Source organism: Glandiceps talaboti, chromosome 16, assembly GCF_964340395.1.
Source record: "Glandiceps talaboti chromosome 16, keGlaTala1.1, whole genome shotgun sequence".
Lineage (NCBI taxonomy): Eukaryota > Metazoa > Hemichordata > Enteropneusta > Spengelidae > Glandiceps > Glandiceps talaboti.
The window spans coordinates 68,778-140,866 of NC_135564.1; the positions used below are offsets into that span (position 1 = coordinate 68,778).

At 36.1% G+C, this 72,089-nt stretch overlaps 1 protein-coding gene across 1 annotated transcript; it reads right to left on the reverse strand.

Annotated features, from left to right (window-relative positions):
* Positions 1-11,159: 11,159 nt before the first annotated feature.
* Positions 11,160-54,347, reverse strand: LOC144447650 (uncharacterized). The gene is made up of 56 exons (XM_078137727.1): positions 54,341-54,347; positions 53,332-53,541; positions 52,659-52,808; positions 52,091-52,213; positions 51,653-51,763; positions 49,966-50,076; positions 49,191-49,301; positions 48,584-48,724; positions 47,981-48,094; positions 47,242-47,361; positions 46,860-47,014; positions 45,803-45,970; positions 44,836-45,009; positions 43,174-43,684; positions 42,116-42,298; positions 41,602-41,721; positions 41,159-41,364; positions 40,042-40,126; positions 39,506-39,811; positions 38,747-39,004; positions 37,395-37,547; positions 36,765-36,946; positions 35,959-36,139; positions 35,359-35,496; positions 34,720-34,851; positions 34,280-34,396; positions 33,680-33,928; positions 33,269-33,394; positions 31,927-32,049; positions 31,290-31,418; positions 30,844-30,969; positions 30,434-30,556; positions 29,947-30,066; positions 29,166-29,294; positions 28,344-28,466; positions 27,921-28,040; positions 27,249-27,368; positions 25,470-25,592; positions 25,100-25,237; positions 24,423-24,674; positions 23,788-23,925; positions 23,292-23,417; positions 22,854-22,976; positions 21,438-21,565; positions 19,012-19,252; positions 18,470-18,595; positions 17,775-17,909; positions 16,960-17,087; positions 16,521-16,734; positions 15,869-16,018; positions 15,413-15,488; positions 14,130-14,308; positions 13,425-13,750; positions 12,916-13,083; positions 11,932-12,111; positions 11,160-11,210 (listed from the first exon to the last, which is right to left on the reverse strand). The coding sequence occupies exons 1-56, from the start codon at positions 54,345-54,347 to the stop codon at positions 11,160-11,162; spliced, it is 8,757 nt and encodes a 2,918-aa protein (XP_077993853.1).
* Between the last annotated feature and the right edge of the window lie 17,742 nt (positions 54,348-72,089).

Below are 72,089 nucleotides of genomic sequence, written 5' to 3' on the forward strand. Positions count from 1 at the left end.
CTTATTTATAATGTACATTGATATAAGATTTTAAAGTTGCACAAGCTGAGTTTGTAAACGTTTTACTCAGACATGTCGATGCATGTCTTCTATGACATTATAATTGTCTTCTCGCATTGTTAGAACATTTTGACCGCAAAGTAGGGATTTCCATGACATATTTACACATATGAAAAATTACGACATCAGATCGATTTTAAGTTATATCTTAGTATCAGGTTTGTGTTCAGTGAATTACTAATGGTGTTTACATATGATTCAGTAAGTAGAATATAGTGAGTACCCTTTTATATGCAGCATAATTGCTTGTGTTCCTTTAAAATCATAGGTGTTCGAGGATATGTATCATCATTTTGTTGTTGGTGCCGTTGTTGTTGTTGTTGTTGTTGTTGTTGTCGTTGTTGTTGTTGTTGTTGTTGTTGTTGTTGTTGTCGTCGTCGTCGTTGTTGTTGTTGTTGTTGTTGTTATTATTATTATTATTATTATTACTATTATTATTTATTATTATTGTCGTCATCTGTTGGCCTAGTTGTGTCGAAAATTACCTCTACAATAGTTAGTACCATCTTCCAGTTGATAACCATCATTACATTGACACATGACCCCTTGTCCTGGAACACATTCACCATTTGAACAGTGCAGTGTACAATTCGACATTCGACCAATCTGAATTGTTTCCGTTGTCATGTCTTTCGTTGCTTTATTAAGAAGGGTCCTTTCCATAGAAATTGTCTCTCCTGTTGAGAACACTTCTTCAGTAGAGAAAGTTTCATCTGTTGAGAGCGTCTCTTCCGTGGAGACAATTTCTTCTGTTGAGAGCGGCTCTTCCGTGGAGACAATTTCTTCTGTTGAGAGCGGCTCTTCCGTGGAGTCAATTTCTTCTGTTGAGAGCGGCTCTTCCGTGGAGACAATTTCTTCTGTTGAGAGCGGCTCTTCCGTGGAGACAATTTCTTCTGTTGAGAGCGGCTCTTCCGTGGAGTCAGTTTCTTCTGTTGAGAGCGTCTCTTCCGTGGAGTCAATTTCTTCTGTTGAGAGCGTCTCTTCCGTGGAAAAGGGTCCATCTGTTGAAAACATCTCATCAGTAAACACAGTTTCTTGAGAGGATAAAGTTTCTTCAGTTGATAACGTTTCTTCAGTAGTTGCTAAAGTCTCTTCTGTACTTCGTAATGTTTCGTCTGTAGATGACAATGTTTCTTCTGTAGTTGGTAACGTTTCTTCTGTAGTAGCTAACGTTTCTTCTGTAGTTGATGTGTCAGACGTTATTTGTGGTTCGGTTGTTGCGTCGAGGGTTGTTATTTCGAATTCTGTAGAGAATTCCACAGTTCCAGTTCCATATTCTTCACTTTCTAGTGTCTCCTCTGTTGTCATCTCGCTTGTAGGGTCCATGATTTGTGTCGCCTGATTCGCGTTCATTCCTGTAGAGAATATCCTTGGATTAAACAATTCTAACGCATTGCACGCCATCAACCCAAATACGCGGGGGGGGGGGGGGGGGGTTACTTGCTGTAGCCATAACATGCATTAGATCCACTGTCCGCGAGTGACACAAATCTGAGTTTATAAGCTTTTTCAATCCAGTGAAAATGCTTTCATAAAACCTTTCAAAATATTCTAGAATTATGTTAATGGCGATTCTTACTTTCTAATTCTATGACCATATTATTGTCTTTGGAAGACATTCAATTTGTTAAAACAGTTGATTACATACTAGTAGTAGTGATTCCCTCAAAAATTGTGTATGCATGGATCTTTTATAAGTTATATCTTAATACTAGGTTTGAGTTCAATTGCAAGTGATGGTTAAGTATATACAACAGTAAGTAGACACTAGAGGGCGGTTTACTAATTATATAAATTACATCATTGGATCATTTATAAGTTATATCGTAATACCAGGTTTGAGTTCAATTGTGCAGGTGATGGTTAGGTATTTTAATAAGTGAATACTGCGAGTACCTTTTAAACATACATTATGTCAAAAACGTACACATTCAGATTGTGTCCCTTTAAAGCACATTTTTGATGTATCAATAATAATAAAAATAATAATGTTGGTTTTTGTATAGCGCTTTCCCACTTTGTGCTCAACGCGCTTTATAATTATTACCCCTAGCACGGCTCTATAGCGGCACAACGGCCCCTTTATACTTCATCAACTCCCTGGGGAGTATACAAGATTGCTATTAAATAAATTGGGACAAGATAATCTTGCTGATCCATCTTCCTGGGAAAAAATCTCGAATACTTGAACTTTCAAAAAAATTTAAAACATTTTATTCAAGTGGACAGGGTGGATGATTAACTTTCAGCACTTCAGCGTTCTTATGTTAGAAATTACGCAAAAACGATGTGAAAAGGCTTTAACAGAAGTTGATATGGGACTTTGGGAAAATTATGATGATTGCTTTCTGTGATCGTGTCGCTTCAATGGCCCAGATTAGGATTAAAATATTAGGTCTCAAAATATTATCTGGCAGAGCTATAGCAAAAAGGTTGACCGAGAACAAGAGAATGGCGTAATACCTATGGATCCACTGATAAGATAACATCAATGCGAGAACCTAGGATTGAACCACAGGCCTTTAAATTCAAACTACTGAACACTAGGATGTATTAACTTGTGTTGCTGACAATGTGATAGTGATCAACAGATAAATCAATTTTAAACATTTCAGCGGGTGTGAATATTCAAATTGAATTATGTATGATTACAACTACATTACAGTGCTATCCTTTTCAATATTAACTATGACGATAAATAATAACATGGACAACAATAACTTGGTAATCGATGGGTAATATGATGAATCGGACATAGTTCAGTCATGTCTGAGATGGGCTCAAGCACAACTTCAAGGTGTTAGAATCGATATGTTGTGTTTCACATAACTGCAATGCCAACGTGACGATGCCGACGTAAATATATGTTGCCAACCTAGCTACATTGGCGGTGCTTACAATTTCGAGGATCTACAAGAGATAAAACATAGTCCATGAGGTGTTGAAACTTACCTTTCCAGATTGCCCCGATAAAGAATAAAAACAGCATTTGTCGTATCGCTCCCAAAGATGGCATCCTGTTTTAGCTGGCCTTGACCCCATATATAGGTTAGAGGACGGACACGCCTCTACGTCCATGCCATTGGATCGACCACCAAGCGTCCTATTTCATGGGAATACAAACATAACGATACCTTTGCAGTGAAAATAAGTAGGCCTCAATAACCTCAAATTGACACCGGAATCTCAACGAGGTTAGGCGTGCGTTAAAATCAATTTACTGAAAAATATCACTCACCTTTTCACGACGGGCCCACGTGATAATCCACGTTATAGATGGTGTTCGCATTCCAAGCTGCTCTTTCCTCAGTCCTTGATTCAACATATGTAGGGCGATAGCGCACACATAACGGTTTACATTTCCACAGTCAAATAAGCAAAGTTGTGGTTAGCCCTTTGTCATTCTAATCAAGAAATTATTCTAAAACACCTGTTGAATGCGTCATCAAGAATAGTCGACCAAATCCTCTTTTGCCATTAATGGCATATAATTAATGTTTTCTGCCACTAAAACATTATATTTCTTAGACAGTCATCATCACTGAAAGATTTATCATGTCCTAATATAGTGTACCTGCATCATTTTGTCCTAAATATAGATTTAGTTCAAAACCTATCTTCGCTGTCAAAGATCAACTCAGATATCACGTCATGGTGGTGGTAATAGTGGGTTTTCACCTAAGCACTTATACCGACGGTCAACTCCGCCGCCCCCCCCCCCCCGTTAATGAGATATTCATATGCGAATAAGGACGCTAACCTGAATGAACACGACCTAAACAACAATGCAGACTCATTAGTCTTTTGACAATATTTAACGTCATTGTAATTCTATATGCAAATCTTTAGATTCCACCAATCAAAAATTGTGGTATTGCTCAGACACTGCAGCAGTAGCCGGCGGTTTTAGAAACAGGTGTTCTCTCAACTTGAGAACATTGCATTGTAGCGTCATTGGCTAACGTTGTAAGACGCTGATATGCAAATTATAATGCAAATTTCAATGAAATATTGAAGTATCAGGTTAAATCATCCTTAACGGGTGACTTTGCACTGTATCTAGACAAAGAGTAGAAATGTGTTGATTGGGAAGGGCGTTTAGAGACTTCTCTCTAAGATATAGTGGTTTACTGACCTAATAATTAGAAAGTACGAACCATGAAAAATAAAGGTCGAAATATTCACGGAAATAAACCGTTAATCCCCATTCGACATACGTTCGTAGGTTGTCTAGTCTGATTGCTTTCAAAGTGAAAGTGAAGAACGGTAATGGTGCTACTTATGTTCTGTTTTAACTCCATGGATTTGACAAGACATTTTTGTGGCAATCTTTATTTCTCAGAGGTGAAACTCGAGAGTAAAAGTAGTAAAACATAGTTATACATGTACTTGGAATTCAACAAGCTCTGGTGATTCTCCCCAGAACGTAGTCGAGCAGCACAGTTAGTTTAGTTTAGTTTAGTTTAGTTCAGTTAGGGATTAAATATCCAGAGATAATGTCACCCCATCAGAATCTGGTGCAAAAGTGTTGATCAATGTTGTTCTTGAATTCGTTGACGTTTTTGGAAAGTACAACATAGTCCGGTAATGAGTTCCACTCAGTAACAATACGAACAGGAAAACAATTCTTTGGCGGATCCAATCGTGCATGTTGTTTCCGGAGTTTTGCAGCATGTCCCCTCGTAGAAGTGTATGTAGATTTCTCTAGTGGAACCGAACATTTGTCAATGTTGTTGATTATTTTAAATACTTGCAGCATGTCCCCTCGTATACGACGTGTTTTGAGTGTAGTTAACTGTAATGTTGCTAGTCTGTCCTTGTATGGTTTGTCTTGACATTCAGTGATGACCTTGGTGACTCGCCTTTGTACTTTCTCAAGTGTTGCAATGTCTTTATGTAGCCATGGTGACCATGCTTGTGAGGCATATTCTAGATGTGGTCGAATGAATTGTTTGTATAGTTTGAGTATTATGTCCTTTGATCGTAATTTAAAAGTTCTTTTAATCATTCCAAATACGTTGTTTGCTTTTCTGACTGCTTCCGAACATTGTCTATTAGGTTTTAAGCTACTGTGCACAATTACTCCTACATCCTTTTCTTCCTCTACTTCCTTCAGGGTGAAGTCCATCATAGAGTATTTCAGTTTCGGGTTATTTGATCCCATGTGTATAACTTTGCATTTATCAATGTTAAATTTCATCTGCCATTTATCTGACCAGTCTACAAGATGATTTAAGTCTCTTTGCAATGAAGAATGGCCACTGGGATCCTGGATTTTCCTATATATTTTTGCATCGTCAGCAAATTTCTTTATCTGTGCCTGGACACCCACATCAATGTCATTGATGAAAATTAAAAATAATACTGGGCCTAACACTGACCCCTGTGGTACTCCACTTGTGACATGTTTCCATGATGAATTACATCCCTGAACAACTACTCGCTGTTGTCTGTTGGACAGCCATTCTTCAACCCAATTAGCAATATCTCCAATTATACCATGGGCCCGCAGCTTGAGTAACAATCTATTCGACGATCGGGTTGTTGTGTTATTGTCGACCAGCACCATTACGAACCCCACTATATATCCTTTATAACTGGCTTCCAAGGTATCAATAATCATAAAGTGTTCATGATCACATTATTCCGAGCCCACCCCTGTCATAAATTCTGGTCGTTTCCTATTTGTGCAAACAATTACCTGTTCTGATGACGTTGGACGACATTCCTTATTCTACGTTTTACTACAGTAGCAGGACGAATAATGTATATGTCTTGCACATCTCGAGAAAGAATGCGTAAACTTGCACATACATGATCTGCTATCAGTTGATGATTGTTAGCATACTGACCCATAGCTTCCAAAATCAATTGACTTTCGGTAGGTGCCACAGGAACCCGGATCACACATCCGCGCCCGGGAATTTTTTCACGACAATTCCCTGGAGCACGTGTTCGAATTACTTTGAAAACTAATTCTAACATATGTTTACGTGAATTCTATATTTAAAAAGAATTAGAAGGAAAGTGAACAGATGGTTCAAATCATGAAAAATCAATGCGTTCTCGTCTCAATCTTGCAAGCCTATCAACCAATCGCCATGTTCTTTTCATTCATTAACATCTGCATACAGGTGTACAAGAAATGTATTGACAAATCTGTAAGCTTGTGATAATGAAATGCAACTTACTTGACAAAGGGAACATTCTCTTTCGCCCACTCGGGCTGAAGACGTGAAATATTGTCAATAGATTAATGAGGTTTCAGTTGATTTATACGTGGCAGATATTTATTTATTTGCATATCAATAGTTTTTCGTCTGCATCGTCTATATCGTACGCTTTGGTGAAAACCCACTAATGTAATGTAAACCATGATGGTCACATAAGTTCTGCAGACTCAAAATATGATGTCATAATGAGTGTAAATCATACGACGAAATCACAATTGCATAAGATCAGTATAGTACAGTATAGTATAGTACAGTATAGAATTGTACAGCATAGTGTGGTGTGGTGTGGTGTAGTGTAGTGTAGTGTAGTGTAGTGTAGTGTAGTGTAGTGACATTTCATACAGAATTTAGAGATTTGGACCATAAAAAGCTAGGAATATTAGGAAACTATTCGTAAGTAGTCGATGGTATTTGACACATATTCCTACTGATATGTGTATCTCTGTAGCAGACATCATCCTGATTGGTCAATACTTCTGTGACATACACATGTGACATATCCTGATTGGTCAGTACATCTGTGGCATCTTGATTAGTCAGTACAGGTGATATCATCCTGATTGGAAAGTTCATATGCGACCTCATCCTGGCTGGTCAGTACATCTGCCATATCACCCTCATTGATGAGTACAACTTGAAACATGTTACGTTTTATTGTAGAAAAAATAGAACCCGTGTGCGTTCTGAGTTTGAACTATTCCAACACTGAGTAATAACTTGTAATTAGCTCCTAGAATGAAGAACGTTGAATAGTGGAGGGGCGGGAATCAAGTTTGTTAATACTACCAGAAGCAATAAAACCATAGATGCGCCACTATAAACGGTTGAACTTGTAATTGTAGTTATTTGCACCTATACGGCAAAATGTTACCAAAGTTCTCCAAACATCCATTTTTTAGTTGCACCCGCAATTATCATTAAAGCACAATAAGGAAGGTGCATTTCAGCATCATAATACTAATACACATTATTTTTGTCTTATCTTTCACACCCTAGTATATACGAGCAGCAGATATATGCATAAAAATCATTTTAACATGTGTTAAAGGGACACAATTTTTCACGATACGGTCTTTTGTGGTTAGTTTTATTTCATCAAAATATCTTTATGTCATTTCAGCTACTAGTATAATACGGCCTAGCAACAGATACAATCCTCACCAGGAACCTGTATCTTATATAAAAATGAAATGAGATTATTCTTATATTCAATCTTATATTCAACGTTAGATTAGAAGAATGATAACTCTGCGAAATCATGAAACAAGAAATGATACATTGCGACTGCAGGAATGGTCCCACTTCACATCCACTTGCCAGGAGTGGCATTCCAGGGATATTGTATCTGTATTTGGTTTGAAAGTCGTATTTTCGATTAGAAAACACTCGTAAACGGCACGTTGCTTATAATGAAGAATATTTTATTTCTCTTAAAAAAGAAAACAAGGAGTTATCTTTGGAAAATCCATCTTGAATATAAATGCAAAGGAATGGCTCCGACACTGAATAAAATAAAATTGTGGCACTAAAAACATTGATGAGTAAAACGAAAACAAAATGTAAACACATAAAAGTAATATCGAACCACCCCCTCTAAATTTCATAAGATGGTACTCCAACAACATAAAATAAAACGTATGTACATATTGAGGTGCCCATTAGCGTTTGACAACGCACAATAACCTCCTGGGTCAAAAACTTTCTCTGATTACTCGACTGGGAACTAGTGACTGTGACGATGTACACCTATGAGAATGACCTTTCATCTTTAGAGGTTCCATAATTAACCTGGATGTAGACGGCTGTGTTTTTTACTATTACCAAAGCATTACAGTTTTTTCAAATGGCAAGCATCAGCTTTTGCAAAAATCACTGTCCGTTTCTTTTTCGGAGGTTTTCTTAAGGCAACAAAAGTTGTGGTACTGGTATGTTATTTCTCTCTTTTGTTGGACATTTTCGAGAGTACCATCAATTTTGTGCAATCAGAAATAAAACATGATTAGATTTGTTAAACTAAGTGTCATCTATCGAGATACCGATATCACAATTGCTGATTGGGAGTAGAAAGATAACGTTACGGTAGTTTAATCATTCTTTACAATACCGTAACGTTGAAAACAGTGATTTGAAACTGAATGTAAATTACTTGAAGGTATAACTATTCGTTAAATTCTTACGATTAACATCCACTTTAACTCTTCTCGTGTACAACTCACTGCTATGTTAATTTTAATTCAAAAAGTGTTATTGTTTTTGACTTCGTAACAAACAAAAAACATGCCTTAGCACTTTTCTGGTGACCTGCGAAGTCAGTACTATTCTCTACAATGAAATCTGTAATAAGTCCAGGTATCGAGAAGAATTGGCAACTTTCTTTCCCGTGGCCAGCGTTTTGAGTAAAAACGACATTGCATTCTGATTTGTAATAGCCCCTCACTGAATTGATGGAACGCTGAATCTATACAGTCTAAAGTGTAAAGACAAAATACAAGTTAAAAAGTTGAAAGATATTCCACCTTATGAATCGGTAAATGATTGTTACCAGACTAAGTATATGTATACTTATTAACCTAACCACCACGACTATTCTCTATGTGTACATCAAATTATTCCCTTCCCTTTATAAAAATTCATTGTCGTTTCCTAAATACATTATTGATTTTAATAATTTACAATAAATACAAATGTTCATAATTGTTAAGGAAAGCATAAAAAGAATTGTTTTTTCCCAATTCAACGCATTAAAATTATCCCCATATAAGTGTGCTGCTCAGCAGTTATAGAAAAACAATTTAGTTCGTATAAGGTAGATATTTCAGAATTTCGAAGTGCACCCATAGATATGTCTCTTTCAATTTGATTCGAAGGTCTTACTGACAAATCACAAGTTACAAGATCTTCTTTATTACATTGTTGACGTGCTCTAAGAATGAACATTCACCAAATCAGCTGATGAGTCATCAAGTTCAAACAAAACGAGGCTTTCGACGGCAATGCTCATTTAAATCATGAAACCTTATTTTCGTTCTAAGTTTGCATTGTTTTAAAGTATTAATGTCTGATTTGGGAAATGAATTATATTCAATTTGTTTTCTGGAAAGGTTACTTTGCAATATTTGTCAAAGAAGGCACATACAATGTTTTATATTTGAACTGTTGGATTTCTTATTGATATTGAAAGTACTGTATTACTGGCGACAAATTAGACCCGAGACATATCTATGGATGGGAAAATCTAAACCTATTGATGTCTCTGAGGGACTGGACAATCGGTGGGGAAAATATTAATTATCATAAATGTATGTAAAATCGCACAGCTGGTGTAATTTCAGAGCAGAAAAAACATTTGTTTTAGAATTTCCTAAAGTTTCAAATTTTAGAACTTACAATGCAAATAATTCAAAGCTTTCCTTGTTTAATACAACATAATGAAGTTTATGAAGAAAAATCTAGTTTGGTACTAAGCACCGAAATTACACCTGTAAATAGTTTCTTTGAATATTAGTTATTGTCTAAACAAAGAGAAGCTTATCACCCGACGACCCAAAAAACACGTAGCCTGGAACGGCAGCATATCGTATAACATACTTTAAATAATATCCAGGGTTAGAGTTAAATATGTGATATTTGTTAATCGAATGTGTTTTTCAGTATTTCATAAAAATAATATAAATTTTAAGATATAAACAATTTTAAAGGCAATATTCATAAGGTTGCCTAAAAATGTTTAGATATCTATGTAAGATTCTTGAACAGCCTTTCATGTAAGCATTAACATGGCAACACACTATGGTAAATGATGTCTGCCAGAGTTGTTAACATTGATCATATTTCAAAAATATACTCAAGGAGATAACATTATGCAAAGACGTACGAAACTGGTACAGTAATCCCTTGTATGACTTGCAGACATCTATTCAAACACGCATAAAATTTTCTTCTTTTTTTTAACATGTTAGGATAAACATATCCCAATATTAAAGCATATAGGAAGGGTTATCTATAAAGTTAAGTTACTTGATCATCACTGTTTAACATATATATTATGTATATATATATATATATATATATATATATATATATATATATATATATATATATATATATATATATATATATATATATATATGTATGTATAGTAAATAGTATCAAACTCGTAGAAGAGAGTGCTCGATGCTTGTGTTGACTGATGATCGCATTGAGCGTGAAGCTCGGAGTAACAACTAAGCACCTCAAGTTCCAACCTACTTACTTTGATTATATATATATATATATATATATATATATATATATATATATATATATATATATATATATATATATATATATATATATATATATATATATATATATATATATATATATATATATATATATATATATATATATATATATGTATGTATGTATGTATACATGTGTATATATATATATATACATATATATATGCTAGTTTATACCAATTGTATCATGTGACCATTTGATAAATAACGATCAAGTGGGGCTGATTGGCACTGTCCACCTGTGATGTCCCACTGACATGGTAATTATTCCATCCCATGGACTAATTTTGATATTGATATTTACATATTATATTTCGATATTAACATCCATTTCATACTTTGACCTAATAGCCAATCATAGCTAGTAACTAACACATAATGTTAATAAATGGCAATTACATGACATGACACTGTTCGCACGGTTAAGTCTGAAGAAACTGAACATCTGTTGCAGGGATAACAGTTTGAATTTGTCTTACTGCAGCATTTCACGCGTTAACAGAATCAATGTGAATCATTTCCTCTGGCAGGATTGGTGCAAAGTATCTTATAAATGTTAGACATCAACTCTCACACTACATGGTAATCAGTACAAGCTGTAATCACTTAGTGTTTGGCTATCACTTCCAGAATCACGCTGCAAAAGAAAAATATATAACTTATTCAGTGCTGTTGTTTGGGAGTTAAGATTACTGTGTTGACAGCATTGTTGTACATCAACGATGTATCATTGTTACTAAAACTAGAAAAATACTACGAACTGACTCCTATCGCCACTGACTTGTGCCATCAAACCGAACTGACTGAAACTGTTACTGACTTGTGCATCAAACCCGAAATAATGTTTCTGGGCTACTTAGAGGCAAGTTGATATATCTCTTTCTATGGTGTTGATGGTTAAATATACCTTTGTGAGAAAATTACAGTAACTACAGAACAGCATGTTGGAGAGTTTGTGTTGCATATACACGTATCATACTCATGACATAAACACAACATACTATACGAGAATAAAAACTGTCTATGAAATCATGTGCAATATACTTAGTCCAGTAGTTCGTGAGTTTAGAAGTCCATCTGCCCTGTCCACAACCTTTATAGAAATCATTGTGTATTCTTCTCTGTGCTTTAGCCAAAATAATCTGCCTATTCTTAACATTCAAACTACAACTTATACTGAATAACAATTCTACCACACTATTGTCATACAAGCTTCGCATGTTGTTATTTTCTTTTCTCTTTTCCCTAGGAATGTCAATATACCCATGGACATCATACGATTGACTGAAGATGGGTCTATGAACGAAGCACTGAAAAATGTGGCACAAGGATACAAAGAAGAAATTAAACAAACTTACGAGTTCACTGAATGGTACATGAGTTGGATTAGATGCAAGTCGAGCTCGAGGTATCAGTCCACCTTCGTCGCGCTCACTTTCACGTAGTCTTCTAGCTCGCCGTAATGCCTTTTGAGTTCTTATGAATTCTTTTCTCCTCTGTTGTTGTTCTTGGAGCCTTCGCCTCTGGTCTGCTGATTCCTGCAAGTGATGAAAATGGTGATTTATAAGTCTACAAAATCGTTAAAAGAATTCGAAGACATAAAAGGACAAGTCAGCATAGATTACACAGAGATACGATGGGTGTATTCATCGTGTTATTTTCTTATATAAGATCTCATTATGCTCGAGGTAAACCCTTAGTGTAACGATTTTGATATGCAAGTATTCACTTGACAAAATCTATGTCTATAGTATATTTCTATGCCAATGCTTAGGTGTTAACGTTATCTCGCGAACTGAGGAAAGGGTTTAATCCAACCCAATCCGATTTTATCACATGTGTAGTTGTAAAACCATGGAATGAATGCAGTAGCTGAACACATGCCCGTTGAGGAACACACCAAACTGAGTTCCATTGATTCAATCCTAAGCTGAATCTTTATCTTCCTATTGTTATATATATATACTGCTTCATCTCTTTATGTAAAAAATCCCAAATCGAGTGATGGCCTGATTACATGTTTGCCTTTAAATTGTAAATTTGCGGGATAACGATAAGGATTGCTCAATGGACAATCACATATGCACTTCAACAAATATAACAACATAATATAAGGATTGATCAATGGACAATCACATATGCACTTCAACAAATATAACAACATAATATAAGGATTGATCAATGGACAATCGCATATGCACTTCAACAAATATAACAACATAATAAAAGAAGTCGACAATAAGTGCAATTATGAAAATATTGTTTCTGTTACATGTAGCGAGTGGAACATGTATAAAATAATCCGAATATGTCTCTATTTTTCATAATCATATGTTCCTTACCTCAAGACCTGTGGCAACGTATGGTCTGACAAATTCTGATTGGACACGCCGTTGTGGTCGAACTTGTCGGTTATCCGCAGCATAAGGTCGGATCAATTCTGACTGGGGTAGACCACGCATTGGAGGTCTTACTTCTCGGACCTCGCGAAGCTGTGATCGCATTCTCTCCTTTAGAAAAATAGAAATATGATTTTGAAAGATAGACATTCATAGGGAAATTATACAGAAGTACGAGTACATACCTCTAAACAAAGCAATTTCATCAGTGTGAAGAGCATTTTCACGATCACGTGAAATTTAGAATATGTACTTTGACCTTGCCTATTACCATATCATTGACTGCGTTCATCCAATTACAGAATGTGAATTTTTTCATTGCCTATGCCACTTGACTGACTAATCTTGAGAAAAGAGCCATTAAATGCACCACGTCACTAAAAGAGAATTGAGCATAGTAAATAAAGCTGAACTGTGACTGTCTCGGTCCATTGACAACTTGAAAGACTTACGTTGATCATTGGTGCATGTCCCATAACTGCAACGAGAGTACGCATTCTTTCTTCTTCATCTATATCATCATTTGGATTACCCATGCTAGACTGTGCTGATATCGTTTCCCAAGCGATCTCATCAGAGCCCCAGCTGTCTCTTCTGAAACCCTCGGGATATTTCCCGACGTAAGCGTTCCGGACAACCAGTCCATCTTCACTTCCTCCACGTTTGTCACTAGGCCGTCGTAATGCACATGCGTACAGTGTACATATGATGCACGCTACAAGGATGATGCCTGCTGCGATACCTGCACTGATGGCAATTACTTCTGTTAAGTTGGTGTCTGTGTAGGGAAAATACAAATCGATTAACGTCGTGAAAGAAATTCGAATAAAGTAATTAAAGTTGCTAGGTCGTTCCTTGCGCTACATTATCAATGCACAATGTAATATACTCGCAAAGGGTCAGTCATCGCCTTATCATTCGTACCATTTGATCACATACCCCACGTACAGGCATAAGACACCGTATTTTTATACCGTTGGTTTGGTTTTTACTTGATAATAACACTGCATAAAATATTAGCTTATCAGCCAGTTATATCATTTCCAAGTTTTAATGCACATTTTCCAAGATGCTGTTTCTTCATATTTCTCCATGATGAGGTTTGGCTACATATTCAATGTTAATCCCCTATCAATATATACTTTAATGTTCCTTACCACTGGTACCTCTGTCACCTCTCTCAGTTGTACCACTCGCTGTTGTAATGCTTCCCGTTGTTACCTCACCAACTGTAATGTTTTCCGTAACACTCGGAGTTGAAGGAACAGGTGGGGTGGTAGGAGGCAGCACAGTGGAAAGAGTTTCATTACATCTATCACCAGAAAAACCCGAGCACCTGTAATTACAGTAAAACGATTACTAATTTGTAAACGAGTTCACTGAATGGTACATGAGTTGGATTAGATGCATTGGTCATTGCAGTAAACCGCTGTTCTCTCTACGGCAATGTACACTCCCCCAAGAATACAAAGAAATTATTTTTTGTTGCGTAGACGGAAAAATACACTGGCTTACAAGCATGTTTTTATTTGTTCTTCAGTCAGCATAAAAAAACATGCTTTGGTTGATGTAACCCATTTGCCACACAAAGATCTGACACTTGTCTACAACTTAATAAAGATAGCAATTTGTATTAAATTAAACTTCTATTTGAAAATTATTACCTGGAATTTTCAACTGCATTCTACAGTCTTTGCCTTTATAGGGCCAGGTGTGCGCAATGTCACGTGTTCTGAATAAAGTGCCAATCCGTTAGCAAAGACTGGATGACGTATGGAGTCGAAAATTTCACGTGATAATTTTCAAGTTTGTCTTTAACGTTGGGACGAATGCTTAATTTAGTACACTGATTTACCAATATATTATCTGTGTTTCATGAATACCCTTCCCAAATTGGTAATAAGTGTGAATGTGACCACAATTGCATTGTACGGAATGTTTAGTCTTAATATTAGGCGTCATCAATTAAATTCTTTGTTTGCCATCCGCGTACGGGTAAGGTTTATCCATAGACCCTACACCAACTGGTTGTGTAGGGTCTATGGTTTATCGGTAGATTTAGAAAAAGGAAAAAATTTCCGCACAGGGTTGTATTTCATACTATTTTAAATGGAAAGACCGTTCAAATATCTTCAGAATAACTGCACGTATATTTAAATAGTTCCTTAAGACAATCATATTTTGAACGTTGACACTTTCATTTCACCATGGATTTATTATTGAGATAATAGATCCATGCCGATACGGATTATCTTTAAGGTGAGCCATATTGGCTAGCAATAATATTAGTATATGTTGTCAAGTATAGCTATTGTGTGTATACGGGCTTCACATGGTGACGGGAATCAATTCTTCGGTTAAGACAGGCAAGGTTGACTTTTAGTGTCATAACACATGCAAGGCAGTTATGGACGAGTTAAACATTCGTTGAAATACTTACTGGCATTGCAGTTCTCCAGGACTGACTTTGGTACAAATGCCTCCATTCAAACAATAATCCGGGGTGCAGTTTATCTCTATAATAGGACAGAGTGAATCGTTTGTTTCAAATGCCAAAAAATACAATGTATCTTTAAAGATTTATTTACTCGTGAAGATAAATTCATTGTTCACATACCTTTTAGATACTATACATAAAATAAAAAAAAAACATTTCGTTATTAATCATTACACAATCTGTAAGGTATTTAGTATAAAGACCTTCCATATGCGAACAATGAAAGAATAGATAAGTCGATGCATTACCCTATAATAGTAAATATGATTGCATCATACAATTAGCGACAGAGCTGTTCTTTGTTGTTTTTTTAACATTAAAGTCTGATTTGTTGATGTATTGAGTCTCAAAGTTAAATGTTGTTCGTCAGGTAGATGGTGTCTTTCGTTGTGCACTTACCATTACAACGTCTTCCTGGGTAGTTCACGGTGTCATCTGACACATCTTCAAAACCAACGTTGCACTGACACGTATAACTACCATCATTATTTATACAGACAGCATTGACTGAACATTCATTGTTGTCTGATGAGGCACACTCGTTGAAGTCTAGGATACAGGAAAGAAAAACATGGGACATTACAAAGTTATGTCTAATACGTATCTACCATAGAACATCTTATTTATGTGGCATGAGGATTAATAACTTCCCGACCGTGGCTGATATAAAATGACCTTTCTCATTGGTTGGTAAGTTAAAATAGAAGGTTGAGCTCATTTGACGATTCGAGGCTTTCCACTTATACCTCCAGTATCTATTTACAAGGTTAGAAATGGACTTGAAAGGAGATTAATTGCGATACGAGGTGACAGACAGACAGACAGACAGACAGACAGACAGACAGACAGACAGACAGACAGACAGACAGACAGACAGACACATGCGACGCGTATCGACAAACATGATCTCCGTTCATACGAGATAAAATTGATTTCTTGTTCAATAAGAATAATCTGAGTTTTGTGGTCAATTAAAAAGAACCAATGGTACAATCTGACTGCTGAGTTAGCTGTAGATTGCTCAAATGTCATCAACGATGTGAAAAATTACCTGTGATGTTAAGTACTCCATTCACACGGACAACTCCCGTCTCGACTTCAAAATACTCCCCTATAGCATCAGAGACTTGGTTAGCGTCATATGTTGAATCGGTGGAGTGGTGAGTTAAATAATCGGCTATGACTGATCCTTGCGAGAACTTTATGATTGTGGTACCAAGAAAGAAATCCTTGGTGAACGAAGTTCTCGACATAATGTAGCGAAGCTGTGCGAAAATAAGAGAATAAAAAGGTTGATACAACGTCACAATATCGCTTTAACAATTATAGGTATGGTTGCAGACAATATCTATTGATATACAGATCAGCGTTACACCTTATTTTCTGTTCGAACGCTATTTCCATATCGGTACGCAAAACGTCACTTCTGGTTTGCTAGACAAACGTAAATTAGGCATATACGCATATGTACCCAAACTTATTACACTTACCACTTCTTTCACTACATTTATTAGATATAAAGATTCAGTACTGCCAAGGTCGTTCAGGGCATCACTAAATTCAATGGGACTGCCAGATATAGTCTCAATCGTGAAAACTCCAGAAAAAATTCTTGTGGCTAAATAAGGAGAAAGTAAGATATAGATAGATTTAAAATGAGATATGTTTATTCTGAGAATAAGTAATCATAAATTAATCTTTCGAATAACGATAGATTCACATCAAAGTAAAAATGTATTTTAATACAATGGTATGCACAAGTAGTGCCTAACGTCAACACGCGTGCGTAAAGAACTGTCACAACCTTTGACCTTTAACCTTATCTTGCACCGATTACATTCATTCTTCAAGAAAGTAGATATGTATATAGGTTCCATAGTGATTAACATGGGTTTGGAATATCTACTGAAGTGGTGACCAGAAGAAAATCAGTTTTAATTGCATTATCTTGTGAGACTTAATTTTGTAGTGCTGGTGTTATCCATAGGGAATGGCGAAGCTTATTACTTCTTTGCGTAACTATAGGGACCTTGAGTATTTGAATAGTATATATTATGACATGTAGAAGGATGTATGGTAGTCAAAGACAACAAGTGCACTGACGTCAAGTAATATAAGGGCAGTTTCTCTAAACCATCAGAAGACGATCAAAGACTTTGTGTACAAGACATTACGACAATGCCAGACGAACTAAAAGGAAGCTAACAAAGGCAAAAACTAAAACAATTATAATTGCGATGTGTTATAATCTGCTTTTAACCAAAGGGCCGTCAAGCAACGGACCTGTTCTTAAAATGGCACTTACCAATGCATGTGTCGTTAGATCCAGCAACTCTGAAATATCCAGCCTTACATACACACTGATAACTGGCGTCTGTGTTTTCACATAGCTGCAAAGTATCATTGCAGATATTGGCATTTACAGAACACTCATCGATATCTGGAAAATAACCATAGTTAAAGTTAATTCCGTCTATACTTTGTCATTAGATAGGTGATTTTACTCTAGTTTTTTTTTGTATTCAAACTACTAACGCAATGAATCATGTCTCACATTAAAGATTTTACGGGGAATCAACATATGATTTGGCTAATTACATTATGACATAATTCACTGAGTATAAATCAATTCGAAAAGCATAATTGTCTCCGTTAGTTGGCAAGTCTTGTCTTAGTGCATATTTAAGTGTATCTGTTGTCGATTCGAACCTACATTTGTTTTTAATACATGCAAGTGGTTTAATGTATATCATGTATGTGACTTTTTTACTTTCGCGGAAAATGACATCTCTCGTTTACCGACTATTCCACTGTACTTTACTTATGATATCTTCTTCGGATATATAGATATATACAGCACATACATACACCCATCATATGGTATTGATGTAACACAGCAACGTCGTGTGTTACTCCAAAAGCCAGTAAGTATTAGGCCTGCTGCTCCCTAAGGCCGAGACTTGTGTAAAACATAATGTACTATACACAAATAGTGTTTACCTGTACAATTAACGCCATCGCCTTGCAGCCCACTATCACAAATACATGTGTAAGTTCCATTACCCGTGAATACACAGGATGCGCGCTGATTACAATCATCTGTCTGGTCCAAGCATGGGTTAGTCTCTGTACACAAAAAAGCAAACCATCTCGTTGAGAAAATTCCACTTTCATTTCTAGTAATATCATCTCACTTCATCGATACAGAAATCTGTAAATAGTATATTTGTGTGTAGGCCTAGATATTTGTATGAAATAATCGACAGGAACAATTCCGAACACAGCGTTTTTTAAGCAAGAAATTGGCTACATTTCTATGTTATTTTCAGTCATAGACAATGTACTTTCCGATATCAAAAGCTTGCAAACATTCACTTTTGAATAGCTTGCAAGAGGTGTCACATCAAAATTGAAGTCAGTTCCCAAGTAAAGAGCGCACATTTTGAAATGAAAATAACTTGAAACGACTTTAAAATAATTTTCTTGATGAAAAGGGCCAAATATTCTTTTTATAAATAGTAGCCTAAACTATTTTAACATACCTGCTTGTATAATGTGAAATGTTCCCGGTATTACATACTCGTCCCCACTTATAATGTTACCGTCGCGTCCATACAAACCAGTGTTAAAAGCATTTTCGAGATCAGTGGCAGTAACAGTTGACCCCGGGATAAGGTCAATCGTGAAGGTTACTAAAACGTTTGGGTTGCCATCTTCCATCATTATAACTCTACTATCCAAATAGTCAGCTGCCAAAGTACTGTTTTCATACAAGAAATCAATCTATAAAATAAACAAAGCTCTTCTTATTTAGAGTGAAAAGTTCTTATTACATTAAGGTACAATGCAATGTGCCTTGGGGATCCCCTGGAAATCAAAATTCTTAAAACCTGTGAATCCTTTTGAAATAATTAAATACAGTGGGGTTCATCAATATGACTTCAGAAAATCGTCAATCTTTATTTTCCCTTAGAGGTAACATTGAATTTGGTGGCCATATCGTTCTAAATGGTTTAATGGTTATATCATTCTGACCTCTACTTGTACCTAGTCCTAGTAAAATATTGTAGATTGGTGATCCAGTTTACTATTTGAACACTTCGACATCTTCACGTTATTGTATATAAATTATCGAATATCATTTTCTCGATTTCTTATCCTATATATGTCACGGAAGGTATAGTTTAGAAATTTGCACCATACTCGCGGCGAACCTTTATCATATGTAACTGTACAAAATCAGCTTCACAATTGTAATTTGTGATTTCTATATTCTTCCCCATTGCCGATAGTATTTCTCTTGTGGACAGACTAATGTTTTGTACCATTAAGGGCGTACAAACCACGTGTACTGATTGGATAATATTAAAGAAGTTCAAGCGCATTGATCACTGTATTTCAGCTCTTATAATAATAACGTTAGCTTTTATAGAGAGTCAAGAACAAGTGACTATACAAAATACCCTATTCTGTGTGTACTTTAGGGATAGGTCAGTTTCTTCAGCCTGGGGGTGGATTGGCAGGGGGTCAACCTGTTTTTGAAATTGACAGGGGGGGGTCATCTTGTTTTGTGGTGGTGGTGGTGGTAGAAAAATCCATTTCTACGATGGCATATGATCTTGTCTGAACTGTGGTATTTGTTCTTGTCCCTATTTCTTAAATCAATTTTTAAAACATAACTAGACATTATATACATATACAACATAACTATACATGATACACATACACATACACATACACATACACATGCACATGCACATGCACATGCACATACACATACATATACATATATATATATATACATATATATATGTGCATGTATTACCTACGACACTAATTACAGAATATGACATGTGAATACTTCACTGTTTCACAATCAATGCTTCACTTATATCGCACTTGGGGGGAGCAAAAGTTAACTTTAAAATGTCATAATGGTAATCTTCATAGACAGTTTATAAAAGAAATTAATCTAAATTATTCTACTGTTCAGTATGAAGGGATTAATGCACTTTCTCTTTCGGACACTACATGTTATCGATACTACAAATCACCACATTTCATCAGATTCCAGTTTCTATTATACACAGGAATAGGTATAATCACCTAAAGTTCTCTAGCATACAAGTGCCTTTATTATAGCAACAATAGTAATGCCACTATACCAATGGTACGGACCCATTTTTATGTCACATACGAAACTCATTTAACTTACTTAACTTTAGCTTTTCGGAGCTGTGAAATTACCTCAAAGGCTTTGAATATGCTAAAAATTGCAATAATAGAGTCAAAAAACCTAACAGATCTAGGGGAGAACCCCTAAGAGTTCCTCATCCAAAAGATCCTTCATGCATTCAACCAACAATCAGATGCATCAACCCTTGTACTGGTATTAAACGTTTCTTTTATTTTAACCCTACATTAATTTTAGATGACATTGTCTTTTAAAGACTGAAATTATTGCCAAGATAGTCTAAAATTGCCTTAAAAGACTCTTAAAATAGAGAAACTCAAACTCTCCCCTACCAGTAATACCATTAGATGTGCCAACCTTTACTATAACGATGCCATTTAACTTTGTAAGTACACATTTCAACCCTATTTATAAAGAATAGTTTCTGATACTTGATGGTGCTGTCTTGTATATCTTGGCGGTTACTGCCTGAAATGGTTGGGCTCTTATAAAGTATTTGCGATACAGTCAAGCAGTCAACGTTGATTCACGATAGAAAATACATGTGTGAATAATGATATATGGGGTCATCATTTTTTAGAATTAAGTGATGGGGGGTCAACCTGTTGTTAGTTGTACAGAGAGGGGGGCTAAGTGACTTTTTGTCGGCCCGATGGAAAAATCCATCGACCCCGACCCCCAGGCCGGGGAAACTGACCGGTCCCTTAATAACAAATATAGTAGTCGTTGACTTCTTAAAAACTATTTTAAGGGACTATGGCACTTAGCACTTACGGTTGGCTCGATGATTGTCGCATACTCTTGAAACAAAGCAGAACCTGAAGACGCCAGCTCAGATGTATAAGTCCATTCCAAATCATCCCCACCGATGAAAACAACAGAGGCTTCAAATGTTACGACCTCTGTGACACAAAACAGAATAATACAAATCGAATGAGAAAATAGAACACGAAACAAGTCATATAAAGTGTATGATATTTGGGCTAAAGCTATTATTGTATGCATGTATGTATGTATGTATGTATGTATGTATGTATGTATGTATGTATGTATTTGATTGGAATTCTACAAGTATATTTTGTTTCTTACCATTTGTGTAATTTACCGTGTTAATAATATGAACAACAGCACTTCAATCGAAGGCATAGCCCCAGCTTGTGTGTTTTATATATGGCAAAGTTATGTTGCAAATTTAATGGTGTTTCTAGATACAACTTTTTATAATTTGACCAATTTGCTATTTGACCTTGAATATGGAAATCAAAGGTCAAGGTATTAAAAGGCTGACCTTTGGGGTATAGACACTTAAATGGAGTCTATGTATTGAACTTTTTGACTTGGAGATAACAGACAAAATTTGTTTTTCTATCACAAATATGGCTGCCATTTTGCTATACAGGTCAAGGTCATTAAATTAAGTGACTTGTGTATGCCTCACAATGCCAAACCCAAGTTATGGTTAAAATATTATCACTTGAAATGTTTCCTTCAAAAAACTATGAAGAGAATCCAAATTTGGCTATTTGACCTTGAAGAAGCCTTTCAAGGTCAGAGGCCAAGTTTTAAAAGAAAGCTCATATTTGATAATATGGATGTAGGCGCTTGAATGGGGTCACTACTTATTAGACCTATAACGTTATGATGCATATTGTGACATTTAAGAACAAATATGGCCGCCATTCGGTTATATTTGATTCAGTCGCAACACAAAATGATGTGCATGTCTCACATAGCATATAACCTTTGTACTACGTTTGGTTGAAATTGGCTGGTGCAAAGATATGAGGGTGAATCCATATACAACAATGATCACAATACAACGTGATGTACAAATGTAACACATAGCATGTTACCATTTGCCAAGTTTTGCTTCATGTCAATCGGTGCATGACAGAGACATGAGGGTGAACACACACGCGCATACACGGACGGAACCTAATGTAATAGATAGCTCTCTCCATGTGTTGCCCGTTGGAACTAAAAGACAACGCTGAATAAGGCTTTGTCTACGAGGCTTTGTCTTTGTGAGACTGGACACAATATTGAACAACTGAGAATAAGAAATGTCGCATTTTTTAAATTTCAGACTTAACTGGTGTCGGAGAATACAAAATTAGTCAAATGATGTAAAATGCAACACTATGCACAAAACATGGCATAATATGCAATGACAAAGATAAACAAATTTACCTTGACAGGTATTGTTTTGTCTGTAGTATCCTGACAAACATTCACAATTGTAGCTTCCAGGTATATTCTTACATCTTTCGTTAGCCTGGGAATCACAGGGTTTGGTTTTACATTCATCGATATCTGCAAAGTAAAGAGGGTTAAGATTCATGAATGAATAGTAAGTTAGCTGTATAAAATATAGTTTAATTTCAAATGCTTTGGAAAATGACACACACACACACACACACACACACACACACACACACACACACACACACACACACACACTCACACACACACACTCACTCACTCACTCACTCACTCACTCACTCACTCACCCACCCACCCACCCACCCACACGCACACACATGCACACACACATGCACACATACATCCATACATACATACATACATACATACATACATACATACATACATACATACATACATACATACCTGTACAAGTAGTTCCGTCGCCGCTATATCCAGTATTACATTCACAGAAATAGCTTCCAGCTGTGTTGTGACACTCGCCAGCAACAGAATCGCAGTCATCGGTGTTATATTCACATTCATCGAAATCTTGAGGGAAAAATTTAAGACGTGTCATATTGTGACTAATATAACTTTAAAATAGACAAAGATTATCAAAAAAAATAATAAGTTTTATTCCACATTTTCAAAAGCGGTTGTATAGTCCCATTAAATCAATGTCAATACAGTATTACATCATCAAGACGAGTATGATTCGTGTTGGATGGATACACCGTCAAGACGGCTCGTCTTCGGGGGAAAAAGTTTAGTGCATTGGTTTTTTTTTATAACTATAAGGTTTCAATATGACCCTCTCCGCCGTTTGAAGATAGTGTTGGGTGCCATTGAAGACACATTGGCAGAGTAAATACCATAACAGAGATAGAACGATTGAGTTAATTAATTTGTAACTTCTTACCTCCACACCGTGTGCCTTCTGTTTCGTTAAGTGACAAATAACCTCCAGGACATCTACATGCATAGGTACCGACAAAATTAAAACAGAAGGCCACAGGATCACAGTCGTTGTCGTCATCCAATAAGCATTCATTCACATCTGCAATGGAATTTACAGTAGGTAGAAAAATAAATTTGGTCACCACACGACAGAGCGATCAGATAGTGTTGTGAAGACAATCCAGAAGTCTTGTAGTCAGATTTGGACAAGTGATGTCTTGGTTCAAATGTCTTGGTTGAGTTAAATTAATTAATTTTAAATGTAGGCAACTTTAGATCTGACATCAAAACAGCTCGAGGCGAAGCTTAAAAGTATAATGGATGAATCTCCTGCAGACATCTTCACACGATAATCTTGAAAACTCATGATGGGTATTCCAAGAACTGGTGAGATCGAACAATTTGTAATCTATGAAAGTTTAGTGGGAGTTCTCAAAACAATCATTTAAAGGGGTTTCCTTTTAATAGTCAACAGGAGTCATCTGGGAAACTGTTATTATGATAAGTGTTTACGATTTGCTGATTCCTACAAAAAAATGGGAACATTCGTACACTAAATTTATGTCTGAAATGATGTGAGAGAAATTGCGGTCATACCGTTACAAAAAGTGCCATTGCCTGTAAATCCAGAGTTACAGTCACAACTATAGGTTCCAGGGCTATTCGTGCAGGCAGCATTACTGTCACAAATATCCGGGTTTTCTTTGCATTCATCGATTTCATCGCAATTATATCTGCCCTGGGAACGGTAGCCGGACGAGCAAGTACAGATGTAGGATTGGTCGATGTTTTCACACACTGCGTTGGCCCCACAATCGTTCGTAGCTGCACTTGCACATTCATCGATATCTGAAATGGTAAACATGTAAAGATAGATATATTTGGCACATGATAATATTTAAGATTCCTAAAAAGTGGCCAAAAACACTGAATGGTGATTGGGTGGTTGGTGCTTTCAAAACGATAGTGACTAGTCGACATGGCTAGCCCTCCATTACACAGTTGTGACACAGTACACCATCTAAACAAGACTGAAAAGTTATATGTTGAAATAAAGCTACCTGAGGTTGCTCATTCAGGTAATGTTGCCAGACATGTTATCAAAATTGTATGCCAAAAGTAGCGCTTGTATCTGTAAAAACAACTCGGTTAGGTGTTTATGAATATAATGTTAAAAGTGTTGGCTTTTTTCACTCTTACTAATCAATACAAGTTTCAACGTTCACCATCCTTTTTTTCATAACTATAATAAACTGAGAAATTGGGGAATATACCTTCACATGTGACTCCATTGCCTTGGAAACCATCGATACATGTACACTGATAGCTTCCCTGTGTATTATTACATGTTGCATAAGCATGGCAATTAGCCTTCCGAGAATCGCCATCAGGAAGTGCACATTCATTTACATCTAGTGAAAAAATATGCATGAAAATATTTAAAGAATATTCTATTGCAAAATAAGAATTTATTGAATTTCGTCGTTATTGTACACTTTTTGAAACTTGGAAAGGACAGGGCACTACCTGATCCCTAATCACAGCAATACACACAATAGGGAACACTCAGAAGTGATCATACAATCTGATATCATTATTTGACATTGTCACAAGAAAATATATATATATATACATATATATTACCTAGACACAGAGTGCCGTCTCCTTGGTAACCAGAATTACAGGTACAGGTAAATGATCCATCAGTGTTGTTACATATTGCATCCGAATGACAGTTATCCACATTAAGGTTACATTCGTTTATATCTAGATAATATGGTATAGAAGTATACAAAGACTCATTTACTACATAAGATAGTAGACATTAATAATAACTTTTTTGCAACTTTTCCATATTAACAGACATCAGTAGAATACAATAAAGTATAAAGAATAACATTTACATATAGAAAAACAAACAAAAGAGATACAAATTCACAATTTGAAAGTAAACACGGCTTATACAGATAAACATGTAATACATTTATCATGCGAACGTTCACCAAATTTATAGTAATTTTAGAACGAGTTGACGTGGGCCTCTAAACAAACTGTTTACTGCGGATTTTAAAAATTCCCAACAAATTCAAAATTAAAATCAAGAAAAGAATCAGGGGTAACCGTACAAATGTTTGAAATAGATTCAAAATGTTTTTAAAATTATTAAGCCATCGTAGAATCCAATATGGTAGCCGAATACCGTTTAAAGGGGAACACCATTCCAGGAAATAAGGCATTTGTGTACGCTTTGGGTTGTAGTGAGTCAATTTATGATCTTACATCACTTACATTATATGCACGATTGCCGTAAAATACAGAGTAAACATTATTGGTCTCTATTGTTTTAGTGGTAGCCATTATTGGTCTCTATTGTTTTAGTGGTAGCCATTATTGGTCTCTATTGTTTTAGTGGTAGCCATTATTAGCGGACGAGTATTGTCTCAAGAGCTTGCCTCATAAATATGGAATGGTTGAATATTATTGCGTGTTCGAACATGTGTTCGATACTCATGAACATCTAGATATGATGAACATGAGTATCGAACACATGCACATTTAGACTGGCACCAGTCCCGTGGGAGATTTTTGCGTCTGATAATATTTAAAATGTTTTGAATTTGTTATTCTTGACAAATTTCTGGAAGGAATATGTTGTCAACTGTCTTTTTTTATTTTTCCTATAGTAGTTGGGAAAAAGAAAGTTGACATGTTATGGACTTGAAATGTGGTCACTAAACAGCGAACAAAGAATGATAGACAGCTGCAAAAATTACTCTAGCCAATCAGACGAGGAAGTGCTAAGACAATTTAACGATTATGACACAAAAATCTCCCATGGACTGGTGCATGTATTCGATACCCATGAACGCACAATGTTCAACCATTCCATATTTAAGAGGCGAGCCCATTAGACAACGCTCGTCCACTAATATGGGGGCTACCATTAAACAATACACAGCCAATAATTTTCACTCCGTATTTTCGGCAATCGCGCGTAATGTAAGTGATGTAAAATCATAAAATAACTCATTACGAACCATAGTGTACACAAATGCCCTCGCGTCCTGGATTGGTGTTCCACTTTTAGCCTACTGGAAAATAACGATTTCCTTGGGAAGACGAAAAAGACGGCCGACCAGCAAATTTCTATTTCACGAAGTTTAGAGAGATTTTTATTTTATTTTTTAACAAAATTCTTCCCAGAGGCTCATTCTACTTCAAAATTTATGTAACAGTTACCATGGTTACCGCACCTACTGAAAATACAAAATCCTTGAAAACGCTGCTCACTGGAAACTTTTAAATATTTTCCTGTTTTAGTTTTGATATGTTTAAACTACTACGTGAACTGGTTCGATGTATCCTTGTCAAAGATAAACATCTACGTAACCTCAAAAGAAATAAAAAATGTTCGACACGTACCCTGACAACTAGATCCATCCCCCGTGTATCCACTATGACAAGTACAATTGTAGGAGCCTTCATTATTCACACAGTCGGCATTGACGTCACAAGACGTAGGGTCATTACACTCATTGACATCTAGAAAGATAGTTGAAAAGTTAACATTTCGCTGCTGCAATGCAAACAGAGCATGCTCAGACACAATCAAAGGAATGTGTCCCATAGGTTTAATATTGCCATTTGCTAAACAATTTTATAGTACATAAATAACCCGTTGCCTTTCCACAGTCTCTGTTGAAAGTCAATTACTATTAACATTTACGTACAAATGACTAAAACCAAATCTTTCATAAGTCTTATGAGCTAACTGATGCAGTTAAAACAAGTTGAATGTTTCAAGCCTTGCAGCAAGATAAGTGCCTTAAAATCACATGATTACCTAAAATCAACCTGTCAATTTAATTGACATTCATTCTAGAAATGGAGGGGGTTGTTGCCCACAATTAAACTGGAAAAATGCAATTTCACTTGTAAAGTGTAAACTTTAAAAGAGGTAACCAAAACATGAAGATTATGATATAAAATTTACACATTGCTAAGAAAACAAGAACCCAAATAGATAAAAAGGTGTTGCTTGTAATTTACTAACAAAAAAGACAGAAATATTCTGTATAGTTGACATGAACCAACCTGCACATATATAGCCATCACCCATGTAACCTTGTAGGCAGTTACACAAATAGGAACCAACAGTGTTGGTACAATTGGCGAAAGCATCACAGCCATTAGCACCATTACATTCATCAATATCTAATGAACAGAAACAAAAAAATGATTTAATTTTATCTCAGACATGATAACTGTCATCACAGAAGGACAAAGATGTGTAATGGCCGTTCTTGTCGAGACATTGTGGTTTAAGAACTATTATTTTTTCTCTTTATCGTGTCATACAGAATTATAATGTAAAACGGAGATGCAATTAATTCACTGTGTCATAAAACCTATGCTGTGATATCATGATATATACGGCGTTTCAATTTTTTTCAAAATATTCTATATTTTCAACTGTTCTAGTGTAATAAATATCCAGATATTAATCTCATGTATTACCTTGACAGACTCCTGTAACATTTTCAAATCCAGTATCACAGACACATTCGTAACTACCAAATCTGTTGACACAAACTTCAAATGCGGTACAATCATATGTGCCTTCCCTGCATTCATCCAAGTCTGTGGGGAAACAGTTATTTTTCAATCACGTAATCAGTTTTTACAAGAATATACTAAACTTAGTGTTAGTCTTAGAACTTGGCTAGTTATTTATTCAAAATAACACAAATGCTTGCTGGTGAAACCAATTAGTGACAGTGTAAATTGTTTCGTGGTGTAACAAATTCATATTTGAAAGTTTCCCGACGCTAGTTCAAGTTTACTATGTAGGTAGGGTAGTGGCAAGCTTTCAAACTAAAATTGTAAATGATACACTCTGGTGGTGACAGCCATCAAAAATCACAACTCATACACTATGTAAGTTATAAACAATGTGATCATAAGTGTGAATAGAATAGTTGCTTCAATGATAGAAAAGTTTACTTGGCCAATATTTTAGTGTGTTTTCAACTAGCAGTTTTTATCGCTTTTGTAGTGCTCAGCGCCTATGAATTTTAGGATATATGGGGCTTTACAAGTGCTATTGTTATTATATAGTTAGTATTATTTAATTATTATTACAATGAAAGTTGGATGTCCAAATCGAAAGAAGAAGAATGGGTGTTTTCAAAAGGTGGAATACTATGAAACTAATAAAGACTTCCAAGTGTATAAAGTAAGTTTATAGCGAACCATCCCGTATGTTGTTGATTTAAAGTGGAGACATTGGAAATGTGAATAAATTCTGTAGAAATAAAGGAGTTTTGGAAAACATGGTACCTGTACAAGTTCTTTGGTCAGCAGTGATGGTGTATCCTTCGTTGCAACTGCAGTTATAGCCTGGAATTGTGTTAGTGACTATCTGTTCACACCGGTGAGGGTAATCAGGGTCGGTTGATTCATCAATATCTGAACATTTAAACATACACTTATTGTAAGTCACAATAGTATCAATTTGCAATTGTTTCTCATCCATCCTAAATCCCATATTCTCCACAATTTAGTTTGTCATATTAGAACTCTAATTTCGCATTACGTCTACAAAGCTAGCGTCATTCACATACTTGTCATTCCCCACAATCAAAATTTAGTTTGTCATATTATAACTCTAATTTCGCATTACCTCTACAAAGTTAGCGTCATTCACATACTTGTCATAGATTTCAAGTTTTATGACAAAATTTGGTGAGTGATCAGGTCATTCAGACAAAATAGTATGGGTGAACATTACTGAAAATACCACAGTTGTTGTTGTTGTTGTTGTTGTTGTTGTTGTTGTTGTTGTTGTTGTTGTTGTTTTTTAACCCTACATTGTAAATAAATATTTGTTGTTTTCGGTTTGTGAACTCAGTGCAGAATTCTAGCAGGCCATGTGCACGACCTTATGGGGTACAGTGCACTAATCTCTGTCCCATGTAACATTCAGGGATCTAGCTATCGAAAATGAGAGTCCTACAAAGAACAATAAACCATTAAAGTGACACAATGGACAAACAGAAGGAAGCGACCGCACCCTCCGAAGGTGCTGCATACGTCCAAAACCATTTGTATGGATACCTACCAACACAGACTGTTGAGTTCACTCCATCAAATTTGTAACCTCTCAAACACTGGCAAGTATCAACGCCACTCAGAACAAAACAGACACCATTTGTACAGGTTGTGTTACAAGGAATGATCGCTATAGGATGGGAAAAAATAATCAAACATTAAATTGTATTTACAAAACAAAACACCTTCATTACTATTAATTGTGATGAATTAATGTTACTGAAGTAACTAAAAGTTTATCTTCTCATGAAGTAATGTCCAAATTCTCTGCAATACTTGTACATGATAGCCAATAATCTTCAATCTCGTGTATGGCCCACAATGAACAAGTCTAACATTCATCAAAACGTTACGATATGAAACGCTGTTGTATCTGCCATACGCAGGGTCTTCGTCATGTAAAATTTGAAATGGTTTTGACCACACTCAGAATAGATTACAGCGTTCTGGACATAGTAATGTCATGGACATGTTTCTTACGACAGAAAATAACTTACGTTGGCAGCCACCACTACCATCGTCTTCAAAACCTGCATAGCAGTAACAAGAATACTCTGTTGCCGTGCTGTTCGTGCAGCCCTGGTCACATGTATCTGTACCCAGATAGCAGTCATCGATATCTGAACATCAAATAAGCATATGAATATGAATAGTATTATATCTTTACCAGATTTATGCGATCTCTTGATACATATATACAGCTTAAAAGAAGGAGTTGATAACTTGGCTTTGTATCAATTTTATGGCAGATCTCAAAATTGTCAAAGATAGAACTCTGAGATGATACATCGGGAACTAACAAAATTGTTAGGCATTTTCGACTGTATTGAATATTTCTACAGTATTACCATAACGCGCCTTTGAAAGTGTGCAAAAGTTATACTCAGTTTAATAATAGACCACTCACCCTTGCATGTAATACCATCATCAGCTAGGACGTAACCATCTCTACATGAACACTGAAACCCGCCCGGCAGATTAGAACACAAATCGTGATTACAGTTTCCATCATTAACAGCACATTCATCAACATCTGTCAATTAAATGAAATTTTATGTAGTATTACTAATCCTTATTTTCCTCAGTTTTCTTTAATGTAATTCTAAATGATTATATCATTGAAAGTTTACATCATTTCCCAAATTTATCTCGATCCAACCTGTAAATTCCCGAGATACGAGGGAAATGTGAGTGCTTGTCTTCCACTCAATTAACAACTTATGTAAATATTATTAACTCATCAATAAGGAGAGTACAAGGGAGTGATAGAAAATAAACCCTTATTGTGATGATTATTTTATTGTTCCTTTGCTTTTTGTTAATTTGTTAATTCGTCCACTATTTCAGACTAACCTGTGCAGTTTGAGCCATCTCCTTGGTAACCACTGCTGCACTGACACTCATAACCACCAATGGTGTTTAAACAGATTCCAAGGTCAGGATCACATATGGTATTCAGAGGCCTGACACACTCGTCGATATCTGTGGTAATATCAAAGAAAAGTAAATGTGACTACGAGTATGCAGTTCAGTTAACGTTATTTACAATGCCAGTGACTTTTTACTGTTTCATATCAATTTTCCTGTTGACAAATACACCAAAGTTCCACTGGAATTGGAAAGCATGTGAAATCATTCTTTCATTGTATTAGTAACGTTAATAAATACTAAATACAGTGCACATATGGTGTTGTCCTGTTTCCTTATCGATCAGGGTTAGCCTTCGATAAATTGAATCATCACATCTGCAAAGGTTTTCTCAGTCATCATCGCCGACCATTCCAAATAAGTATGTACGCGTTTGCCTCAGAATATCTCTCAAATATTCGAGATTTTTAAATTTGTGCGCCTGAAGGAACACGGCGTGATTGTTACTAACTGTAAAAAATGTCAAATAAAGCAGCCAAGGGAATATAACTTAACCTGTAGTTATGTGATCTGTTACATGAAACAGTACATAACAATATTCGCAAACTTGAGTCCAACTTACCGTTGCAAATAAAACCATTACCAGCATAGCCAGGTAAACATTCACATATATAAGATCCTACTGTGTTAGTACAATTTGCGGTCGACGAACACAATGCCGATCCATCCGTGCATTCATTGATGTCTGTTTATAAGGTAATAAAAGACAACCAAAATTAGCATTTTAGTAACCTGGTATTTGTATGAGTATTTTGGCAAATACAGAGTGTCAAGACAAATGATGTTAAATGTGATGTCATCACCAAGGTTTCAAAGTTCAATAAGTTACTTATATGTTATTTCACCACTCCAAATCATGCTTAGTTGATAGCAGTACTCAATACAAGTGTATTCACGGCAGAAATAAGCCCGATTGTACTTTTCCTTTAAGATGATAGCAGTAATCAATATAAGTGTACTAAAGACTGAAACAAGTCTGACTGGACTTCACCTTTAAAGTTGATAGCAGTAATCAATACAAGTGTACTAAAGACAGAAATAAGTCTGACTGGGCTTTTCCTTTAAGTTGGTAGCAGTTATCAATACAAGTGTACTAAAGACTGAAATAAGTCTGACTAGACTCCTCCTTTAAGATGATAGTAGTAATCAATACAAGTGTAGTAAAGGCAGAAATAAGTCTGACTAGACTCCTCCTTTAAGATGATAGTAGTAATCAATACAAGTGTAGTAAAGGCAGAAATAAGTCTGACTAGACTCCTCCTTTAAGATGATAGTAGTAATCAATACAAGTGTAGTAAAGGTAGAAATAAGTCTGACTAGACACCTCATTTAAGATGATAGTAGTAATCAATACAAGTGTAGTAAAGACTGAAATAAGTCTGACTAGACTCCTCATTTAAGATGATAGTAGTAATCAATACAAGTGTAGTAAAGGCAGAAATAAGTCTGACTAGACACCTCATTTAAGTTAATAGCAGTACTCAATACAAATGTACTAAAGTCAGCAATAAGTCTGACGAGTCCGAGACTTTTCGAAAGAGCTCTTGTCGGAAACAAAAGTTTGATAAATACGACATTTCTCAGTAGTGCGACACAGCCATATTATATTTCTATTTCATAAAATAAAATAAATTCGTTCGAAGAACTACCTGAAAACGATAACGTTGCAAAATTTTGTTCCCGTCAATTCGAAATGTAAATTTGACGCCGCACTACATCCTTGTCCAGAAAGTCTTGATGTGTGTCTTACTGTTACAAGAAATTTGACCCATTACGCCATATCGTTCAGTTGTAACACTTTTGCCATCAAATTTGTGTGTTTCAAGTGTGCACGTGGTTGTTCAACAATATTTGTGCTTGGATCATTTGAGTAATACAATTGTCCATTTTGGTTTAAATTTTACCTTCGCATGTTTTACCGTCCCCTGAATATCCAGTCTTACATTCGCAGACGTAAGATCCCTGTGTATTGGTGCATATCCCAACACCTACGGCACATAAGTTATCTCCAGACGTACATTCGTTCAAATCTGTCATGAAAAGAAGTTTTGAAATAAGTGAAATTTGTTAATACATGGAATACAAATACTAAAGATGGGGTATATCGTATACTTGTATTATATGCTACGTTGACGTTCAACTTGGAATATGACTACCACACTGACATTATTTAACTTTTTAAATAGCATTGGGACGTATATTTAATAAGATCATTTTGGCTATAGGACTGATATTTTCAAAACATGAATGCGTACAGGACGAAAACCATTCATTTTCACTGTATTCAATACATGTATTGAGATGGGTTCTCCTACCTTGACAAATCACGCCATCTCCAGTATATCCTAGTTGGCATGCACAGCTGTAACTACCAACAACATCTGTGCACGTGGCTCTTGGATGACAGTCATTCAAATTAGGATCGTCACATTCATTAACATTGGTACAGTTTTGTCCGTTACCAGTCCAGCCGTCATTACATTCACATGTAAAGGAGCCAATGGTGTTGGTACACGTTGCATGCTGGTCACAGTCATCGAGAAATGATGCACATTCGTCGATATCTGTTGGAGATTGGGATAGGTAAACCAAACATGTGTTTGGAGGACATGTGTAGATATGATGCTACAAAGATGAACAACGTACAATATCTCATTTGATACATTATTGTCTTGTTATCATTGGTGGCCCTAAGTCACATATAAACTGAAGGTGAGCAGATTTTTTTTGCATTTAATGTGCATTGGTCGCTACCCACTAGTATCTAAATCTAGATCAGAATGAACCCCCCCCCCACTCAAAAAAAAAAGCTTTAGTATATTCTACATGTCATTATTGTCCTTCTTTTTTGTTCGTCGTGTCCTTTGCTTTTGAAAATGGTCACTAATTGCTAATCAAATCAAAGAGACATTTACCTGTACACACAAGACCTGTGCCTTCGTATCCAGTATTACAAGTACAAATAAAGGCACCCTCTGTATCCTGACATGCAGCACTGGCATCACATGGGCTAGTTAAGCATTCATCTATGTCTATAAAAAATACAATGTCGTATGCAAATAAGTATCGTATCTTTTTTACGTCGTCGCAAAACAACATAGCCTCTTTACGACAACAACGCGGTATAGAAATAAGTATCGTATCTGTATTGCATAATCATAAAACAACTGGACTCTTTACGACAACAATGTCGGAAATAAGTATCGTATATCTTTCTTATATCGTTTCGTTTACCTCTTTACGGCAACAATTGAGTTCCTATCTACACTTTATGTGAAAACACCGTGTCCTATGAATGACATGCCACGCCAACCATGTTTTTGCTGTATACAAATTGGCAGTGCGGAGTACTTACTTTGACACTGCGTTCCGTCACCATTGACATCACTATAGCCGTCGTTACAAGTACAATTAAAGCCACCATCTGTATTCGTACAAGTGGCTTTGTCATGGCAATTATCAGTATTAAGGTCACATTCGTTTTTATCTGCAACAAAAAAAATTACAGTTGCTCAGCTAAAGACAGAACACCACTAATTTTGCACACTGTTTTGTCGTTTGCACTGTCTCGTTATATTTTGCGATCATTTCCAGTGTTTCTTTTTTGGTTTAATTCTTGTTTCTTGATTCTCTCACATTAGGAATGTTGCGATACAAGGTTATCATCAACAACGCCATCATTGTGTTCTTAACCATCATTCAGCACATTCGGATGGGGGTTATTTTGTCTTTGTTTATTTTGTTTTTGTTTTCTTTCTGTTTATTTGGGAGGAGTTGGGTTTGTTTTGTTTTGTCGCAGCTGGATTAGTTCCTCGGTGTATTTTGTAAAATAACACTTCGTTGGTACCAAATAGAAGCTTTAGGATACTAAGTGATTGTTTTTTTTCCGATCACTTCAAAATCTCACCGTGTCATAACATATTCATACTCCCTGGCTAGAGGAGAGCAGATTGACCAATAATTGGAAGGAAGCCAACTATGTGTTCATACTCACCTAAACAATTTTTACCATTTGGATGAAGATCATAACCACTGTTACAACTACATTCATAACTACGAAATGTATTTGTACAAATTTGATCACAGATTGTTGAGTTGTCTTGTTCTCGTCCTTCAGCACACTCGTCGAAGTCTGTCAAAAGGAAACGTTCATTGAAAACATAGGCAAAGCTTTGATAAAAGTGACTTACTATAAGTACAGTCTTTGGTGCCGCTTTCCTTAACTTCCGTTCACACAAGCGGCGATTTAAAAAGCGCTATCAACGCAGGTATCACCAGTATACCATAGTCATTGGAGGAGAGGTTCACCCAAACAAGATGACTTTAAATGATTGATAAGATATTTGATTATTAATTTGTACCAATAATTGCATTTAATTATCATCTGTATAACTTTTAAGTTTTTCAAGTTAATGTATATCGCCATATTGCCCATTTTGACGTCTGCCTTTAGTGGTCATTCCATGTGACTTCGAAGCAATTGCATGACAGTTTACGTCGTCAATCGATGTACATCAAATTCTTGTTCATCTTGTGGTAGTATCCCGTTTTGTGGTAGTGCACTGATTTGTGACAGTGTGTCATTTTAACTTACCAAAACACTTGTAGCCACTGCCAGCTAGACCGTCGGGGCAAGTTCTACATTCAGCCCCTATCAATGGCGCTGGTCTATCGAAGCACAGTACACCAGGGTAACATGGCTCGTCTAAACATCCGTCATAGTCAATCTCACAAAAATCACCGGTGTAAGCAGCTGAGCACACACAGGGGACAACCTAAACAATAATGGAGAGATTGAAAATTGATTTTTTTAAAAACCTTATCAAATGTTCACATTCGCCATGTACTCCCTGATTTAAAATGTAGTACTCCAACAACTCATAATTAAAACAATCCGTCATGTTCATAATTCAGATATGAACATGAAATTATGATACATTTTATCGGATATCAACCCGAACAATTAATAAATGTTCGTCTCGGTCAAAACTCCTTTCTCTGCTTGGTAAACCATCGCTATCATGCTGTATGGTTAGTACTGAGTATTTTATATGGATGAGTCAGTGGATGGATGGATGGATGGATGGATGGATGGATGGCTATGTATTTTGTACACTGATATATTGCTGAAAATTAAATTTCAGTTGCAGATTGTGCTTGACAAGCATGAAGAAAGACGAAGTAATTGCCCAGAAATATCAGTCGTTAAGTAGAAATTAATTAATCTCCCTAATTAACTAATTAATTAGCTAACTAACTACTTCATTAACTAACTAACTAACTAACGAACTAACGAACTAACTAACTAACTAACTAACTAACTAACTAACTAACTAACTAACTAACTAATGTTATGACCTAGTTCAGATGAAATCTCAAAATACAAAAAAAAATACTCACTGTAAATTTTGCATCTAAAACATCACTTCCATCAATAAACGCATCATAGTTACAGACTCCACCATTCTGACAGTTACATAACCTGACTTCAGTTGCAAATGTGGACTGAGTTAGGCCATCCGATGCTGTGTAGCTGATGGAAACAGCATCCAGATTTTCCGGGACGAATACAAGTGAGCCATCTATTAAAAATTAAATATATATATATATATATATATATATATATATATATATATATATATATATATATATATATATATATATATATATATATATATATATATATATATATGTATGTGTGTGTGTGTGTGTGTGTGTGTGTGTGTGTGTGTGTGTGTGTGTTGAGGGTAGAAGAAAATCAAGTTGGGTTTTTCGTCTCTACAAGCCTGTTCCTTTTGTATTGCTTCAGTTTACTTTGTTTCATTTCTTTTCATTCGTGTTATTTTATTTCGTTCATATTGTTTGGCTTCGTTTCATTTCACTTTACTTCGTTTCGTTCCTTGCTTTTCGTTGAAAACTAAAAGCCAGTATTTCATGACTATAAAATATCTCTGTCATTTGCCTCTGAGCATGCTCAAATTATATTTGCAAATTGCTAAATTGGGATATTCAGAAAGAGGGAGTACTTACTTTGATAGAGTGTTGCACCAGACGGTTGTGGATCACTTAAAGTCAACGTAACGACATCACCATCCGGGTCATTTACAATAACCTGATCTATAAACTCTTCACCCACTATGGCATTAATAATTCTTGTAGCATTGATTTCCGGTGGATAGTTTACTGGAATGGAATCGAATGGTTCACACTACTTAATATCTCGTTCATAGGGAAATGAAGTGAAACAAAACTTTTGTTTGTTTCTTCGTTTGATATTAAGACATACGTACATTCTTAGAAGAAACCCATCACGTCAACGGACAGTTAGGACAAACCGTACATGGTCTTTTACATTTGACAACGTACTATAATCGGAAGTCACCATATGTATAGTGTATGACGCGTAATCAAGGCCAAAATTCATCTCGCCAAATGATTTCTTAATACGATCAAATGATCAACACCGTCAAATTATATGATTGATGATACGGTCAAATGATTTATTAATACGACCAAATGATTAATTAATACGATCAAATGATTTATTAATACGATCAAATGATTTATTAATACGATCAAATGATTTATTAATGTGTACGATATTCAAACCCTACAAATCATAAGTCAATGCGTGCGATTCAATCTGGCCAAGAATAAGGTCATATTCACAGTTGCATAGTTTAAATTATGGACGGACCTACTAACTTTGGTAGCCCTAGCATGGTAGATACCAGTAATCAATCCACCCTACGTCACAACGAGTCATGCCTACATCGTATTTCGTCATCAAACAGTTCTGCAGTTGCTATCAGATGATCGACCCAGAAGAAGTATTAAAATTGCTCTTGAAAATGACCAAAGCGCGTGTACCGTATTGATAAATCATTTTACCGTATTATCAAATCATTTGACACGATGACTTTTGGCCTTGATTTAGCGCAAGATATAATGTCTCCATGTTAATGATTATACGATCCCATCCCAACCAACATTGTCAAGCAGAGGGTGCCACACCGTTACAAGACTTTGTTACTGCATTTCTTTATCAAATATTAGTGAAATAAAAGTGAAACATTCAAGTAATATGTAATGATCATATGTACATGTATCATACTTGGAATGGAAATGTATTGAGCTGCAAGATGATGCACAGGCTGATTGGTGGTTTAGAACAATCACAGATGAGATGGTAAAACAGGTAGCAAAATATTCCTAGTGTGATTTGAACCCCAAAACAACAACTAATCACGTGGATTTGAACTTGCAACACTGTAGGCATGGGACGTCTTACAAGTTGTATCAACCAAGTGTATCTCCAATTAACACTGTTGTGTATCAACTCCCAATTTCAACTTGGTTATTTTTCACTGTATTACACTTACCCAAATCGGCCAAATTCGTTTGAAATTGTTCTGACGTTGTTTTAGTTGCTTCTCCGACCTGTATATCTTCAGTAGCTAAAGTATCAAACAAACACTGCATGTCTTCACCACATGTATTTTGCGCCTGTATAACTAGTGCACTGTTGCTGTTTTGTTGCAACTCGTCCAGGAATTTAGGAACGAAACTGTTGACATTGTAGGTTGTCCACGAATTGCTGCCATCATAAGTAAAAAGTGACTCGGTCTCTAGTATCTTCCCTGTGATGGATAGTAAACAGTAAATTAATATCGTATCCATTTAGAACTTAAGATGCATTTTAGTAAAACAAAATGATAGCTTAAAAATATGAGGGGGAAATATATACTATACGCCCCATCATAAATGACCACTAGTGAAATAACATTATTAAGATATGCTAATGGTGACATATAACAAATTTCAAATTGACAAATTTCTCGACGTCACTCGTAAATACCGGAAAATACGTAACTGTTTTTGCAATATGAGCGCGATTTCAGAATTTGCGCTAAATCAGTTTCTGAAAATACCACTTATTTGCAATAAAACTAAATGAAATTGTCATGGCTAATTAGTTGAATAGCTTATTGAACTATTAGTAAAAATGGTGCGAGCTATAGCCCGAAACATGGACACTGGTTGACTAAGAAATGCAACTATATATTGGTTCTATAGCTTAAAAATAACTCCAACAATTGTGACACCGCTTGTCTTACTTATGATTTAAAAAATTGACTTACATGTTTGGCCGAATTCAAAATAGTTAGCGTCGGTTAAGTTTTGGCCGGCAATGGTTGGTTGTTGATAGGTGCCGTCACGTTTGAGGAAGTCATCAGATGCATCATCGTTCCAGACCCCCAGCAGACCCTTTGTTTGATCTTTATATGATGAAGGTGCGCTGAATACAGCATCCAACATGTTTTGGACGACGCCAATCGACACAGCTATACCACTTGAAAATACTGCTACAGTTCGCGTCAAGTTCGTTTGAGATTCGGTTTTCAGATAAAATTGAACGTTAGTTAGATCACTGGATGCATATATGTCTGTAAAAGAAAGTTTACGGTAAGTAAATTTGTTGAAAACGATGTCTTAGAATTCTTCTAGAGATAAAATGGTTCTTCCTAAGAAAAGTGCTTCTGCCAAAGGGTTTAAATGGTTTTGTAACCATAACAACACTTCATTTTCGTTTCTTGAACATAAAAGAATATTAAATATCGTGGAATGAACCTAACAAATCAAATGACTTATAAATAAGAGAAAGCAAATGTTTTACCTTCTGTTAGTACACTTTTATCGAAGCTGGTAGCGTCTACAAGGATTGTGTAGTCAGTTTTGTCGCTAGTAAGCGTGAATTGGACCTGTTACAAACGAGCAATAAAAAGGTAATCAATACATCATTTCCATCATTTGCGTCACAAAAGTACCGGTTCGCGATTCATGGATTTAACTGTAACCAATCTCCACATTACACGTAATAACACACAAAAATACACTAAAATCTCCTCTAAGCGGTATTAAGTGGCTCAACAGAATCAATAGAGAGTGGTTAAAAGTACACCAGAACAGTGTTGTTGTGAGCTACCAAGGATTTCCATTTCGTAACGCGTATGACTTAGCTCCAAGTAAAGGGGTGAGACCAATACTTCAATGTAGGATAAAAAAATCTTTTAGTCAGGCCTCAGATCCCCCACCCCACCCCTCTAACTAAATTGGCCAAAACTGAAAATGGTTCAGACAGCACAGTCAATTTCAAATCAGTATACTATGGAGTAGTATGTAGTGCTATGAATACAAAGCCACTATGAAGTAGTATGTAGTGCTATGAATACAAAGCCACTATGTAGTCAGGACAAAAAGCTCTTTTGTTGACACTTTACTTTATTTTACTTCAACACCCCCCCCCCCAAAAGAAAGAATTTAGTGGGGGGGGGGGTTTATCCTACATCGAACTTTTGATCTCGCCCCTAAATCACTAGTTATTCCTCTGATTGGAAACAAATTGCTACCCCCTGTAATTCACTGACCAACCACAAAAGAAAACGTTATACCAGTTATATTTCTCTCCATCTCGTCCAAATTGTTCAAAGTTTAACTAAAACACGTCATTCATGCCGGTAATGCCGAATAATATTGAATTCCAGTTAGCAGGCCTGTTTCAAACAATCAAAGTGTCTGCAAACTCATTTTGCACATAAATATGATACCTAAAATTGCTTATTGCTTATAATGGAATGGTCTGTCATTTGATTTGATTTGTAACTACTAGAGTAGCGTATCCTCAGTATACTGCTAATTGCTATCTTAGTCTATCTGGCTCAACAAAGTCAAGCCAGTACGTCGAGTCAGATAGCTAAGTCTCTAGGCTGTTGCTAATTCATTCGTTAACTTACGTTTGATGAGCCATTCTGCTGCATTGCAAAGCTTGTGAAAATGGTAGCATCAGTAGTACTGCCATCACTTGCAGTAAACTGTGCCGTTCTTGCTTGCAGTTGGAAATAGTCATTCTGGACATTCACAAGCATGTATTCACCCAGACCATTAAATGTGTAGGTGATGTCATCAAATGTCGAGATGTGGGGATCTCCATACATCAGTGCTGAATAGTGGAAGAGTAGGAACATAAATCTGGGAACATGTCTTGTGGTGATATACGGATATTAAAAAATCAAGAATTACCATTACATTTATACATATTCAAAGGTGTTTTTCATGACCATTAGAAACTGGTTTAAGACAAAACACACAAAACTGCTTTATATAAAAATTGTCAAATTGTCAAAATGTAATTCTTCTATTTATGTGTCTCGATAACAGGAGATATTTAATCACATACATATATCAGGGGGTACATATCCTGAACAACCCCCTCTGGGCCTCTTTTCTTCATACAGATCACAGAAGGCTGGGTCATCTGAGCCAGTGCAGCAGTAATAGCGTGGTAAGATATCACCATCTATGTAAAGAAGAAATAAAACCTCTTCAATCAAACCATTTTAATCGATTACTACTCCATTTGTGTTCCGATTCTTTAGTACTTTCTATTGAGCGTCGAAAGTAAGTATATGAACAAAAGTACATGATTGATTGATTGATTGATTGATTGATTGATTGGTTGGTTGGTTGGTTGGTTGGTTGGTTGGTTGGTTGGTTGGTTGGTTGGTTGGTTGGTTGGTTGGTTGGTTGGTTGGTTGGTTGGTTGGTTGGTTGGTTGGTTGATTGATTGATTGATTGATTGATTGATTGATTGATTGATTGATTGATTGATTGATTGATTGATTGATTGATTGATTGATTGATTGATTGATTGATTGATTGATTGATTGATTGATTGATTGATGCATACTTACTAATCCAGTCTAGGTACGCTGAAGAATCAAATGTTCCCGAGTTGATGTACCGATTTCTCTGCATGAAGCTACTCTGCCATAAAGAGTCATACCCCTCAACGAATGACGAATCGTCCCTGTAAGCACACGTCTGGCCAGCCCCGAACTGATTGCCGAACGATGACTGAAGTCCCTGGTTTAGACCTATGTAATGAATGACACCAACCACTAACAGTTACTGTACCACGAATCGATATGAAAACACTAACAAAGCAATAATAGTTGCTGCTGTATCATGCATCGATTCGGTAACAGAAGTCAATGAGAGATTTGTTAATCGTATGTTGTAAGTCATTTCTTATATTATAATTATTCTAAAATACTTAACTTTTCAGAGTTTTGATCAATTTAAAGTTTCACTCCTGACTGTTCTTTTTCCTTATATCATACAAGTCTTTATTATTGAGTCAATCCTGTACTTTTACGATATAAAACATAAATCGATTGGGTTCAATGATGATAGGTGTATATCACATACAACAAATACACTTTCCAGATTTATATATAGCTGTTTTAAAATAATAATTGTGACCCAACGCCATAACAGAGTTAGTACACTTGATTGTATACATGTGTTTTGAATATTACAATTATGATGATGTTAATACAGTAACATGGTTGTCGGCAATGTATATGTGTATGTATGTATATGTGAGACCCAAATCTCAGTCACACAGCTGTTTATACTTAATCCAAATCAATGCATGTTGCAATTGTTCTAGTGACATGGTGCAACGAATAGTATAATAGTATCTCAAATTGACAGACTTGAACTTACTTTAATAAATAAAATACAAGACATGTCCCTGAACACTGCTGCATTTCTCGTTAAATTTTCTTTTACTCTGACCGGAATGGTCAGTCGGATACAAATTGATATACTTTTCAATGCAAAATTAACTCCAAATTTTGATTACCTGCCATTTAACACGAAACTTACCCGTGCAAACCTCACTTTCACTGAAAAAATACGGGATTTTATTAAAGAAGCCCAGAACATATATATTACATGTACCTACCTGATTGATCACCAATACTATTTAGTACTTGAAGGTCGGTTGTTTGAATATCTCCGTTATTTAACAACTGGTTATTTTCACCTTCGGTGGTTCGAGAACCCCTGCCAAACGCTGCATCATTTTGTCCCTGTTGAAAAGCACAAGGGCAGGTGCCAAGGGAGGTCATCCACTCGGACGGGTCGGGTTCTTCATTGTACCAATTCAGGCATTCTTGTTTAGGATTAATTGTATTGGCACCATTATTTTCCACTCTAAATATCCATCTTCCTTTTAATCCTGTATTGCCGTTGTATTGATCCGGTCTGTACAGAGCGTCGGCACTAGAGAATGTGTCCTGAGCATTTTCTATCTCGGCCTCAACTCCATTGCCTCCATTGTAGCCTATGAGGGCATTGTTCACAGTTCGAGAGCCTCTCACGACGGTGTTCCATAACATAGCTTCTTCCTTATAATTGATGATGACGAAACCATACAGACCGTCAGTGGCTAGTATTCCTTGAAAAGTGTTTGGCTGGAAAAAAAAGTATAATAAACTATCAGTATTTTAAAATTCAAAATACGGCAGTAATTATTAGACATTGTCATTTTTGGTCATTTATTTGTACATCCACGCGCGGAGAGAGAGAGAGAGAGAGAGAGAGAGAGAGAGAGAGAGAGAGAGAGAGAGAGAGAGAGAGAGAGAGAGAGAGAGAGAGAGAGAGAGAGAGAGAGAGAGAGAGAGAGAGAGAGAGAGAGAGAGAGAGAGAGGTGTATTGCTTACTAAGTAACACAAACTAAAACCATTTTTGATATAAGAATCTGAATGTGGGCGTTGGTTTGTAATACTTTATGAGGTCTTGCAGTGAACATTTTGGGGACTGTCGGTGTTTATTTATACTATCTTCTGTCTATCTTAGTAAGCCTATGACAGACAGCCGGGGGAGAGGGGAAGAGAGAGGCGACAATATTGTTAATCAAAATACCAACCTACTAATTGAACAATTTGACATATATTGTATAAGAAGTTTGATTACTGATTTATACCACTTATTACATTATAATCACCTGTAGGTGTTAACTAAATGTCAATGTCAAGCTAACTAAAACTAACTATTCTAATCTTCGACGCTGACATTTGGTGAGGCCAAAATAAATATTTGGTTCCGGTAACCCGACTTAACCTGTATTTTTTTCGGCCACCCTAAACTTTCTTTTAGTAATTCGAAAAGAAATATTTTTTTTAAAAAACGCAAAGTCGCGCGGAAAATATTTAGGTTTGACGTTGCCTCGTGTGATCAAAACAACACTGTGGAATACAGCGTACCACACGATGTCTTTTGCAGTATAGTACAGAAAGTGCAATGACATCAATGAGAAGTCTCTGTTGACCTCTATAAATATGAAATGAGGATTTAACCTACCTAATACCCACCCAAATTTGAAATTGGACGCTATCGTATCGGAACTACATATTATTTTTTGGATGGGCCTGACGTACAGCACATTCGTGTATGGCCTCTGTGAAGTAACGGCTGTGTTGTCGGCCAAGTGATTTGATTTTGTAAATGAATATGTGCACTGGTGCCACTTTGTGACAAATCAAATCAAATCAGTTGATTTTAGCATGAATTGCCGAATTGGTTATCAAACATAAGTTGTATTAGATGGTCGAGTCTTCCTTACCGTTTCAAATGAATACTCAACGGAGAATGCCGGAACTTCATCCCATGTGATTTTCAACACCCAATTGGCTGAAAAGCTGTTGAATGTAGATGGATATTGCGTTCTTATACGACTATTTACTTCATCAACGACATCTGATTCTGCCGTTGTCAATGACTTACTTGTGTCATATGTCTGAAATGTAATTAAATGAGACAATTAGACTCAACCAACACATAAATGCTTTATGATTCATGCAAGTTCGAATACAAGGGAAAGAACTGGTAATTTTTTTATTCACAAAAAAGTTATAGGTAATTGTTTCATTTGGTACCGAACACAGTAATCCGTATTGCCCCTGACAAAAATCCACAGGAATTCGTTCATGTATTGGAATAGTATTTAGATATTGTTCTCAATATTGTCTTCGTTCAGGCATGCAAAATTCTCCTGACCTAAGGAGCCTTGTCATTTCGAGTCGAAGACGAGGAGTGACAAAACATTTAGTCACGAGTATTTCCCGGCTGAATGAAGAAAAACATAAAAGAACAATAAATAATATTCACTGCGAAAGCATAATGAAATTCTGGGAAGTAGAATGGCGACTTTGAACGTTTTGACTCATTATCGGGCACCACAGAACCAATGACGTAGACACCCATTATCGTGGCGTAGACCGACTAGGGTATAACCCTACATTTTTGAATGAATGAATGAATGAATTTTATTTAACAGATAACAAAAATAAGCTACACCTTAAAAGAAACATATGAGACAAATATACAAATAATACAAAAGAAACACACAATTGTTATCTTATGTGGATCATGGAAATAGTTCAACGGAACTAGTCTTGTCCAGGGCCTGTACAATTTTCTACATTTCAAATCGATAATGGGAAGCAATGAGCTTCGTTCAAACGCATTCAATTTTGCTTACATGTGGTAGGCTTATAAGACATATTAACATATTTATGGATTATCCATACCCTGTAATATACATTTCCATACTCCACATTGCTTAAATCCACGTCATCCCAGAAGATTGCAATCATAGGTATTGTCTGGCTGGTTGTGAAGCCATTGGCATATGGATAGGGATAGGGATATTTGTCACCATTCTCCTTGGTAAACACAATCAAGCCATTATCTGTAAACTGGATCAACAACAAGAAAGTATGTTACACTATCCGAGCTGGAAAACATATAAATCGGCACATTTTACGCAATTTTGTATCATCTTAGTAAGGCCTAACACATTATTGTTTGGTTCCGGTTACCAAACCCCACCTAGCTTTTCACTGCCGACCCTAAACTGTTTTACGTATTCGAGAAAAATTTAATAAATCGCAAAAACTGTGAAATCACACGAGAAATAATGGATGTGGAAACTGACATCAACTTAAAAAGTTAAAATAAAACTGTTCTTCCAATCAGTAATAGCTGTACATCTGATGAAAAGAAACCAATAACACATAGACTATTTGGAAAACAATGGAAAACCTGAACTAGACACCCACACAGAAAAAAATTTATAATAAAAAATCTACCTACCCCACCTATTCTAAAATTGAGCGTAATCGGAACCACACAATTTTTTATTAGGCCTAATTTAATTAGGGGAGACTTTTATGAAACCCGCCTAAATTTCCATTTCTCGGCAGACCTTTGAAACTTCACACGTTACAATGTATACCTTCACTCACAGTCTAGTCAAAGTCGTTGCTCTAGAAGTCCTGAGATGCATGAGAGGAAATTTAAAATTCATCCACAGCCACCCACAGTCATTAACATCATGTCAATAACACACTCCCTTATAAAGTTAGTGTTTATTGGGGCAGTTATGTAATGTCCAAATATGGTATATTTGTCAGCTCAGGATGCTACTTATACACTGTTTATGTCACTATAGCAACTGGGTTTTATTGATTGGATGAACAACTTTTTGTGCTGATTGAGTGACTTTGACCAGACTGTGGTTTAGTTAGAAACCACAGTTGGCATCCAGACTATATCATGTCGTAAAAACTAACCCATTTGACTTACGTATAAACTATAATAGAATTCACCCCAGAAAGGAAACCCAGCAGGGGGTCGCACTGTTGGTGAAACCAAGTCAAATAAACCAAATGAACGTATTTCGTCAGCATCACGTAGATTCAGATCACCAGCAGCAGCACCGTAATCAAGCAAGATGATTTCTGGAAGGAAAATGTAGCGGTTGGTCATACATTGTACATCGCTGTAGGTTTTCTTTCTTTCCTTCCCAACTTTTCCATTGAGAACTAAATACTCTACTGGTCAGTTGAACGTTTGCATGAATAACAACATTGTCTTACCAATACACATTGAAAAGAATGGATAGAAGAAAAATGAAAATGCCCGGAGGTACATCTTACATTCCGTAAAAACTTGAAAACGACAATACCTTTACAATCGAATCCGTCACCACGGTAACCAGCAATACACGTACAGTTGTAGCCACCGTTTGTATTTCCACAGTCGGCATTGACGTCACATTCTGAGCCAACATTACATTCATTAATGTCTTTAAAAAAAACACACACAAACAAAAACAATATATAAACTGTATTATGTAAATGCCTGAAACCGCAACCACGGCTGAAAATTGTAAAAAAAAAAAAAAAAAAAAACATTCATCTAAATGATATCTGAATTTTATGTTCTTTTAATACTTCAAATTAAAGGTTTTTGCACAGACAATTGTAAGAGAACTGGACTCGTCGTGTGAGATTGAATACGTTCGTATTTTCTGTTCCTGATACTGTTTAGTTTTCCCAACTATAACTATCAACACAATGATAAATGATAGAATTGTGTTGATCCCATACCTCTATAGTGATACGGTCAGAGGTTTGATCTGGTCTCTCGGTGTAATGATTTGTCACTGCTCCTCATAAACTATTAATTGCTATCTTCATTTTTGTGCGTGTTTATCGAATTCTTTACATGTTGTTGTTGTTGTTGTTGTTGTTGTTGTTGTTGTTGTTGTTGTTTGTTGCTGCTGCTGCTGCTGCTGTTTTAATTTGATTGCTCGATAGTTTCAATCAATGGAATGATACACTCAATAATGATGTCACATGACAAAAAACAGTATTTGTAAATACCGCAACGAATGTTTTGGTTTACAGCAATCACAATCTTACCTTGTGTGCATGTCGCTCCTTCCCACCCTGTACTACATTGGCATTCATATGCATTGATCAAGTCGGTACATACACCGCCATTCTGACAAGGATTAGTATCGCACTCATCAATTTCTATAAACACAAAACAATACAGGAATTACATACCCTCTCTACAAACATCTTTACACTAACCTCATCAGTGCAGTCGCAAACAACTACTTTTTTCAGCTTAGATGTTCTTACTTTTTTTATACATTTGCAAATTTTCAACGTTTACATTAGAGTATAAGAAATATTCTCTATGTATACATTGTTGTAAATGGTTTGCTATGTATGTCAATTTTCAAAAATCAACAGTCTTCACACTAAATTCACTATATTTACAAAATTAAATTTATATATCAATGGACAACAACCTGAGCGTTCCGTTATTCTTCGGCAACCTTCGGAAGCACAATTCATTTCCACAAGAATAAAACAAAATTGCTGTCCTAGCTTATTTAATTTATGCCATACAATATAGGTGAATGTGATTTAAGTTCAAAGAAGGGTAAAAACCTAACCCTTGCGCGCCGAAGGATTTCGACTACGTCCTCTCCACTATACAGAATGTAAACTTACCTGTGCATGTTGAATTATCACCATTTAACGTGTAACCGTCAAGACATGAGCATTGATATCCCCTGCTGTCTACAGTAATTTCAACGTTATTACACTCCTGTTCACAATCATTGGTTGAATCACTTGCACATTCATCGACGTCTGAAATAATTATACATATTTACACAAACATTAAAAAAAAATATCCATAATTATTCAGGCTACGAAGAGATAGCCATACAGTTGGCATTTCGACTGAAGCTGGAGCTGAAACCACATTGAAAAAGATAACATTATGTTCTTTCTCTGGACCTAAATTTCAAAAAGGATGATCATAACACTGGGAAGGTAGAATACACATACTTCAACAATTTAGCTGCACGGCTCGAACAAAACATATCAACTTAAATGTCGTCGATCCAGAACAGATCATAATGACAAACACTGACATTTGTGATTAACCTCTAATAGCCTAAGTTCCAAAACTTCCGAAAGTGTCTGAACATATCTATATAACGATTGGGGTGTTAGAATCATATATTAATATCATCGACACCAACAGTGTTTATGGAATTCTAAACTTTACAAAACTACTATGTGTTTGCCAAACTAAACCGGTCTTACATACCTTGATCACAGTCAGTTCCTTCCCAACCGTCATCACAAATACATTGGTACATATCAATCAAGTCTTGACACTGTCCATTAGCACATGGATTAGTACTACATTCGTTGATATCTTTGGAGGAAAATATAGAGATGAAAATTACTAAAATCAAATTTATACACAGTCAACAATTACGATCATGGAATATGTTTCAAATGAGAATATCTCTGGGTGATTGAACGACTTCTACATTAACCTCGTACCATACCAAAAATTGAAATGTATACATAGTGTACGGTATCTCATAGAAATACTTCTGTCAAGTTAAGAATTAAAGTAGACTTCTGGTACAAGTAAACTTTTGATACCAAAAATGTGTCATGAGTTTCCACCCATAAAATTATATAGCTGTAATGTTCAACTACTGAATATATGTAAAATGTCTTTTTCAATACTTACTATAATAGTGTTAATTTTCATGGAATGCTCCTTTTCATTTCACCGTCCATTTCCTTTTTTTCATTTCTGGTTTGTTTATTTGCCTTTCTGTCCATTTTATTTGTTTATTTGTTTGCAATTTATTTGACCTTTCAAATGGGATATCTCAAGTACAATTCCATTGCTGATCAAAATTTATATAGAACTTAACACTAATAAAACATTGGGAAACTGTAAAAATAACAGGTGATTGTAAGTGCTGTTACTACAGTAGGTAGTAAACAGATAAAAGATTGGAATGGAGCTATGACACGTGTTAAGAATATCGTTTGTGAGCAAAAGATCCAGTCATACTCACTTAGTTGACAATTGGTCCCTGTATATCCAGCCAGACATGTACAATTGTAAAAATTAACATAGTCATCACATGTTCCATACACACATGGCTGGCTGTCACACTCGTTGATTTCTGAAAGGATGAATTATATATTTACTATTATGTTTGTATTCAGCCAAACAAAAACAACATCAAAAGTTTCTATAAGAAAGCCAAAAAGAAAACGGGCTTTTGCAGACGCAAGAGTTTATTTTGTAGATTTATGAACGAAGTATTAGGAATATGTTATGTGGTTGCAATGGGCTTCCTCTCGTCAGTTGTGGTGTTAAATATAATTCTACGTCGAATTTCCACATTCCATGCAGTCCAAAGTAATATCATATCCATGGAATAAAACCGATCGTCAACGATGAAATTCTCCCTTTGTTCTATAAACACATCAATATTCCTAGGTCTTCTAGCCTAAGGTCTTATTATTGAATAAACTTTGTTAAAATTGTTCTTACAATCCTACGGTCATCGATAGATTTGATATAAATGTCCCATACATACCTGTACTGCAAGTTATATAGAGTTGATATAAATGTTCTATACATACATGTACCTGTACTACACGTTATATAGAGTTGATATAAATGTCCCATACATACCTGTACTACACGTCATATAGAGTTGATATAAATGTTCTATACATACCTGTACTACAAGTTATATAGAGTTGATATAAATGTTCTATACATACCTGTACTACACGTTATATAGAGATGATATAAATGTTCTATACATACCTGTACTACACGTTATATAGAGTTGATATAAATGTTCTATACATACCTGTACTACAAGTTATATAGAGTTGATATAAATGTTCTATACATACCTGTACTACACGTTATATAGAGTTGATATAAATGTTCTATACATACCTGTACTACACGTTATATAGAGATGATATAAATGTTCTATACATACCTGTACTACAAGTTATATAGAGTTGATATAAATGTTCTATACATACCTGTACTACACGTTATATAGAGTTGATATAAATGTTCTATACATACCTGTACTACAAGTTATATAGAGTTGATATAAATGTTCTATACATACCTGTACTACAAGTTATATAGAGTTGATATAAATGTTCTATACATACCTGTACTACACGTTATATAGAGTTGATATAAATGTTCTATACATACCTGTACTACAAGTTATATAGAGTTGATATAAATGTTCTATACATACCTGTACTACAAGTTATATAGAGTTGATATAAATGTTCTATACATACCTGTACTACACGTTATATAGAGTTGATATAAATGTTCTATACATACCTGTACTACACGTTATATAGAGTTGATATAAATGTTCTATACATACCTGTACTACACGTTATATAGAGTTGATATAAATGTTCTATACATACCTGTACTACACGTTATATAGAGTTGATATAAATGTTCTATACATACCTGTACTACACGTTATATAGAGTTGATATAAATGTTCTATACATACCTGTACTACACGTTATATAGAGTTGATATAAATGTTCTATACATACCTGTACTACACGTTATATAGAGTTGATATAAATGTTCTATACATACCTGTACTACAAGTTATATAGAGTTGATATAAATGTTCTATACATACCTGTACTACAAGTTATATAGAGTTGATATAAATGTTCTATACATACCTGTACTACACGTTGTATCAATGTAGCCTGGGTAACAATCACAGACGAAACCATCAACTATGTCAAGACAGTCACCGTTGATACATGGATCGCTTTGACACTCATCCGTTTCTATCAAGTAGAAGAGCAGTGGTTAGGCTTACCAAGAGAGAAAGGGCATAGTGGTGTATGTTCGTTAACGATGTTGTAGCAGGTATAGCAGTTGTATTCGTAGGGTGGCGGTGGTGATGATTTTACTTGTAATCGTAATAGTGTTGTTGTTGATGGTGGTGGTGGTGGTGGTGGTGGTGGTGGTGGTGGTGGTGGTGGTGGTGGTGGTGGTGATGGTACTGGTAGTGGTGGTGGTGGTGGTGGTGGTGGTGGTGGTGGTGGTGGTTTTGGTGGTGGTGGTGGTGGTGGTGGTGGTGGTGGTGGTGGTATATTCTTATATGTACTTACCAACACACGTGGTTTGATCTGTACTGTTAAGGACATATCCTGAATTACATTGGCACAGGAAACTACCGGGTAAATTCTGACATAGTTGATCACAAGTACTGCTTTCTAAACACTCGTTTATATCTAACGAAAAGAGAAATAACACACATCACATGTCACGTCATGTCATGTCTTTTTTATCGATAGTGTCATTAATGACGGTCCGATTACTTTTCCTTGACATCAGCCACTGTGCTTCTTATGGAATGACAACATTTCTTTAATGGTTGTTATTTAAGTTATTCCGACTGTATGAAAATTGTTGTGGGTCATTTAAACTGATTAAATGACTCAACATTTTTTTTCAGAACAGGTGAAAGGCTGGCCAGTGAGGCATGCATGGTGTGATGTATTTAAATACGCCCGTGCTCAGACGGTGGTGGTATAAGGTCCGTACTACCTGCGTACTACATTGCAAACAATAGAATGGGTAGTCAGGAGATAGTCACACTGTAAGATACGAACCGTCGGTCGAGAGTTCAAAGTTCAGTAACGGATAAAATGAGACTCGATCAGAAATAAGACTAACCACTGCAAAAGGTTCTTCCTCGGATGGATTCATAGCCATCATTACAATCACAATGTGACTGAATGCCTTCTAGGACACATTCTCCATTAAGACATTCCAAGTTACAGGTAACAGGTGCTTCAGTTGGTGCTATAGTTGTAACTATGATTTCTGAAAAGATGAATACAACAATTCACTTTTTCGAAGAGAGCAAGATCACGTATTAAGCAATGCAATGTACACATAGCAATGTACACACAGTAATGACAGTACGTATTTTGACATGGACATGCTTCCAAGAATATTGCATTGCTTTGTGGATATCGCATTGCATGTTGGGTAGGTCGAGAAATACTGAAAATATGCCAGTTCAGTCAATCGTATACGGTATCATTATATATCAATTGTAAAGCAATTTGATATTTGTTTGCTGTCGATATGTTGACAAATATATTTTGTGTAAACTTTGGAAACGTTTTTTTTTATCTTCTCACATGCCGTTAATAATGGTGTCACTATTATACTACCACAACAATTTGGGGCGATAAGTTTCTAATCATTTGATTGAAAATTGCAATAGAATGAAAAATACAATCGAAACAATTCGATTCGTCGGGTATATACCTTTTACCACGTGACAGTAAACAATGAAGATGTGATGTTAATAAATTAGTGACATCATTCCATGACTAACCTTCGCAATATGTTGAATTATAAGTTGTAAATCCCAAGTCACATTCACAGCTCTGTGTCAGCCCCTGCACAACGCATTCGCCGTTAATGCACTCCAGATCACAAATTATCATTTCTTCTGTACCGTCTGCCCCGCCTTCATCGCCAATTGTTTCTTCAGTGGCCGTTTCCTGGGCCCGTGCAAAATGGCTCCCAATTCTACCATTTATATCTTGATTAGAGACATGAAAAGAGCCACACATTAATACATTCTAAAAAATGACATTCGTTAACAAGGGTTCTCTTTGTAGATTGTAGCTCAGCCTTCAACACCATCATCCCACAGAAGTTATTCAATAAACTTGATTAACTCAAAATCGATCCTTCAATATGTTTATAGGTTCTGGACTTCTTGCTAGTAGATAGGCCCCAATCTGTTAAAATTGGGCACAGGTATTATCTAAATCAATCGTTTTTTGAGTATTGGTGCACCATAGGGATGCGTTTTGTCACCGTTGATGTATTATCTGTTCACGAACGACTGTGTATCTCATGACGAACTGATGATACCACTATTGCCGGGTTCATAAATTATGCTGATTGAACTAGGTATTGAGCTGAGGTTCGAGGTTTGGTTGACTGACTGGTGCTCAAATAATAATCTCAAATTAAACGTCCACAAAAACTAAAGAAATAGTTGTTGACTTTCGCAAGAAAAAAAGCGCTATTGAACAACTTAAAATATTGCCAAACTGTCGAAATGGTGGACTCATTTGAATTTCTTGGCAAATCAATTTTAAATTCAATTAAAATAAAATAAAATAAGAAAGTAATACAACTGCAATTGCCAAACAAGCACGACCGCGTATGTCGAGAAATTTGGCGTTAGCCAAGGTGTACTAAGTCTTGTACTAAGTCTTGTACGTTTTTATAGAACATTACTGTTTCGTACGGCAGTGCCACACAATAGAACAAGACCAGCCTTGAGAAAATAGTCAAAACCGCTGCCAAAGTCATTGGCAATGATTTACCCTCCATTGAGACACTGTGTTATGCTCGTTTGTCTGGGGATTGCAAACAAATCATAGCTGACGTATCACACCCGATACATAACCTATTTGAATTTCTTCCCTCTGGGAAACGTTTTAGATCATTCAGATCAAGAACTGTATGTTTTAAGAATATCTTTTATCCAAGAGCAGTGCATTTTCAGAATTTACTTCTCCCAGGAGGAAAATTGAATTTCCTCATCTCTTTAATAGAATCCAAATTCATGAAATAACACATCATAAGCCTTAGGTCCTAGAGTGAGCGCTCCAGGGATACGGCCTAACCGTATCAAACACACACCTGCACAAGGAAGTCGTGCTGTAAAATGTAATACTTTGTACATGTATACAGTTTGGTTATTTTGTTAACTGATACAATGTAGTTGACTCACCCAAACACGATATAGGGTAGACTCTCTTACAGCCCTCGGAGCTTCGCTTTACTAAAATTAAAGCTAAACGAATTATTTTGTATGTACCGATGCCAGCTAATTAACCGTACTCGAATATCCTTGTACTGTGCGCCCTCATCGACCATGATAGAGATAACCATTCGTTGACGTGTGACTGCGACGCTCCGTGTTATCGCGAAGCCTCGGACTTCGCGATAACACGGAGCGTCGCAGTCACACGTCAACGAACATATATCTCTATGTGGTCGATGAGGGCGCACAGTACAAGGTTGTTCGAGTACGATGGAGTACGTTATGTAGATGGTATCGGTACATACAAAATAATTCATTTAGCGTCGATTTTAGTAAAGCGAAGTTCCGAGGACTGTGAGAGAGTCTAGATATAGGGGTGCAAATGGTGTCCAACTGTGTTTGGTTGAACTACAGCATCTATGTAGAATTGTTTGTTTTCTCTGTTACTATATGCTTGGGGATATTTAGTTATTGTCGGTATTTGTTCACTGTTTTATGAACGCTTGAAAGGGTGGTGGAATGAAAGGGGTGGCAACGTAGTTTGACCAGGAGCAGACTAGAGTTAATAGATACAGTTGGTGCCGGGTACTACACTACACTACTATCATCCTAGCTTTCAATGCCCGTTACAGTAATTTTGAAGTCATGTCTGGATACACACGACTAGCCGAATACACTGGATTTCTTCTGCGAGCTAAAACTGTTGTTTGTTGTCTCGAATATACTGACCTGGGGCAAACATTACCACTTGCGGCTAAGTGGACAGTTTACAGACCTTTGGTTTGACACATTTATAGTGGTGTTATGTCATTATATGAAGGTACCGATACCTGCCTAATTCATATGCTACACTGGCATGGTTCTATTAGACCTTCAAAGGGCACTTGACACCGTTGACCATCACATTTTGTGTAAAAAGCTTAATCTCATGGGCATGGATTCGTTGCAATGGTTCCAGTCTTATCTCACTGGCAGAAAACGAATTCAGATTCATGGATATTCACTGTGGTGTTCCTCAAGGAAATATTCTGGGACCACTACTGTTTCTGTGCTATGTGAATGATATCATGGTAATTTCAATCAAATGTAAACTTCTACTCTATGCTGATGGCAGTGCCATATTAGTGTCACATAATGATGTTAATCACATTGCCTCAGTGTTAAACAAAGAACTTGAATCATGTAACAAATGGTTGATTGACAATAAGCTTTTACTCCATCTAGGGAAAACAGAACTCATTCTATTCGGCCCGAAATGCAAATTGCATCGGATTTCTGAATTTAAAATAACTTGTAATCAACGTGATATTTATGCCAGCATCATCTGTCAAATACCTTGGACTCGATCTTGATCAAAGTCTATCAGGGCTCCAAATTGTTCAAAATATTATTAAGAAAACCAATTCAAGGCTTAAATTTCTCTATCGACAGGCACATTTTCTCAATCACAACTCCCGCAAAACGCTTTACACTGTTCTAATCCAATGTCACTTTGATTACTCATGTTCATCCTGGTACTCTGCTCTTACCAAAACTCTCAAAAAGAAACTCCAAATTGCACTAAACAAAATTGTACGGTTCATCCTTTCTATGGAGCCCAGATCACATATAGGTGCTGATCAGTTTGATGCCCTCAGTATGTTGGATGTCAAGGGCAGAGTGAGCCACCTACGGCTTAACCATGCTTTCAAAATAACTCCATCCCTGAGTATTTATCTCATCAGTTTACCAAAGTGTCTTCTGTTCATAATTATGGGACTAGGGGAGGTTGGTACAATTTTCATTATCCAACGGTTAAAGGTGAGGCTGCTAATACTTTTTATGCTAACGCCATTAAGGACTGGAACAATCTACTAGCATCAATAAAACAGATATCACAAAGAAATGCCTTTAAAAATCGGTCAAATCATATCTGTTTAGTACATTAAGAGATACTGAAAACAGCGACTTTATTCGGTATTAGTTAGTTTGCCTCCACGTTTTCCCTACTTATTCTTTCCTATTTCATGTAGTTAAACACCTTTGTTTTTCCCGCCACTTTCTTGAATCACTCTATGGATCCCACTGGAAACAAGTCTTTGATTTTGTGGGTTATCCTAGTAATTCAACAATTTGTACCAGTTATTATTTGTATATCTGTACTGTCGATCTTGTGTTTTACTGAAATAAACTAAACTAAATTAAACTAAACTAAACTAAAGGTGGTGATATTTTAAATCCTACCGCTGGAAATATTCAACGTAGTGGGCGCTATGATGTTAGACTAGACACTTGTCAATGACTTTCGAATCTGGCAAGCCAGATTCAAAAGCCAGCGACTGTCTAGTCTAACTACCAACAGCGACGAATATTTGTATATACTCTTTTAGTCTGGTTGAAAGAACAAGTGTTGACATATTTCGTTTGTTCATTCCTTTTTTCTGAGTACATAGAGGATAAAACAACTAAGCGTCTAAACCTGGTGTGTGTGGGGGTGTTCACAAATGACATACACAATACAGGGAGTACTATCTACTCGAGCTCAATAATGACAATGTGATGACAAGTTTCATAGTCAATACTAACCAGTTTGACGACCTTTTCAAACTCCAGCTATACAGTTAGAATACAATCCAAGCAGGTGTCCCTTCAGATGGATAATCGTGTTACTGCTGACTCGAATGACTGAGTGTCGTATGATCTCGCATCTATCCGTAACTTTCAAATCTAGCGACAATTACCAACGAAAGAGATCTCCAGATTCAATAGACAACGGATAGCCTCTATACTAAATGACTATACAGCAACAAGAAACATAGCACAGCAACTGTCTATATCTAAGCAGCAACCGATCAAATGAAACCCAAATGTGAATGTGAAATATCACGCTCTATATATAGAGAAGACATAACACTTTCAGCACAGTGACGTAACGTTCTATTTGATATACATGTACTTCACACTATATTTATGCACCCGAGAATTCACAGTTCGTCCAATCTCCTTTATAACTGTGTAATATAAATGAAAGTTAGGAGACGGTTGTGAAAATCAGTGACATGCTAAAAGGAAAAGGATATTAAAATTGTGAAAAAAAATTACAAAAAAATGTGATAACTGCTCCGATTAATATTCAATGATGATTGCATATGCTTTGCCTGTCTATATTCTCACAAACTCGAAAACTTTCTCTCGGGTTGAAGGAAAAGAGTTCGTTTTCTATGCCAAATGCGAGACCGTCAATAATGTAAGAGAGTGGTTGGAGAAATTGTCATGGTCGAATTGTCTGCCGAGTTATGACAATACAGTGAAAATGATTGTCTTTATCGCCATAAAACTCAAACCACTATATGAAATACACAACTTGGGAAAATATAGGAGCCCTAGAACAAAATAACTAATGTCAGCATAAATTAGTATACACGTGTATAACTATTGTCATATTTCCTAGTTTGCGTTGATTTATTTCCGGTTTGCATCATATCGACTATCCACCAACTCGGATCATCAAACGTTCACTGACGAACCCACTAAACAAAAATGCTTTTGTCAACTCCCTTGTCATTCCACTATATAACAATGTATGAATTCACAAACAAAGCAAGGGTGTGTCATTACATGTTTACTTCTATATTAAATGAAACTCTTTAGTTTTAATGGTCTATCACTGTATTCTTTGCTACCCCGTCCCTCAGGAACTCGTTAGACTACTAATAGGCTACTCTCTCGATGTTCTTCCTCAAACGGTAATCCACCAAAGTCATGTCTGAAAAAATCTCCCAGTTGTTACAATATTAGATGCGGTGGTCTGGGTCGTGTACATGCTGATCGATTATTCACTTTGGACGGGTTATTAAGGACAACACCCTCACACACTACTCAAACGCTGGGGGCTGACACGACTTTGGCAGCTTTCCAATACACTGCTGTTACTAGCAATATGTGTGTGCCAGACTTCTCTTGATAACTGAGGAACATAGGCGCTCGTAGTCGACCAACAACTCAAGATACTTTCCCACCAAAAGCATCTGAATAAAATCCTAAGTTATCATTATTTCCCGTTTTTCATCTCTTCATATCAACTTATCTTGGACAGGAATATTAACTGAAATAATGTGACGTAATACTAGTACTTGTATTCTAGTACAGATTTGTTATACATGTATAATGTAGAGTCCGCACCCACTATTGTTTATGCCGACTTCTATACTGTGTATTGCTACAAACATAACCAGTTTACCCATAGACATTTATGGTTTACCGATATACTGTACACCACATTTTACGTCAGTTTGGACAAAGCATGGGGGTAGAATTGTTCGCGTAGTAACTGTAGCCGCGAGTTCATTAAACATCCCTATAACAACACACTTTTAAGTTAAATTCTCAATGGTTACACAACACTTAAATATGCACTGTGACATGGCCCTGGGCATTTTCTGAACTCGTGTCTTAATAGTACAATACTCCTCCCTAACGTAATACTGTAAACCTAGATATGTTGTTCAAATGTAGAAACGTTGCGTTTTACAGTCTTCAGTTGCATTTGTAGTTCTCAAAGACTATTTTTTACCAATTACTAGATTGGCACATTGTGTTTATGTACAAGACGACATTTAGGCACTACTTATTTTGTTTTCCTGCGATAAAGCGAAAGTAAGTCTTTAGCGAAAATTTCCAGATTAACAATGTTGACAATTCTTCGAAGCAGGTGGACTGAAAGTGAGTCTACCCTGTCCCAGTCTCAAGAAAAAACATATGTGTAAAAGTTTAAGTTCCTACGGATGGAATCACATCCCAAACTATCAAAATAAAATGCTATGTATATTTCTGTTTCATGAATAACTCTAAAAGGATCACATTGTGTCGTTATTTTTAGATTATTCCTTTCAAAGTTTCAATTGCCAGCACAAATGACAAGTGGTATTACAAATGAAAAAATATTGATTTTGTTTTGATTTTGATTATGATCAGTTTATGGCTTCAAAAGAAATTCCTTCATTTAATTCTATGAGTGGTAATAATTTCCACTCCTATAGCTGTCATTTATTAAGGTAGAGTGAACTTTTGTCCAATGGGGTGTACCAGATGATATATCACTCCAAAAATATGATAATATATTATATTTTTTTCCTTTTTTATTAGTTTTGTAAATCTTGAATGCATTGTAGTCTTTTCCAATTTCTGAGTGTCTGTAAATGGGGTAATCCTGTAGACATCTCAAATAAATTAATAAAATTTTTAAAAAAATAAAAACAGAGAATTACACATATCAACTTGGCATGAACAAATCTAAATGGACTCCGCCCCTGGAGATACATTTACGCGAAATATCAAAGCAATCCGATAGGTGGTTTCAGAGAAGAAGTCGAAAATATCATTTTGATCAAAGGTACCCCCAAAACCTGCTAAATATAGAAAATGACTCAAACCAATTTGGCATCAACAAATCTTAAAAGATTCCTCCAAGTCATATGCACACCAAATATACACATGTACACTAAATATAAAATCAATCCGACCACTGGTTTCGGAGAAGAAGTCGAAAATATCATTTTGACCAAAATATACAAAAAAGTGCTGAACATAAAAGATCATATATATAAACTTGGCATGAACAAACGCGAATAGCCTTCTTCCAATTCAGGGACATGCACACAAAATATCACAGCAATCTGACAACCGCTTTAAGAGAAGAAGATGAAAATAGGTAAAAGTTGACGGACAATGGACAACGGACGACGATGGAGAATAAACCTATCACTTAAGCTGCAGTCAGCTGTCGCTGACAGCGGAGCTAAAAAGTGGTGATACCCAGCGAAAGTGAACTACGCAATTAATTCTTAAATAATTTTACGATATTGAAGATGAAATGTTGGTATCTCTCATGAAATACTGGATGGTATTGAAAAACAGACTCAAATATGATCGTCGTAAACTACTAATGTCCTTTTACGGCAACGCCGCTAACGTACTCTCTTATGACACAGGATGTTTTGTTGTAGTTGTTGTTGTTGTTGTTGTTAATCTTGCCACTACGTCAACAACAACAGCCAATATGGTTTGATGAAAGCATTTTTCTAAATAACTTTTTGCATAAGCATAGTCATGATAATTTATCAGACGTCACACGAATAGATTTTTGATAAATCTACACAACAATCAACGAGCTGTCCATTACGTTAACCATGCACACAGTCATGCAAATATATTGTTACGTATCCTGGTTCCTTTTTGTATTGAGCATTACTTTATACACAAATGTTGGAGTTTAGCTTGAATACCTTTCCTACACAAAATGATACAATGTGATTCATGTTACATATAGTTAATATACCGAGATCAAAACCATTGTGATCAATACTGTTTTAGTAAGGTAATAAAAATGAAAATGAACACCATGGATCTAATCATAGTTACAAACGTAAATATTGTAAATTTCCCTTACTCGACATTGTGTTAGAAGAGCCTTTGGCTCAACAATTTATCGAGTTTAAATAAAGTCAAACAAACAAATGTAATTGATGTGTATTTTATAATAATAAATAATAATTTTTAGATGCCATACCACAGTATTGCCCAACAGATATAATATTTCTGAAAACAATAATAATTCATTTATTTAAGATAATACATGCATGGGTCCTAAATAGGTTTTGGTGTATTGGAATATCACTAGTTACCGTTACAGCAATGGTTAACTGATCTAGAGTCTTAATGCACAAATCCTTGAGCAGCCACCTCTTTATCAATACCCAAATGGTATATCGAATGGTAAACAATCTGAATCCAGAACTGTTCACTTTTTGTACCAAGAGAACGTGTTTTAATAAAAAATCAAATGGGTAGTAATGGTACACGCAGTGAAGTTTATTTCAACCGCTGAGTTGTAACAGGTCACAGAGAATAGGTGCATTAAAGTTAATGTCGTGTAGGATACATTCTGAATTAATTTCAAAACTCCCGTCACACGAGGGTGACAATGGTTAACATTTTGTTTTCCAGGACAGAGAGTTTCATGGTATGGCTAGAACCAAATGGTAATATAAACCAAAAGAGAAATATTTCTATGTTAATTTATGTTTCCTTTGCTTTCTAACTCTATGGGCGGGTCCTCATTTGAACAATATACAAACACAAACAACGGTACTAGACATGTTTCAGTTTATATGGTCCGCTGTTATATTACAACTTGAAGTAATTATAATTACTCCAAGATTATAATAATGGCATGGTTTTTGACGAAGTAGAATAGTCAATACTTAAATAGTTTACAGTATTGTATTGTAATTTTAATTCGTATGTTGGCTTTTTTACTAAACCCACTATCCTATAGTTCGTCCTTTATTTGCAATATTTCGGTCAGGGGTGTATTTATATGACAAAAATATCACCAATGGCGTTGTAGCATAACTGTACAGTTTTTACAAATGTTTATCCATATGCTAGTCCATGCTAACAATAGGTGTTCATTTGCTAAATAATTATCCAGTTGCCTATCCAACCATGTTGCTATCTTTACGATATATGTGATCATTTGGCTGTTGCTATGGGCGTGGTCTTGTTGCTAGGCAAATTTACAAACAGTTTTGAAATGTGTATTCAATTGTCTATTTAACACTGTTGTTATCTTTGCAATATACGCGATTGTTTGGCTGTTGCTATGGGCGTGGTCATGGTTGCTAGGGTATTTGAATACATTTTTTGAATGTTTACTCACTTGCCTACCAGATGATGTTGTTATTTGACCAAAATATACTGCCATTTGGTTGTTGCTAAAGGACGTGGTCATGGGCCAATTTTGTCAAAATGTTTTGAAGGAAATCTGCAGAATAACACTTTCAGAAACATCTCGCCAAGTTTCAGAGTCATTGACCAAGTACTTTTTGAGATATAAGTTTTTGACCAAAATGAACATTCTTACACCTAATTTGCATATCACTCATGGAATCATTGTATGCTTAATATTTCTTCGTCCATACATCCCTAGATGCATTCCCATTAAATTTCAGCCTAATCTGCTCAGTAGTTTTGGAATTATATATCTTTAACCAAAAAGACACATTTTAGCCCTAATTTGCATATTACTGATAGAATCATCATGTCATGAACAAATCTTACTTTACATCCCTTAAAGAATGTTCCCACCAAATTTCGCGCCAATCTGCCCAGTAGTTTCTGAGTTATTGAAGAAATCGGCTATGAACTGGACAAGTACCTGGTTATATAGAAAAGAGATTTGTCTCTCAATTACCCATGGATATGTACTATACAAGGTTCGCGTTAACGCGTTATTCCGCGTCCGGGATGCAATGCATTTGAATGGGACCCACTTCATACGCAAATGCTACAAATGTTACTTGTTTATGTGGCCGCTTAGTCTGATAGCATCCGATAAGCTTTTGATTGAGGAACATGTGGTTCTATTATTGAATAAAAGTTTCACTAGTCTACGTAATAGACGATTTTTTAAAAACAAAATAATATTTACTCCCCCCCCCTATACATGGGTTCATGTACGTTCTGATAGTATCTGTAACAGGTACTTGTCCGTCACCGTCATTATGACACGTGACAATACAAGGGGATTAACCCGTAATCGTAATTGTTAGTATTTGTCCCCAAAGCGACGATATCTCAGACTAATTTATATGTTCTGTTCCATACACAAGTTTAAAATATCCGCAATTTATCGAACCCTGACTTAACCTTCGGAATTATATATTTGGCCAGAAAGCTATTCAAATTGTGAATACGGTTGTTGTTGTTGTTGTTGTTGTTGTTGTTGTTTTTGGTCAGTAATCCGATGTATATCATCAACACTGTGAATGTCATACACATAGTTACTACCCTTACCACTTTTCAACAATTTGTGCTAGCGTTTTTTAAATTAAATACTGTACTTAAAGACTTAGCTCCCAGAGAAAAATGTGTTTTTAATTTAGTGTACCATCTCACATATTTTATAACCAATGCAAACCATCACTCTCCTTGATGACAATAATTACATGTAATTATGTTGTTATATATCATCAAGCGTGTTGGCAATTTTGTATGCTGATCAATTCCTACCATTTTAGTTACATCTAAACATAAATATATCAGACAGTATAATAAGCTTATGTGCAATATTAAACATGAAATGTTGTATTACGAGGCATTTTTAAAACTTGACAACACTTACGACGCTTACGTTTCAGACAACCAACACAAAAATGTGTGGTTTGTCGAATAAATTAAGTTCAACCAAGTATTACCCATACCTCCATGGTTCAACTATTGGTGTACACGCGAGACTAATATACATATATTCATGGTAAAACTATATAGAGTACATGTTGATATGTAGGGGGGGGGGGGCAAAACTTGGGTTGGTTATGAGAGATTTAACGAATCTAATAAAAGGGCGAGTCATTTCTTTTTCTTTACTCTTAGGACTGTGTTGGGATTTAATGCATAGCTCCAAGCATAGACCCTACACCAGTGTGGTAGGGTCTATGCTCCAAGTTAAGAGAATTTTGTTTCCTGTATTGTATGGCGTAACAAATCTTTGAAAGAAATAATCTCCGTAAATGGAAAAGGCGATTGGCTCTCTATGCTGAAATCGTTGCTGGGGGATGGTACTAACAGACATACTCGTTTAACAGCGTCGTTAACAACGTCTTCAAATTTGTGGAAAATAGTATTCCATCATTCAAACACTTTTTTGTAAAGTAAAAGCGACGCAACTCTGCCCTTACCCGTTTTACACCTTTTTTTCTATGAACGTTCACCGATGCGTGACTCCTGCATAATTAATAACTAATGAGAATGGAATACAGTGTTCATAGAATCTTAAGGCTTGGTATTCTATATTAATTTAAAAACATTCTCAAATTTTAGAGATGGATTTGGAGTCTCACTAATGCTATCTTCGTGATTGTCCGTCGCCGTTTAGGGAAACCAGCAAACCCTCCTTTTAAATTGCACTATTTTTGTTTCATTTTTCTGAAGCAACACGACGAGTGTCAATCAATAATCCGTTTAAAATCAGTAACGATTGAGCTAAATCAACTGGTAGACGAACAGTTATTAATAAAACAGTAACAACCGAATGTTTGTTCACGGCATCACCCAGATAAAAAGTATCGAAAACGGCAATTGTTAGCTCTGATATATTTTAAAGTGGTTGTGCCAAGTCCGAGTTGCTATAGGCGTTGCATAGAAGCTGTGCCTCTCGGTAGATTCGCTGTGTAGTACCAGTATTTGATAGCATGCCTGCTATACGTATACTGCGCTATGGTAACACTGTTTTCTGTTAGCATGTTATTCCTACTGTAATGTATATCGACTGCAAAATATATTTCAGTGTATAGGATTGTGACCAGTGCTTAAAGCCTGTCACCAGACCCAACAATACTATTCCTTCCTCATGACCAATTTACAGACTGACTTGTACACTATATAGTTATAGGGTAGTGAGAGTTCATTGAGTCCAGTACTTACCTTGGATCTCCGTAAATGAACCCAATAGTAAGAGTGTTAGTCCCAAAACATGGCAGGAAACCGGTGACCCCATATCATGGACAAACAACGTGTGGTGTTGGAAATATCCACTGAAATGGTCACAAACTCTTAGGAAACAGTGCCACTATGGGCATCGGGCAAGTTGTTAGAATGTATTAGGGGCCCCACCCAAATCAACCATTGTCACCCTGATTATGTAAGATGATAATGAGAATGAGTAAAAGTCTGTTGGACTTTCCTATTGTCAAGTCCTCCTCTTCTGTTTGGACAAGTTCATTACACACTCCTTTCTCAAAGTGATACCTTGTAGACGTCGGGTACAACAGATATTCACTCACTCACTCACTCACTCACTCACTCACTCAAAAAATGCAGGACATTTTGCACCTAGGACAGATTCATATGTTTGTCAGCAGGTCTCCAAATCGAAAGAGGAAATCTTGGACAAGAAAAAGATCAACGTTAATCTATGTATTGTCGATGGATTGCGTGGCCGTTCATAAGAAAATATGCAAGAGACTACTAGTACACGGACGTCCACTATGGCCATGAATGGATCACGAGGTGTATGGGTGAGAAAGTGTTACTTGTAAATCCATCGAAAGCCTTGAGTTATTCAGTTATGAACAACCCGTGTACACCTATGGAGTTCTTCCCATTGGCAGAATTTCAACCGATAGTTCGAAAAAAGCTCTGAGGTGAAACCACCAGGGTACCAGTGATCGATCGTGACGTTGTATTCATTCAATTTGGAGCTCAGTGATAATACGTGATGACGTATATGTTCAGCTGTAGACGTTACTAAGATGGCAACACAGGCCATAGACCCTCCACCCACCTATTAAGTGGAGTGTGGGTGGAGGGTCTATGCATAGGCCTACTCAAACACCGTTTTGTAATAGTATGAAGTCGTTCTGATAGTGGTATTTTCCACCTGTACTACCATTGCATCCAAAGTGATGGAAGAGAGCCCACATGCCTGCAAGGCATACAGTAAATCTACATTTAATGCAAATATCGGACGATGATAGGTGAGCAGTAGAAGTCTCTGGAAAACTGTCCAAGAAGTTTATTCGCATACGATATATTGTTAATTTCCAATATATTACCATCTTTTGATTTAAATACTACCGAAGATCACTACGAACTGAGATACCAGTAAAATGTACGGAAACTAACCCACAGCTAACGGGGTGATCAATTAGTGACTGACAAACGTTCTACCCCATAAATGGGTGTCTCTAAACTGAACAATCAAATAATCACTGAAGGTTCCTCTTTTCTTCTTACATCAAATTCAGAAAATACTTTAACCACTTTTTACTGACTTAATACATGTGTGTTGTACGTCTGCTATTGGTCATGCTGTGATCATTAGTTTTTCCTATAATCTATTTTGTCGTCATTGTTTTTTATCTGGTTTGGAGTTTTTTAACTGATAGACCTGACTGAGATATAATAGTATTCAAATTTAGTTTTTTATTTTGATAATGTACATCATGGGTATATAAAATGTCCGAACACAGGAGGTCTTCTCCAGTGTCTAAAATTAGGAACACAACCAAGGTCGGGAGACACGTAGTTTCCCATTTAGAATGGATTTACACACACACGTACACACTGTACCACTATACATACATACATACATACATACATACATACATACATACGTACGTACGTACGTACACACACACACACACACACACACACACACACACACACACAGTGAGTACCTATACCAAATTACATATATTAGGCCCTATATAGTGGCAAACTCTAAACATGTTCATTTTAAACTTCTCTGTATGAGTCAAGGTAAAGGTAATTTATTCACCACTACAAGGCACCCCTATCACCCGTTTGTGTAGTCATAGACAGTTGTAATACAACTTGTATGTAATCTACCACATGCAATAACTTTTGTTACTTGTAAGCTTAGTTTTAGTTTGCAGTGTTCTCCCCAACGTCCTTACCACTAGGCTGTCATGCCTGGCAGGTTTCTGTCATGCTCCAAAAGTGTTCTACCGCCCTTGAGCTTTAGTAATCTTTGGATGACAAAATCATAATAATACTTGGTTGGTCCCAATGTACATGAGTGTATGTGTTAAAATAAACTTGTCAGAGTTTGTTCCAGTGTTGAAGACATGCATATTATATGCTGATCACTATGTAAACCAGTATGCAAATTACCATATTATTTAAATGTAAATGAATGTGCAAATTAGCCGCAATCCTTGCTATCCACCCTAGGGAGAACACAGAGTTTGTGATTATCTTAGTTTGCCGATAGCTTGCTTTCACTGTTAGTAAGTATTCGATGCGAAATTTACCGTCTTGCCACGGGACTTCTGAATTACACCAGAGAGTTATTATTCTTCTATACGGAATCTTTCAGGACTTTTTTACGACTGAATGTGGTAGCGATTTTTAGGGGTTTTTTTCAGTCAAGTCACGGGGCATGCAGAGTTTGACGAGTATTAATCGGATAAGTACATTCACCCTTGTAACTGATGTCATTAAAACTTTCACTTTAAACATAGTTCAAAATTCTTTATAACCTTAGCAAGGCTGTCACTACTTTCTTGAGCAGAACTGTAAAGGAAAACGTCTTTGTCAGGGCTTCATACTAATATATGTAATTCCCATTGTCATCGAACATGAGATGATTTTTTTTCTTAGCTTCCCGCCAGGACTCAAACTTATCCGATATGTTGCAAATCGCGACTCTCGCTCATAGACAAATTAACAGTAACATTCAAAATGTATTACTAGCTACTAGTAATAGCGTAGAAGTGGGGGATTTATAGCATGTATAGTGAAACCGTTTATTTGAAACAATACGATGATCTTATTTTTAAATATCACAAATGTTTCTACCATCGTTCTGGTGTGTTTGTTATTGTTCCTTGGTTTAAAAAAAATAAACAAACACCTAGTTGACGACAATCTAAGGAAAACTTAATTTAGACATCCCCTCCACTGCCTATGATTTAGGAGGTAGAAAGCTGAGATAAACTTCGTCCAACCATGGTCCAAGCAAGTGTGAATGACCCGTCGACAGCAACCTTGTTGCTATGAGAGACAAAGGATTATAGGTCACCAATATGCAAATTAATTCCTCGAGGCTTTCTTTACAAAGTGTCTATAGTAGGGCCCACACCCAACATTGTTCATTTGTTTTGTTAACAAGCTTAATCATTGTGAAGATTCTCCACTTCTTTATGTCCGTCTCATTTCAATGAAATTTGCTTCATACCAGCACAGACAGTGGAGGGGAGACCAGTAACCATTTCCTCACAACATTCTAGTTGTAAAATATGTGCATAATTGACATAAGTCCTTTAAGGATCATCGGCACAAGAGCACAATTTACAGTATGTTCATGTCATACAATTCTCCTGATACTACCATAGACGTCTATGGTAGTACTTGACATGACTTCTCAAGTACATTATCGTGCTAAGACCACTGATCACTAAGGCAAAGACATTTTTAAAGGGTAGATAGGTCGGTATTTTATTTACCTAACTATTTTGAAAATACTTCTACCCCAAGATAAGATACTCGTCACAATACTTCGAATCGATAGCAGTTATTGAGGTGTAAAAGAACTAAATAGTATGAAAACAGTTATAAGTTAAAGTAGACGAACGTGTATGTTATGCAGACTGTACTGTTGATCGGTCGGCTTATCAGAAACACACTATTTTTTGTTTGGCCTAAATGTTGTACTAAAAAAATTCATGGTTCACACGGGAACTTGTTTCCTTTATTTCAATACCGTTCTTTGTTCCATTAGAATCAATTGGAAGCGCTACTCTATTTTGCATTTATTGCTGCGGTGAGTTAGTGGCTGTACTCAATGGAACAAATCGACTCCAAATGTCTCATTGTGTGATTAAATTCCAGATATACATACTCACAAGTTTACAGTTCAGAAGAATACTGTTGTATATCCACTTTTGTTCTTTTCAACTTTATTACACCCCTTGTTAACGTTCTATCATTTGTAAACAAGCGATGTAAACAGGCTAACAAATTTGACACTACGGCAGAAATCTGAGATGGGAAGACCAAATTATATACAACAAAGTGATTGCATGGCAAAATGATATTACTTTTCATAGTGTGACGTAACTCATACAACGCAAATACATTTTGTAAAGTGTAAACATTGATGTATTGCTGGAGTTGTTTCATTACATGTACTTGAAATATTCATATGAAAATAGCTGGAGTTTATCTCTTATTTACAATTGACATTTTTTTCAAATATGCATATGACAGTTTATTTGCTTTAGTGTTATCTTATCAATGGAGCCACGGGATTATTTTGTTCTGAGTCAACTTTTTCTATACCTTTGTTTTTCACGCCTAAACTTTAATCCTTATTTTAAACAATTTTCAAAAACGGTTGCTTATTTGTGTGAGTGTTTGTTTTGTTGTTTGTTTTTGTGTTTGTTTTTAACAGGGAATGTTGAAGTGAAATCACCAATACTACACGATTGGAACTTCAAGACAATATAAAACAACAAAAACGTTCATCAAAAATGATTAAAGAGTCAATTAACAAAATGTCTTTATTTAAAAAAAAGCGAAATATAATATATTTACATTGTCAATAAATAATCAAAGTTAAGCATCAATAAAACTCATTATTTATATTTATAGTGTTGTACAATATTTACAAGTGTATTGGCATAATAATATTCCATATTTGTGTACTGACATAACAGTAGTCATAACGTTGTTTGTTTGTTTATTCGTTTCTTCAATGTATTGTCTATTCTTTGGCACGATTCTTTGTTTGTCTTGATCGTGATTTCTTCTTGGTGTTACACACTTCCAAAACTAGATGCAAACTGGAAGGAAAGAAATGACCAAATGTTATGGATAACAGATAGAACGAATATCGCAACATTTCTCCATAATTTGACAATAATTATCTTTCATCATAGTCTGGATACCAACGTGGTATCCAATCATCTCCAAACCCCGTACAAGACAGATTTTAATAGTTTGATGAAGGAGAGTCAAGGTGCCAATGGTTAACCAAAATTTGGACCACTGACCAGTCACCAACAGACCAAATAAATTACATATGTTACTATTTCATATGAAGTGTGAAGTATGCGATGACATATGCAATACGCATTCTTTTTTTTGTGTCATATGCATACCTTTTGTAAATGAGATTAAATGTATGACTCATGCAATTATTACGTGTACATGTGTAGCACGTCACATTCATTATTTCAATTGCCAATGATTACGTCATACTCATTTTGCCATGAATTAGGAAGATTCAAATAGGATTTGTTATAGAATGTGTCAGTTAGTCAGTCAATCAGCCAGCCAGTTAGTCGGTCTGCAACCAGTTAAGTGGACAGTCAGTCTGTCAGTCAGTCAGTCAGTCAGTCAGTCAGTTAATTGGACAGTCAGTCAGTCAGTCAGTCAGTCAGTCGGTCGGTCGGTCGGTCGGTTAGTCAGTCAGTCAATCGGTCGGTCGGTCGGTCGGTCGGTCGGTCGGTCGGTCGGTCGGTCGGTCAGTCAGTCAGTCAGTCAGTCAGTCAGTCAGTCAGTCAGTCAGTCAGTCAGTCAGTCAGTCAGCCAGCCAGCCAGTCAGTCAGTCAGTCAGTCAGTTAGTTAGTTATTTAGTTAGTTATTTAGCCAGTCAGTTAGTTAGGTACATGTCAGTCAGTCAGTCAGTCAGTCAGTCAGTCAGCCAGTCAGTCAGTCAGCCAGTCAGTCAGTTAGTTAGTTATTTAGTTAGTTATTTAGCCAGTCAGTTAGTTAGGTACATGTCAGTCAGTAAGTAAGTTAGGTACGTCAGTTAATTAGTTAGTTACGTGTAGGTGCACGAATGGTGGTAAGTGACAGGCTCATTCGTTGGCCCTAAATGTACGTGAATGTTCCATTTTTGGCGCAGGACTCATGCTGAGGGACATCAGATGTTGAAAACTCATTTTCTCCAGAACAGATTATGACATTGCCCAGTATCTAAATTTGCCGATTCCTAGAAATTCATCCTTACATTTTTACTAATACTTTTGAAACATGAATTCGTTATATAATTACCTCTCCGCGGCTTTTTGGTGACACAGGAATCGCCCTTCCAGGACCCCGAGGTCTACGACTTGATCGTCTTTGATCTGTACTACGTGACATTGATTCCTCGTCTTGTCTCTGCCTTTCAAATGTAGCCGCCTACCGATAAAACAAATCAAAACCCTTTTGATTACAGGTAGGATAAATTATTTAGACTTACTAAGATAGACACGCACTAAAATTAGTATTGTTCGATTTGGTAGCTATTTACACACATGGGTATTGAGAGTGTCAATAATTAAACCTACACTGACTGACTGCAACTGCCAATATTATCTGTAGGTAGTGTAGTCTTGCTGCTAGACGTTCGGGCCTTCTTTCCGATACCATAAGCGAACGAAGTTCGTAGTGAGGGCTTTGCCCGAACTCGGATGTTCCATCCTCGATAGCGATGTTCGGTCGTGTGTCGTATTGTATCGGAAGAACATCCGAGGTCTATCATATAGACTATAGGTAGTGTAGTGGCAAGTTTAAATCTTGAGCAAAAGATCTATTTTGATTAATCTGTCATCATGTTAAAACTGTACTAGTTGTGATTAGGAATATCATTTTTCGATCAGACAGCCACAGTATATTCACTGAAAATTGTTGAAGGTGTTTCAAAATGCCCCATACCACAAACTTGAAAAATGTTCTCTATATGTCTCTTAGCCAGTATAACAATTAGACATGATTATACATGTTAATCAGTTGTCGATAAAGTCAATTCAATT

Excerpts from the sequence above, each read along its gene's own strand:
- LOC144447650 (XM_078137727.1), bottom strand. Across the intron at positions 48,725-49,190 it reads AGGAACTGACTGTGATCAAG|ACGTCGATGAATGTGCAAGT; the intron begins GTATGTAAGACC and ends TAATTATTTCAG. Across the intron at positions 15,489-15,868 it reads CCCAGGAAGACGTTGTAATG|AGATAAACTGCACCCCGGAT; the intron begins GTAAGTGCACAA and ends GTCCTATTATAG.